At 41.1% G+C, this 72,089-nt stretch overlaps 3 long non-coding RNA genes across 3 annotated transcripts; 2 read left to right on the top strand and 1 right to left on the bottom strand.

Annotated features, from left to right (window-relative positions):
- Window positions 1-13,037: 13,037 nt before the first annotated feature.
- Window positions 13,038-14,141, top strand: LOC130992935 (uncharacterized). The gene is made up of 2 exons (XR_009091494.1): window positions 13,038-13,435; window positions 13,965-14,141. It is a non-coding gene; the product is annotated as an uncharacterized LOC130992935 (long non-coding RNA).
- Window positions 14,142-23,827: 9,686 nt separating this feature from the next.
- On the bottom strand, window positions 23,828-27,064 carry LOC130992910 (uncharacterized). Its single transcript, XR_009091470.1, has 3 exons — window positions 26,803-27,064; window positions 24,647-24,726; window positions 23,828-24,143 (listed from the first exon to the last, which is right to left on the bottom strand). It is a non-coding gene; the product is annotated as an uncharacterized LOC130992910 (long non-coding RNA).
- A 25,649-nt stretch (window positions 27,065-52,713) lies between these two features.
- On the top strand, window positions 52,714-55,664 carry LOC130992925 (uncharacterized). The gene is made up of 3 exons (XR_009091485.1): window positions 52,714-52,952; window positions 54,913-54,976; window positions 55,493-55,664. It is a non-coding gene; the product is annotated as an uncharacterized LOC130992925 (long non-coding RNA).
- Window positions 55,665-72,089: the final 16,425 nt, after the last annotated feature.

Here is a 72,089-nt window from a genome sequence, read left to right as displayed (position 1 = left end):
TTTCTCTTTACTGTTAGTCAGTGTTCAGTTTTATCAATAGAAAAAGCACAAGTAAGAATGTAAAACTGAAAGCTGTAAACAACACAGAGACTTTTACGTGGTTCGGAAAAACCCTTTCCTACATCCACGGCTGGTTCATCAGACCAACAATCCACTCCGCAAGTGCTTCACTAGTGCACTGCAAACCGTACCCGTGTGCTTGCCTGGTGCACACAACCGTAAACTGAAAAAAAAAACCCTTCTTCAGCACCCACACACCTCGCGTAGGATTTCCCTACTAAGCACACCTCGTGCTCAGACTTTTCACTCACAGTTCAGAGTACCTTCCTGAACTCCGAACCACTCAAACACTCTTATGGAGGGGAGGTTTGAACGAGTGCCAACTATACTTACAAAGAACAAGTTCTTTGAAGCAAGTTTAACCTTTGGCTTCTGGGTAAACAGATATATGCCTAGGGTCTAAGAGAATGTATGTAATCAGCAGTGACTGATTTTGGCTTTGGAATTCTCTTCTTCGATTCAAGCTTTGGGGCGGTTAAGCTTTAGGCTGAGTAGCTATTTCGGCAGAGCTTCAGCTTATGTCGTTGAATCGGTGAAGGTTGAAGTGATCCTCGAGCGCTATTTGTAGGAGAACTCTTGAATAGATCCGTTGGCGTAAATCGTCCTCAAGATTTCTTCCGTTGGAGAGCAATTCGAATTTGGGCTGAGGCTTCAATCTTCGAGGTTCCTTGTCTGTGTGGAAACGGCTCTCTTTGACGGACATGAGATGTGACATCTCTGAAAAGTAACCACCAGATAGGAATGACCTCTGCAGAGATAAGATATTCTGAGATCTCTGCATTTAATGCGGCTGTACTTGTGCGTACGTGGCTTCCTCTGAACGTTGGAAGATCAGTCCTAGGAGGAATGTTCAACTGATACTTGACTTTATCAGTTTTTTGCGCGCATTAAATAATCAGTCTTCAACTGATTCTTCAACTGATACTTCAGTTGGCATCTGCAGTCTTCAGTCTTCAGTCTTCGTTCTTCAGTCTTCAGTCTTCAGTCTTCGACACCGTAACTAAAGTAGAAACGAACTCTAACACTTGAGTTCAAAACGATTCTAGTCTATTACATATAAGTCCTATGAATTTTGGTATCATCAAAACAAGGGTTAGGTTTGTCCACAAGGTTCCCAACAGGAGGCAACCCATGTTCTTCTTAGTACCGTTTGTTTATATTTTTTTTTCTTTCTGCTTTGTTTGATGTTTTGTTTTGGTTGTTGATTTATGCTTAATTGTGCTAAATTTTGGGGTTTATATGAGCTTTATTTTAAGAGAATCTTCTGGAAAATGGTGCGTTTTATGGCTTGTTTGATGCTTTGCAGGAGATTTAGGTTTTTAGATGGAAGAATACAATTTTGGAGATTTCGGGGCTAAAGAGGTGTTTTTAGCATAACTCTGTAGCCAGAGCAGAGCAGCATAGCTCTATCGCCAAAGCCCGCGCTCCAGACCAGACCAGAGAAGTCAGCCGAAGCCCCGAGTCAGAGAAACCAATCTCCAGAGCAGCGAAATGGATAGTCAAAGCAGAGAAATCAAGAAGTCAGAGAAGCGATGTCGCAGCCCGCCGCCTAGCCAGTGATAGCGTAGACCGGGTATCGATACGACTAAATGAAAGAAAGATCGAAGGCTGTAAAACTAAACTCGTTTGTGCGGAAGCATAGACAACTCATAACAACTTCAACATTCTTTCAGGTTATAATCATCGGCATTTCCATAAAAGTCAAACATCGGAGTTTGAGTTACACAATCAAAAGGTCGTAATTCAAATATGTACAGGGATTCTAGTATATACAGAGTTACACAACAAAAGGTGATCGTACTATATGTATGAAGACATATAGCCGAGAGTCTATTTCTTAAATAAGCCAGGAACAGCTTCAAAAACATCATGCTGCCATAGAGGCGGAAAAGCATCAAAAGGTGATCACTCGAAACAACGATTTCCCCACCAACACCACGCCATCCTCCGTCCATGCTTAACCTGCACATTTAGAAATATATGCAGGGCGTGAGTACATAATACTCAGTGGGCAGGCGCCGAAAGACAAGAAAAGTGCTCTTAGAGCTATATATTTGATGCTTGCCATAATCATCAGCAATACACAGAAATTAAGTTAACGTCAAAGAGGCTGTGTATGCAGTTTTCATAATCAAACATCATAAAGGAGTGTCTGCAGACAAATAATCAACAAGTATGTACCGCATCTACAAATTATCATCATCAAGGTACTGAGAAGTAGGCCTCCTTCTCAAGCACCGTGACCGGCCGACCCGAAGACGGCTCACAGTCACCTCTGTGTACACAACCCCGCTTGTGGCAGGATCCGAATTCGTCTCATCAGTAGAGGGTAACACACAAGTTCATCATTAGAAATATTGGCAAGTCAAACAGTTCATAAACATCATTTTAACTCAACATTTGATAAGCTCATAACATCAATAATTCATTTTAGAAAACTCGGTGATTTCATACTCAACATATTCTCAACATACTGCCCACTTGTAGTGCTCAGCTTACTGTAGGTGGTACTCGATGTGACCTTCACTTGCGTCCTCGATTGGTCTCTGTAGTTGCGAGGGATATGTTAGAAACTTTCTCACAAAAAGCTTAACCTTAATCCTATAAAACACTCCTCATAAACATTCTCAGCTTATCTCCGTCTAATCACTCGACTCTATGATAAAACTCTAATCTTATTCTTAACTTCGCTCAGAAGGCTAGATTAAAAGCAATCAAGCATATAAGCATGCATAAACACTTAAGCATACATCTCACTCAAAAACATATCACAAGTAAGGAAACATAAGTTGACTCGGAGACCAGAGCAGAGGAATGCTCGGTGGTCGGAGTGGAAAAACTCTATCGAGTTGAGCGGAGTAGCTCGGCGAAACAGCGGAGAAATGCTTGCCAGGGCAGAGGAATCAACTTGCCCGGGCAGCGAAATCATGAACTCTCTGGAAGAGCAGCGGAGAAATGCCAGAGGAATGGCGAACTCTCTGTCGCCAGAGGAATCAAATGTCAGAGGAATCAAATGTCAGAGGACTCGATCATCAGAGGACTCGATCGTCAGAGGACTCGATCGTCAGAGGACTCGATCGTCAGAGGAAATGAACTCCAGAGGAAACGAACTTCAGAGGAAACGAACTCCAGAGGAATCGAACTTCAGAGGAAACGAACTCCAGAGGAAACGAACTCCAGAGGAAACGAACTCGCTGACAGAGCAGCGGAGAAATGAATTCTCTGGCATGCCAGCGGGGAATCGATTTCTCGGTTCTGAGAACAAGGCTCAAGGCAGAACAGTGCCCTAAAGAGCAACTCGAAAAACTCGTCAACTTTGTCATCCTCAAAAAATCATCAAACACTCAAAAACATCAAAACTTAGCATGCATCAACATAACTTACTCAAGAACTCTACAAACTCAAAATCATCAAAACCATTTACTCCTTCATACATCCTTACTCGACACCAAAACATCATACAAGACTTCACTAACAGATTTTTCCCAAAATCACATATCAAACTCATTTTGTAAAAACTCCATCTCCAGACTCAGTTTTGCAAAAACTCATGCTCAAGACTAAATTTTGTAAAACACATGCTAATCACCTCAAAACATCACATAAGACACAGAACAACACATATAACACGTTTCATCTCGGTTTTAAGAAAAGAAGGATTTTTTTTCTTTACAGGGGATGAACCCAGTTTTTCGAAAGTGAAGAGAAAGGGAAGAAGGGGAAGTTTCTCATGCTTAAAACATCTTAAAACTCACATAAATCACCACATACTTCTCACACAAGTCTAGACTCCAAAAACAGAACACTTACTCAAAGAGTTTCAAGAAAAAGACGTCTTTTCTCGATTTCTTCCGGTTAGAATTCAACAAATCTTCTTGAAACAAACGTGGAAAGTGTTAAATGCTCGATTTAGCGGAGTATTTGGTCTCAGTGGTGACTGGTGAAGCTTTGAGCTTGGTCTCCAATGGAGGAGAGAGAGAAAAATCATGAGAGAGAGAAGAAGTCGAAGGGCCGAAAAGATGAGAAATGACGGAGAGAGAGAGAGACGCTTCGGTTTTAACAATATTCTTATCCCAAAGGATTAGAAGCATTAAATGCGTGAATAGTGAATTGTCTCCCCTTAATCAGCAAGTCTCATCCGGCTAATCACACATGTGGGAAAAGGAATTATAAATAAGATTGTGAGTGTAGGGGTGTGCGACGGCAATAAAATCATATAAGCCAAGATTTTGAAAATCATACTGACTCAAAAAAAACATAAGTGCGCACATAACATCTAAATCATATAACATCAAACAAATAACTCACAAATTATCATATTAAAAACAGATCATCACTCGCCATTAATCTAATGGTCATTCTGGCTTAATCCTCTCTATAGAAATTCTCAATCACTACCTCGACTCTATCTCTCGCACTTCGTCTCGACTCGAAAACAATTAACATCTCCATCTCAATCTAACATCATTCTCAATTATCTTATCATCTCTATCTTACTCACATCACCATCCATTGATAACTTCCTCTCGACTCTAGTATGTTAGTCCTTAACTCTCGATAGTATTTCGATACTATTGTAAGGTAACTAAATACGGGGTGTTACATCCGTTTGCGGATGAAACGCCGTACTAAAATTCAATTTAGTACCCAACTCTTTCTGCATGCTCATCCAGAATCTCGATGTGAACTTCGAATCTCTATCCGACGTGATCGTTATCGGTACTCCATGCAATCGCACTATCTCGCGAATATAGATCTGGGCTAGCTTGTCAGATCCATAGGTGATCGGAATTGGGATGAAATGTGCACTCTTCGTCAATCTATCAATGATCACCCAAATAGCTGTATTCCCTCTTTTCGACTTCGGCAATCCAGTCACAAAATCCATAGCAATATGGTCCCATTTCCACTCGGGAATCTCTAGTGGATGCAATTTGCCATAGGGTCGTTGGTGAAGTGCCTTCACCTGTTGACATGCTAAACATTTCTCAACAAAGGATGCTATCTCTCGCTTCATGCCCTCCCACCAAAACTTTGTTTTCAAGTCTTGGTACATTTTCGTACTTCCTGGGTGTGCAACGTAGGGAGTGTCATGAGCTTCGCTCATGATTTCATTCTTTAACTCATCCACATTAGGCACACACAAGCGTCCTTCAAACATGATGGCGTTGTCTGCCGCTTCATGATATCCATCCATCTTCTCAACTCGGATCTTTGATCGTAGCTTCTCAAACTTTTCATCTTCCCTCTGCGCTGTGACTATCCTCGATCGTAGGTCGGGGGTAATACTTAGCATAGCAATCATGCTTTCTGCCGTCTGGGGTGGTATTACTACCTCTAATTTCATCTTCTCGAACTCTCTGATCAAGTTCTTCTCTCGAGTAAGGAGAAATCCTAACTCTCCTTGATTCTTCCTGCTCAACACATCGGCGATGATATTGGCTTTTCCCGGGTGGTAATTGATTCCACAATCGTAATCTTTTACCAACTCTAGCCATCTTCTTTGTCGCATGTTCAGATCCTTTTGCTCAAAGAAATATTTGAGACTCTTGTGATCTGTGTAAATCTCACACCTAACTCCATAGAGGTGGTGTCTCCAAATCTTCAAGGCGTGTACTACTGCTGCGAGCTCTAGATCGTGCGTCGGGTAATTCATCTCATGTGGTCTTAGTTGTCGTGAAGCATATGCTATTACTTTTCCTTCTTGCATAAGCACGCATCCTAGACCATTCTTCGACGCGTCCGTGTAAACAGCATACTCCTTATCTGCCTTGGGTACGGATAACACCGGGGCAGTGGTGAGTCTCTTTTTCAGCTCCTGAAAACTTCGTTCACAATCATCCGTCCACTCGAACTTAACTTCCTTCTTTAGCAAGTGCGTCAATGGCTTGGCAATTTTTGAAAAGCCCTTAATAAATCGTCGATAATAACCTGCCAATCCTAGGAAACTTCGGATCTCATGTGGCGTAGTCGGCGATCTCCACTCTTGTACTGCTTGTACTTTCGCCGGATCTACCTCAATCCCTCTCGCCGAAACGATATGGCCGAGAAAATTTACTTCTCCGAGCCAAAACTCGCATTTGCTGAACTTAGCATAAAGCCTTTCAGCTCGCAGTCTCTCCAAAACAATCCTCAGATGCTCCTCATGCTCTTGTTTACTCCTTGAGTAAATCAAGATATCGTCTATGAACACTAACACGAACTTATCCAAGTATTCGTGGAAGACTCTGTTCATAAGATCCATAAATACTGCAGGGGCATTCGTTAGTCCGAAAGGCATAACTGTGAACTCATAATGTCCATATCTCGTGCGAAAAGCCGTCTTCGGAATGTCATCTGCTCGTACCTTCAATTGATGATATCCCGTTCTCAAATCAATTTTTGAAAACGTGCATGCTCCTTGAAGTTGGTCGAATAAATCATCGATTCGGGGCAACGGATATTTATTCTTCAACGTTACTTTGTTTAGCTCTCGGTAGTCGATACACAACCTCAGGCTGCCATCTTTCTTCTTGACAAAAAGGACCGGCGCTCCCCACGGGGAAACACTAGGTCGAATGAAACCCATGTCTAGGAGCTCTTGGAGTTGCAGCTTCAATTCTTGCAACTCTGCAGGGGCCATCCTGTATGGCGCTTTCGACATCGGTGTGACTCCAGGTTCGAGATCTATCGTAAACTCGAGCTGTCGATCACGTGGTAAACCTGGCAAAGTTTCAGGGAAAACATCTTTCTACTCTTGCACTATTGGTACGTCATCAATATCCGCTTGGGATTCTTCCTTCTGGTTCAAATACACGACATACGCAGTCGTGTCCTTCTTTTGCAAAAGCTTCTTGGCTCGCAAAGCCGAGATAATCGGCGTCTTTTTCCATTTTCCTTCAATGCCAATGAAGGCAGTAGGCTCTTGGCCAGGTGGCTGGAATGATATTTGTCTCTCCTTGCATTGTATCTTTGCATGGTTCTCTTCCAACCAGTCCATTCCCAAAATTATATCTAAGTGCCACATAGGCATCACCCTCAGATTCTTGGCCTCGAGCTTCAATGTTCCTAACTCAAATTCTACGTTAGGACAAACGTGTGACACCGTAGTAGTTCTGCCTATAGGTGTAGTCACTTTCAGACATTGTGGAGCAGACTCTACTTTTAGTTCTAAAGTATCTACACACGTGTGAGAGATAAAAGAATGTGACGCTCCAGTGTCGAACAAAACTACTATGGATACGCCTTTCATCTCGCCTATACCTGTCAAATTTCCCCGATTCTGGTCTTGAGCTTTCTGATTGATCGCGAACATTCGTTGATGATGTTGCTGTTGATTCGCCTGCGGCCCAGTTGGTTGTCTTCCCGGCTGCTGTTGTCGGTGCATTGGCTGCTGGCGTACTGGCTGTGGTAGTGGTAGGACTCCTTCCATGGCCTTGAGCTGCGGCTGGAACGGTTTCTGTCTTCCACCGGTTCCACTTTGCTGTCGGTTCGGGCATTGGTTGGAGTAATGCCCGATTCTGCCACAGGTGAAGCAGCTGTTCGTTCCCATTCTGCATTCTCCCAAATGTAACTTATTGCATTTGGGGCAGGGAGGTACTCCTCTTGGTCCTTGTGCTGCTGCCGCCGGGGCTGCATACTGTCGTTTCTCTTTGCCTTGAGAAAAAGGTGGCGCTTTTTGACCTTGCCACGGCTTCTCGGGACCTTGGTTTCTCTCGTCCCACTTCCTTTTTCCCTTCTGCCCTTGTCCATGAAAGGTTTGACTCCCCGATTGAACATTCGGGTTTGAAAGGGGGACAGAGGGTTGACTCGTCTTCTCTGGCTGCATTGCCAGCTCCATGTCTAGTGCTCTGTTTAGTGCTTCGGCATACGTGAGTGCGCTCTGACTTGCTAAGACAACTCAAAATTCTTGCTTTAAACCGGCACAGAACAACTCTGATATCTTTTCATCCGTATCCACTCGATATGGTGCATATCGAGCCAAGTCACAGAAACAACGGTCATATTCAGCTACCGTTTTATTTCCTTGCTTCAGACTCGCAAACTCCATTTCTTTCCTTCTGCGATAGCTACGCGGTATATATTTCTCGCAGAGAGCTGTTTTGAATTGCTCCCACGTAAGCTCATCTATTTGCTCTGGGGTCAAAGTCTTCTGTTTGGCCTCCCACCAAAAATCTGCGGACCCCTTCAGCTGGTAAGTCATGCACATAAGGCGCTCAGCATCATTGCATCTAAGGAACCTAAAGATCCTTTCCATACTTCTGATCCATTCTTCTGTTTCAGCGGGGTCTCCGGCTCCACTGAAAGTAGGTGGATTTTGTCGGAGGAAGAGCTCTTCTACTCTCCTCTCTTGCTGTGGAGGAGGTGGAGGTGGTGGCGTAGGGTCTCTCTGTTCTTCCTCCTCCTCTTCTACTCGATTTCGATTTTGCCTTCTCGGGGGCATACTATAAGGAAAGGAAAATTCGCATCAACCTCAGAAACAAACTCTCTATGCTACAGCGCAGAGCAGAGAAACGATTTATATAAAAAGTCAGAGGGGGCATGGTCCATCAGAGGAAACAACATATCAGAGCAGAGGAATCCCTCCTCAGCGGAATCAATCATCAGCGGAATCACTAGTCAGTGCAGCGAAATCAAAAAGTCAGAGGAACGGTCTCGCCAGAGGAAATCACTTTTCCAGCGAAGTCTTTTCGCCAGTGGACTTGCTTCGCCAGCGGGCTCGCTTTGCCAGCGGACTCACTTTGCCAGCGGACTCGTTTCCGCTCTGGCGCAGAAATCTTGGCACTCTCATCTCATCTAATTTCTTTCTTCTAACGTAAACTCTCTTTACCTCTACTCTATCGTGTTCTCATCATCTCAAAACTCTCATTTATTGATTACTCAATTCTATCATCGTTCATTAAGTCAAGCAACATTATCATCAAATCAGGCAACATCAATCATCAAATAAAACATATATATACATAGAAAATTGCCTCTTTGAGGTCTTTTCACAAAAGTTGGGATCTATTTACATCCAAAACAATCCCTATTTTTTTTTTTTTTTTACAATGATACCCCTTCTACACAGGCATCATTATACTAAGCATTTATAAATGCGTACTTCTATACTATTTCGTCTATGTTCATCATCAAGCATCTCAAAAGGCATAATAACATCTATGCTAATCAGCACAATCATCGCCCACCATCAGCTCCGGGCGCTCCACTCTCTACTTCATCACCTTGTCTGTCTTCTCTCAGCTCAGCCTCTCCATCCTCATATTCATCAATTAAGCGAAAAACGCTATCATCGTCCGTCTCATCTTCCACGTCAGTATCCATCATTGGCCCGTACACAGGTATCTCGGGAACAGGCACCCACGTCTCTTCGCCAGTAGCGGCAGTCTTCCGCTGCAGTGGCCGAGTCCGACCATAGCCAACCGTCATCGCAGGAGTTTCCTCCTCGGATTCATCCTCATCACTATCAAGTCGAGCAGGGCGTGATCCTCCCTCCTGGGCATCTCGAGATGGCGAAAACAGAATCGCGTGCATCATCGTCTGGAAAGCCAAGGTGCCCTGCTCAGGCAAAGGAGCAACCCTTGGATATGGGTTAAAGGGGACAATCTCAATTGGCTTCGTAGAAACAATTGGCTGCTCGGCAACCACAACAGTCGGTGTCGTTTCAGAGGGCGGTAATGGCAGAGGTGCCGTCACCGTAGAAAAATCCCATGATGGGAAATTTGCACTGGGAAATGGCATGAGTGTTAAAGATGAGAATGGATCATGGTTTCTTTCAGAGGAATAAGTTTCAAAGTCAATCGGCTCTGAGGCAACAGGCTCAGTGGTAACTGAAATAGAACCAATTGGAGGTGGAGAAATAATTGGATAAGGCTCTGTTGGCAGTGGAGGTGCTTCTTCTGCTCCTCCTTGCGCTGGTCCATTTAAGTTTCCGTATGGCGATGCAGGTGGATCGCCGAAAGCAAAATAGCGATAACTAATCATCGCAATGAATCCTCAGAAATCGGCGCCCAAGTAGCGTCCATAGTCAGTCCGGAAAATGTAGTGTGATACCAGCGAAGTTGCCCATTCTTGCCACTCCAAAGGGAGCTGCGGAATTGTAACACCCCGTACTTTTCCTATGATGTGAGATAGTGTCTTAACACTATTGAGAGAACTGAGATGTTGAGACGCGAGACTTTTTTTTTATGATTAGATAAGACAGTTTGTCTTTTAAATAGAGATACGAGTGACTAAACCGATGATAGAGTTAGAATGATGAGATTCGAGAAATGAGCTGAGATAGAGATGCTGATTGAATTGAGTTGAGATTTTATTTCCGATTACCGGGAATAGATTTACCAGATACTGAGTTATCAGAGTTTGACTGACCTATTAAAGAGAATAGGTATAATTAGTCTGACCTAAAGTCGAGGAAGAAAGAGTGAGAACCCTGATGATAAGAGTCGGTCCGAGAGATGTCTAGTTTGTTTGTGTTTGCCGACTGCCTTGATGTGACATTATGTGAAATTACGTGACTAATCGATTATGTGATTTTCGTGATGTGTGTCACTGTGACCGAGTTATTATGATTTTTATTCGAGACCTTAGCATTCGGAATTTTGATTGAGTTTCCAAAGCAAGTATGGGTTATTTTTATCGAGAAATCGAATGATGCCGGTTTATGAAAATTTTTCCGGGCATAATATTTTTTTTAAAATTATTTTTTTTCCTACGAAGAGGAATATTATGATTGAGTGAGTGCACTAATAATAGTGCTATGATCATTATTTTGGTCACATGAATAATTATACTATGGTATTTTATTAATGAGTGACTTTACCATAGTTTTGTGATTTTTATCTAATCACCCTTCACACTTTATTTAATTTTCCCATACCATATGTTATATGTCTCAATTTTGCTAAGTATGGAATTGAGAGAGTAGAGATTGAGAGTATAGAGGATGAGAGAGTGGAGATGAGAGTGTAGAGATTAGAGAGAGATTAGAGAGAGAGAGAGAAAAGATTAGAGAGAGAAGAGAAAAGATTAGAGAGAGAAGACCATTAATTACCAAATATTGCATAAGATATGCAAGATCAAACTCAATCTTGCAAAAGCCAAACCTCTCTCTCCCTCACTAAATTTTCGGCCATCACCCCTCTCTCCCTCACTACAATTTTCGCCCAACACACATACATACACTCATCTTCTTCACCTCACACTTCCACCATTTTCCTCCATTAGAGCAAACCTTCGAAGCTTCCAACAAAATTACCAAACACCTCACATCACTCTAAAACCTTCCATAAACACTATCTATCCTAAATTGATCAAGAAAATCCTTGAAGAAGAAGCTCCAAAGTAGAGTGAGAAAGTGAGAAACTTTGGTAAGAACTTGGGTGAGTAACCATGTCTTTCCTAAAATCTTGTTTGAAAGATGTTATGTGAGTGTATTCTTGAAAGATGAGCAAGAAAATCACCCCTCCCTTTTCTTTTCCAAATTTTCGAAAAAAAGGGTCCTCACCCCTTTCAAAATTTTTCTTTTTCTTTTCTTGTTTGGGGGTGAAAAATGAGAGTTATATGATGTATATTGATGTTTGATATATGTTGTGAAATATGTGTCATGAGATGTGAAACTTTGATGGAAGTTAGTTTACCCCAAAAATGGTAACTTTTGAGTTAATGAGTTAAATGATGAATTGATGATGTAAATGAGTCTATGAGGTGTAGATGATGATGATTGATGGATTAATTTAAGTATATGATGTCAATTGGAGTTTTTGATGTGGGTTAGTTTACTAAAATTTAGGGATATGTGTATATATGCCCTTATTGGTAAATTGATGGTTTTGATGTGAGATTAATTGGTTAAAAATGAAAGATCTATGAGTAGATTAAAGATTTGTATGTGTTTGTAAAAATTTCAAAGAGTTAGTTAATAAAAATTAGGACTTTTTAGTCTATGTGTTATTTAAGTGTTTTTGCTTGGGATATATGTTTTTAAGCATGATTGTAGTGTCTTTGTATTTTTGATTAAGTCTATTGTAGGCTAAATAAAATTTTGGCTTAGTTTAGTTTGTATGATTTTTGAGTTTTTATATGAGGTGAGTTTGATGCTTGATAAAATAAGGTTCAATTTGCTCTATGATCATTATGAGAATTTTATCCATGTTTTGCTAAGAGTTTTATGTTGATACATGGATTTTCATAAAAATGTAATAAATATAGTTTTTATGATAAAAAGAGAGTAAATATTAGAATAATGAGTTATATGATGTAAATGATCATATTTGAATATTTGAGAAATTTCGAGCATGAAATTGAGAAGGAATTTGTTAGATATGTTCGTTGAAGTGTTTTCTATGAGATTTGAGTGGATGATGAAAGAAAAGAGTCGAGATTGAGTATTACGAGTATTTTGATGTATTTGAATGTTTTTAAGTGCTTTAAGTGCTTAAAATGAGTTTTGATGTGTTTGCTTTGTATAAATGTTGAGTTGAGCATGTTTGCTTGTGTGTATGTTTCGGAGTCGTTTTTCACTACCCACTGACCTACTGTTTTCGAGGGGTTCTTGACACCCAAACACCATGAAAATTTTATGGTAGGTATATTGGAGAGTCTTGAGCACACCGGTAAAATTTCAAGTCATTTGGACTTCGTTTGCTATTTTTATAAAATGTAAAACTAAAACTGCTACATTCTGCCGAATTGTTCGGTGAGTAGCCAATAGAGTCGTCGTTTCCAGTAGCTTTCCTTAGCATTCTGGAACCCAAATTTTTATGGTTGAGACCTGAGTGTCTTAGCTAAATACCCACAAAATTTCAGACCGTTTTGACAACGTTTACTATTTTTCAAAAATCAAACTTTTCGGTTGCTAAAAACTGCCGATTATGGTAGACTGTAGTAAAACAGTCATATCTCCTAACATACTTGGAGTTTTTGATCCTACTTTTTTTGAAATGAAACTAGACTCGAAGAGGTTTCTTTTGGTATGAGGTACGACCCCAGGAGAGGTCTGTACAGAGTCTGGTGAGGTTTTAAAGTTGAGTCAGTGCAGAGTAAAGCTTGTTTTCGACTTGTCTATGTGTGTTTTAATATGCCTAAGTGTTTATACTTGTTTATGTGCTTGTTTGCTATAAGTTTGAGTCGAGTTGAGAGTTAAGTCGAAAATTGGACGTGTGAATCCTTAGAAGCCAAGTATACCTAGGGATTGAGTTTTAACGGGTAAATAGATGTTGAGTGAGAAGTTAGAGTAAAGAAGAGATTGGATTTAGAATTTGAGTTTCTGACTAAGGTTTGTTTTATCACATGAACCTTCGATGACGATGACGATGTGATGATGACATATGAAGGCCCGAGCGAGACGAAGAAGTAAGTTGCCTGATTTCTTTCCAGAATAAGCGAAGGACTTCAGGTGGGCAATATTTTGAGTATAAACATATTATCCGAGCTTTCTAAAATGATTTAATGATATAATGATGTTATGAGATTAACAAATGTTTTGAGATAAATGATATTTGAGAACTGTTTGACTTGCCAATTTTTGATGTTGAGCTTGTGTGTTACCCTCTACTGATGAGACGAATTCGGTCCTGCCACAAGCGGGATTTTGTGCACAGAGGTGACTGTGAGCCGTCTTCGGGTCGGCCGGTCACGGTACTTGAGAGGGAGGCCTACTTCTCAGTACCTTAATTATGATGATGAGTTGTAGATGCGGTACATGCATGACGTATACTTTGTCTGCAGACACTTACTTACACTTATTAATGATGTTGATTATGAAAACTGCATGCACAGTTTCTTTTAATACTAATTTATTTCTGTGTGTTGCTGAGATGTGGCAAGTTCCAAACCTATAGCTCTAAGAGCACCTTTCTTGTTTTTCGGCATTTGCCCACTGAGTATTATGTACTCACGCCCTGCATGTATTTCTAAATGTGCAGGCTAAGCTGGGAGTGAGATTGGACTGGTGCTGATGGGGGAGAGTTTCAAATGATGTAAATTAAATTACTATTTTGCCTCTATGATAATAGAGTCTTGATGTTTGAATTACTTAGTTTCTTTTGAGATCAAGCAATACACTCACGGTTATGTGTCTTCATACATATAATCGGTTCGCCTTTTGCTGCGATACTCTGCAAATTATGCTTCCTTATGAAAAATGAGCTATACGCGTTTTGTTTTTGTTCGTGAAATTCCTGATAATTAAAAAGTTATGACAATGTTGACGATTTTACCCTTGGGCTAATTTTATAAGTTTTTCCTTAGCATGCTTTTACGTGAGCTTCCGCATGACGTTCACCTAGTTCTTCTTATCTTTTATTCTTTAAAAATAGTCGTATCGATACTCGTACCCCACTATTACTAGTGTCGGGTCTGCGGGCTGCGACAGGAATCAAGTGCGTAATGGCCTCAGCCTCGCCGATGCCGCAAGATGTAGCCTCCATCCAGTGACTATGGTAACGCGCAAGGAATTCTCCGAGCGTATCACCCTCTTGAGGCCCAGTAGTCCTGAACCAATTGCGCATCGCCTCGCGATATTGCCTTTGCGTCGCTGTATCCTCTCGACTCTGCATCCTGTAATATTAATCATCGTGTTCATCAAAAGTGAACGTAGCACCTGCCTGGTATTCCTCAATCAACAACATACTCGTTCTCTTTTGGTACGGTGGTGCCACGGCTATACTAGCCTCAAAATCTCCCCATAAAAGGAACAAGTGTTGCCTCAAGTCATACTCCATCTCCTCAAGCATTTCCATCATTAAGCCATTTCGTTAACTCATTAGCAGATACAAGCTCGAAACTTATCATAGAAACAGTAAAGAACATCAAAACTTCAAGAACATCAAAACGTCAAAACATCAAGAACATCAAAACATCATAAACATCAAAAACTCTTACCTCGGTAAGCAGGCGGAGATGGGGTGTTGGGGTGTTGTTTCCAAGAAAACTCTCAACTAGTCTAAGATTTAAATTTAGACTAGGACTCCTTTTAGGAATAAGTGCTAACAAAGTTCGGCTTAGTCAAGAAACTTACTCAGAGCAGACAACCTGCTCTGATACCACTCTGTCGCAGCCCGCCGCCTAGCCAGTGATAGCGTAGACCGGGTATCGATACGACTAAATGAAAGAAAGATCGAAGGCTGTAAAACTAAACTCGTTTGTGCGGAAGCATAGACAACTCATAACAACTTCAACATTCTTTCAGGTTATAATCATCGGCATTTCCATAAAAGTCAAACATCGGAGTTTGAGTTACACAATCAAAAGGTCGTAATTCAAATATGTACAGGGATTCTAGTATATACAGAGTTACACAACAAAAGGTGATCGTACTATATGTATGAAGACATATAGCCGAGAGTCTATTTCTTAAATAAGCCAGGAACAGCTTCAAAAACATCATGCTGCCATAGAGGCGGAAAAGCATCAAAAGGTGATCACTCGAAACAACGATTTCCCCACCAACACCACGCCATCCTCCGTCCATGCTTAACCTGCACATTTAGAAATATATGCAGGGCGTGAGTACATAATACTCAGTGGGCAGGCGCCGAAAGACAAGAAAAGTGCTCTTAGAGCTTTATGTTTGATGCTTGCCATAATCATCAGCAATACACAGAAATTAAGTTAACGTCAAAGAGGCTGTGTATGCAGTTTTCATAATCAAACATCATAAAGGAGTGTCTGCAGACAAATAATCAACAAGTATGTACCGCATCTACAAATTATCATCATCAAGGTACTGAGAAGTAGGCCTCCTTCTCAAGCACCGTGACCGGCCGACCCGAAGACGGCTCACAGTCACCTCTGTGTACACAACCCCGCTTGTGGCAGGATCCGAATTCGTCTCATCAGTAGAGGGTAACACACAAGTTCATCATTAGAAATATTGGCAAGTCAAACAGTTCATAAACATCATTTTAACTCAACATTTGATAAGCTCATAACATCAATAATTCATTTTAGAAAACTCGGTGATTTCATACTCAACATATTCTCAACATACTGCCCACCTGTAGTGCTCAGCTTACTGTAGGTGGTACTCGATGTGACCTTCACTTGCGTCCTCGATTGGTCTCTATAGTTGCGAGGGATATGTTAGAAACTTTCTCACAAAAAGCTTAACCTTAATCCTATAAAACACTCCTCATAAACATTCTCAGCTTATCTCCGTCTAATCACTCGACTCTATGATAAAACTCTAATCTTATTCTTAACTTCGCTCAGAAGGCTAGATTAAAAGCAATCAAGCACATAAGCATGCATAAACACTTAAGCATACATCTCACTCAAAAACATATCACAAGTAAGGAAACATAAGTTGACTCGGAGACCAGAGCAGAGGAATGCTCGGTGGTCGGAGTGGAAAAACTCTGTCGAGTTGAGCGGAGTAGCTCGGCGAAACAGCGGAGAAATGCTTGCCAGGGCAGAGGAATCAACTTGCCCGGGCAGCGAAATCATGAACTCTCTGGCAGAGCAGCGGAGAAATGCCAGAGGAATGGCGAACTCTCTGTCGCCAGAGGAATCAAATGTCAGAGAAATCAAACGTCAGAGGACTCGATCATCAGAGGACTCGATCGTCAGAGGACTCGATCGTCAGAGGACTCGATCGTCAGAGGAAATGAACTCCAGAGGAAACGAACTTCAGAGGAAACGAACTCCAGAGGAATCGAACTTCAGAGGAAACGAACTCCAGAGGAAACGAACTCGCTGACAGAGCAGCGGAGAAATGAATTCTCTGGCATGCCAGTGGGGAATCGATTTCTCGGTTCTGAGAACAAGGCTCAAGGCAGAACAGTGCCCTAAAGAGCAACTCGAAAAACTCGTCAACTTTGTCATCCTCAAAAAATCATCAAACACTCAAAAACATCAAAACTTAGCATGCATCAACATAACTTACTCAAGAACTCTACAAACTCAAAATCATCAAAACCATTTACTCCTTCATACATCCTTACTCCACACCAAAACATCATACAAGACTTCACTAACAGATTTTTCCCAAAATCACATATCAAACTCATTTTGTAAAAACTCCATCTCCAGACTCAGTTTTGCAAAAACTCATGCTCAAGACTAAATTTTGTAAAACACATGCTAATCACCTCAAAACATCACATAAGACACAGAACAACACATATAACACGTTTCATCTCGGTTTTAAGAAAAGAAGGATTTTTTTTCTTTACAGGGGATGAACCCAGTTTTTCGAAAGTGAAGAGAAAGGGAAGAAGGGGAAGTTTCTCATGCTTAAAACATCTTAAAACTCACATAAATCACCACATACTTCTCACACAAGTCTAGACTCCAAAAACAGAACACTTACGCAAAGAGTTTCAAGAAAAAGACGTCTTTTCTCGATTTCTTCCGGTTAGAATTCAACAAATCTTCTTGAAACAAACGTGGAAAGTGTTAAATGCTCGATTTAGCGGAGTATTTGGTCTCAGTGGTGACTGGTGAAGCTTTGAGCTTGGTCTCCAATGGAGGAGAGAGAGAAAAATCGTGAGAGAGAGAAGAAGTCGAAGGGCCGAAAAGATGAGAAATGACGGAGAGAGAGAGAGACGCTTCGGTTTTAACAATATTCTTATCCCAAAGGATTAGAAGCATTAAATGCGTGAATAGTGAATTGTCTCCCCTTAATCAGCAAGTCTCATCCGGCTAATCACACATGTGGGAAAAGGAATTATAAATAAGATTGTGAGTGTAGGGGTGTGCGACGGCAATAAAATCATATAAGCCAAGATTTTGAAAATCATACTGACTCAAAAAAAACATAAGTGCGCACATAACATCTAAATCATATAACATCAAACAAATAACTCACAAATTATCATATTAAAAACAGATCATCACTCGCCATTAATCTAATGGTCATTCTGGCTTAATCCTCTCTATAGAAATTCTCAATCACTACCTCGACTCTATCTCTCGCACTTCGTCTCGACTCGAAAACAATTAACATCTCCATCTCAATCTAACATCATTCTCAATTATCTTATCATCTCTATCTTACTCACATCACCATCCATTGATAACTTCCTCTCGACTCTAGTATGTTAGTCCTTAACTCTCGATAGTATTTCGATACTATTGTAAGGTAACTAAATACGGGGTGTTACAAGCGAAGCCCGCGCTGAAAAGTTAGAGAAATCCGCTGAAGCGCCAGAGGAATCGGAAGCGCCAGAGGAATCGAAACGCCAGCGGAATCAAAGTCCAGTGCAGCGGAACCGAAGTCCATTACAGTTGATCTCCAGGAAGGACGAAAATTAGGGCAAAAGATAATTGTGGATACTATGGTGTTTTGTTCTTTGTCTTAAGTTAGGTTGCTATGTGGATACTATGCTTCGGGAGGTGTTCATGTTTCTGCAGCTCTCCTCTGCTATGCCAGCGCCACCACTCACTCCTCTGCCCTGCCAGCGCCTCCGTCTCTACTCTGCATCGACCACAAACTCCACTCTTCACCATCTCTCACGATGCTTCAGTTTCTCAAATGCCGATAATAAGGGACGTTTTCTCAATTCTTCCTATTTCTTTCGTGCCCTGAGGACATGGCATGCTTTAAGTGTGGGGGGGGGGGGTGTTTTATTATGTTTATGCTTTCAATTGGGCAAGATTAGTCTTTCTATGCTTAGTTTTGGTCTCGAATCTTGCTAATTTTTATGAATTTGTGGAAGAGTAGATGATTTTCGATGCGCGTTTCGGGTTTGTGTTCGTTTGGTGGTTATTCTTGTTTTACCTTCGATATATGTTTCTTGATTGTGCAAAGAATTATGAGTTTTGTTGCAACATTTTTGTAAGTTAGTAAAATGTGATTTGTCCGGTAGATGCTAGAAGGAGTGTTGTCATTGTGATTGCCTACGATCGTATCTTATTGGTGAAAATGTTGGACAAATTGCTAACTTTGAAATTGCCAGCTCTGAAACATCTGGCCTGCTCTGAAAATGTGACAGCTCTGAGTCTCTGCTCCTCTAGTTCAACTATGAGCATGGGAAACCACGTGAAAAGACTTTGGATTACATCCAAATGGTTTTATTTCATGAATTATGGCTCAACTGTCGAAAATCTTAAGCACAAAAAGTGTGAAAAATGGTGATATTGATTATAAAGGCGATCACATTAGGGAATTCACTTCTAGCGGAGAATTGGGTCTGATCGAATTACTTGCATTACTCTTTTGTTGCTTCTTAAACTTTGAGTTACTTGCATGATCGAGAAGATGTGTGTTGATTGTAAAATCTTGAATTGACTTGTGAATGTTTGGATTGGAAATTAGCATTGTTGAAATCAATCTCTTCCTATGCTTCATATGGATTTTGCTTGAGGACAAGAAAAGGCTAAGTGTGGGGGGTTGATTTATGCTTAATTGTGCTAAATTTTGGGGTTTATATGAGCTCTATTTTAAGAGAATCTTCTGGAAAATGGTGCGTTTTATGGCTTGTTTGATGCTTTGCAGGAGATTTAGGTTTTTAGATGGAAGAATACAATTTTGGAGATTTCGGGGCTAAAGAGGTGTTTTTAGCATAACTCTGTAGCCAGAGCAGAGCAGCATAGCTCTATCGCCAAAGCCCGCGCTCCAGACCAGACCAGAGAAGTCAGCCGAAGCCCCGAGTCAGAGAAACCAATCTCCAGAGCAGGGAAATGGATAGTCAAAGCAGAGAAATCAAGAAGTCAGAGAAGCGAAGCCCGCGCTGAAAAGTCAGAGAAATCCGCTGAAGCGCCAGAGGAATCGGAAGCGCCAGAGGAATCGAAGCGCCAGAGAAATCGAAACGCCAGCGGAATCAAAGTCCAGTGCAGCGGAACCGAAGTCCATTACAGCGGAATCGAGAATCCAGAGAAATCACCGTTCCTCTGGCGATAGCAGAGAAATCACCATTCCGCTGGCAACCCATTCCGCTGGCGAGAGCCAGAGCGGAAGCCGTTCTGCTGGCGAGAGCCGCGATTTCCGCTATAGTGGAGATTATTTCTAGAGCGCGCGTCACGGCTGGACTTACCTTCCTTTGCACGATTCTTTTCCTTTTAGAGTCCGGCTTTGCATGGCAACTTCCATAGTGATCAAGAAGGATTTGAAGTCTATAAATAGGGCCTAGTTTTTCTTTCAGATATACAATCTTTTGCCCTAATTTTCGTCCTTCCTGGAGATCAACTTTCCCTTAGCAGCCGCAACCTTAGACTTAGATTTATTAGTTTACTTTGATTACGTTCATACTTTTGCTTTAGCTTTCAGTACCGACGATTTCTCTTCTCATTCCAGAGTTGTTGTTTTATTGCATTTTAATTTATTCTCTTGTTTTATGTTTACTTCTATTTCTTTGCTTGTTCTTAATTTAAGCATGAGTAGCTAACTTTTTAATTCGGCGAGAATAATGAAACTCTGATTTAATTATCTGTGAGACCTAATTGGTTTAAAATTGATTCCTATTGATTCCGATTAATTCCTAGGTTCAATGATAATTCTGATTTTATGTAAGCTTGATCAACTTAGGTTTAATTGGATTATAGTCAATTAGCACCTCCAATCCGTAATTGTTGGAATAGGGCTGATTAGTGACAAAACTACCATGTTTGTAGTAGGAATACATTGGTGGATTAATTATTACTAGCGTATCTAGGATAATTGGTCTAAATTGGGTTCCTTTCTCTTAATGCTGTTAGAATATTAAATCTAAGACTGGCGTATCCAGCTAGGTTATATTTTAATAAGGGAAATAGACAAGACTAGCGTATCTAGCTGTTTATCGACATAGTAAGTAGGTATTGGGGTATGTCAGTGCGTGTCACGGTATCCTATAACTGGTTGGTTGATAGGGATTGATTAATTATTGCGTCGAGGATCAGAGTTAAATTAGAGTGGATTTATTTGAGCCGAATTACCTTTTTATTGATTTACTTCAAGCGTATTTTATTTAATTCTGCATTCTTAGTTTAATTAACTTCTCTTAAAGTTAAGGCGTGGTGGCATCACCAAATTTATAGATTTAGGGATTTGAATGAGTTTTAACTGCTCTCTGTGGGATCGACCCTGCTTACCAATATACTAATTTATTTTGATAATTCCGCAGGAATTATTTGGTGGTTGGCGACGTCCACCAGTTGTGTTCTGGTGTTTGTTGGAGGTTCTGTTCTTTTGGGAGAGATTTTAGTGTGGATGAGAAGAATGCATGTCCTGTGGAATTCCAGAAGCTCATTTCCTCCATTGATGTTTCAGGGAAGTGTCTCTTACACTTTTGCGTTTTATTCTAAGTGTGCGGGGGAGAGTTTCTGGTTAAACGCGGGAGAGTTTTTCTGTGCTTATTTGGTGGGGAAAATGGTCCCCCTGCATTTAGTGAATGTTTTGAATTTGAGCTTGTCTGTATTGATCTTTTGAAGTGATGGTTTTCGATGTGATTTTCGGGTTAGTGCTGATTGGTGGCTATTCTGGTTTTTCGTCTTATATATGTTTCTATAGGTGCAAATGATTTATGAGTTTTTTTTATTGCAAAGCATTTGTAAGCAATTGAAATGTGATTTGTCCGGTAGATGCTAGAGGGAGTGTTGTCATTGTGATTGCCTACGATCGTATCTATTTGTGTGAAGTTGTTTGAATTCTGAGATATTTGACAGCTCTGAGTCTCTGCTCATCTGGAAAATCTATGAGCATAGGAAACCACGTGAGAGGACTTTGGATTACCTCCAAAAGGTTGTATTTCACGAATCTTGGCTTAACTGTCGAAATTAAAGAAAGAACTTCTAAAGAGAACACAAAATTGTGAATACTGAAATAGTTGTAAAATGAGATATTGATTATAAAGGCGATCACATTAGGGAATTCACTTCTAGCGGAGAGCTGGGTCTGACCGAATCTTTTTTCGTACAGTCGTGTTGCTTCTTCAACTCTAAGTATTTGCATCATCTAGAGACGTGTTTTTTGTGAAAAATCTGGATTTGGCTTGTTGAATGTTTGGTTGGAAATGAGCATCGTTGAACCACCTCTTTATTAGATTTATATGGATTTTACTTGTGGACAAGCAAAAGGCAAAGTGTTGGGGGGGGGAGGGGGTTATTTAGTCCTATTTTGTGATGTTTATATGGGTGTTTAGGTGTGTTATGAGTTTATATTTTTGCTCTCGTTCACTCAATAATTGATTGATTTGAGTTTATGTGCTTATTTTGTTGTCTCAGGATTGGATGCTCTAATTGATTAATTAGTGGATAAATATGGAGTTTGAATTTGGCTGTTAGTCTTCACAAGAATTGTAGCTCATCTCGATAGGAGTCCGCAGGCGAAAATGGATCCAAATTCCGACTTGTAACAAGGGAGAACGGACCGAAATAAAAACATCGCGCAGACGCGCCCAGGAACCCGCGGTAATACCCGCGCCCGCGGGAGGGACCGCGGCTCCCTGCTCCATTCCCCGCTCGCTGAAAATTTCCAGCGGCCGCTGGGGGCTTCCTTTCTCACCCAGCGCTCGAGCAAAGAACCCAGCGACCGAGGGCTTTATTCCCATCGCCCGAGTGCTCTATTCCCATCGCTCGAGGCCCAAGCTAGCGGGCGAGCTCATCCCAGCGGCCGCTGCACAATCCCAGCGGGCGAGCCCTCATTCTCGCGGGCGAGCGTGAGTTCCAACGAGCGAGCGCCATCACAGCGGCCGAGCTCCCATCCAATCAGATTTTGGTCCAATAAAAAGGTGCCACGTGTTCCAGATTCAGTAATTAGAAGAGAAAGTGTATTTCATATCTGGAGTATAAAAGGCAGACTTCTCTTTTTCCTAGGGTATTCTCACACTTACACTTTTCCCAAACGCAATGCTAGCCATCATTCCAGACAACAGTTTCTTTGTTAGGGTTTACTGCTTTCATTCTTAATTCTTACGCCTAGAGTAATTCAGTAGTTAGAGATTATTTCCAGTTATCGCCATTACTGTAAGTTTTCATTTATTGTCTAGATAAATTCTGAAAATTATTCTTTCAATACAGTTTCTATTATTTCTTTCCGTATGTTCTTTAGATTTATTCAGATTAATAATTTTGTACACTGTCTAGATAATTATTATTTATATTGCGCAATTAGTTTAATGAATTATTGCTTTTCCTCAAGAACCCTAGAGTAAATTTCCATGCTTTTTTTTCCTGCGTATTATTTTAGTTCTTGCCTAGATAATTTTACTTGCTTTATTTCTTGCCTAGATAATTTACATGTTTTATTTTAATTACGCGCTAGATAAAGAGAGAAAGTCAGCCCCTAAAATCTTAATTAGAGTGTTTAGGTTTATTTTCTGCTATCTGTGTGCAACACGAGAGAACATTCTATTTAGCCTTCATTGAGAGATGACTTGGGTTAGCTTATTCCACTGCAATTGACCTCGTATGATTGCGAGTCAATTCAATAGGTGTTTTGAGTTGACTCAGTAATCTCAAAAAGAAATTCATTTATCCCATCATTGATATCTGGAATTTGTTTGTCATAATGTCAGTAAACTTTTTGCACATCCGTTCGGATTTGGATCCGAAGATGATGTCATCAATGTAAATTTGAACAAGTAGGATTTCCTCTCCTACTTTCAGTGTGAAAAGAGTTCTGGCCACTGACCCCTTCTTGAATCCTTGTTCAATCAGATATTCAGAGAGAGTATTATACCATGCTCTTGGTGCTTGCTTCAAACCATAGAGCACTTTTTTCAGCTTGTACACTGTCGCAGCCCGACGTCTAGCCAGTGATAGCGTCGATCGGGTATCGATACGACTAAATAAAAGAATGAAGTAAAGAATGAAGAACTAGATCAAACAACAAGCGGAAGCTCACAACAAAACATGCAAAGATGAACAACAATAACATCATCTCAAAGACACAAATATTATCGGCTTCATAAGTTCAAAAGTACAGGGATTTTCGACAAAATTTACAAAGCGGATATAGTTAAATATTTACAAAGGTTTATAAGTTACAGAGTCTCGCAGCAAAACGTGATCAGACTATTTGTATGAAGACATATAGCTGAGAGTGTATTTCCTGATTAAGTACAAAATATAAACATCCAACCTCAAAAGCCTACCGTATGAAGTAGAAATACGGTAAAAGAAATAACGTCATCCAAAATAAGTCCCCGCCAGCACCAGACTGATCTCCCTCCTCCTTGCTTATCCTGCACGTTTAGAAATACATGCATGACTGAGTACAAAGTACTCAGTGGACATTTGCCGAAAAATAAATGAAAGCCTGCTCTTAGAGCTATAAATTGAACTCGTCACATTAAGCAACACACAGAGGTTTTAGTTAGAAAAGAACTTGTGCATGCAATTTCGCAAATCATAACATCATAATAAAGTAACTGCGCAGTTTAAACATTCATCATGTATGTACCACATCCACTACTCAATCATCAAAGGTACTCAGGAGTAGGCCTCCCTCTCAAGTACCGTGGCCGGCCGACCAGATAGACGGCTCACAGTCACCTCTGTGCACAAAATGCCGCTTGTGACAGGACCGAATTCGTCTCATCTCATTAGTAGAGAGTAACATACAAGCTCATTATCATAAAAATTGGCAAGTCAATTAGTTGAAATATAAAGTTAACTCAAGTCATAATCATAAGTATCATATCATTTAAGAAAGCTCGTATAATAGGTATATCAAAATAATGCCCACCTGGTGAACTTAGTTTACTCTCGTAGTACTTGGGTGATCTTACTTCCGTCCTCTGCTCGTATCTTCAGATGTCATAGCATCTGAGTGGTTCATGAGATAAGATAAATGAAACTAGTCAGGAACTCCCTTACTATGTATATCATTCCTATCTCAATGCTATCTCATCACTCGTCTTTTATATACTCCAACTATCTCAATCTCCTAAGTGTATACATATATCCTAAGAAATCACAAATCCTACTCTCGCTTATCACTCTAGTAGGGTTAGACTAATAACAATCAAGCACATAGACATACATAGACACATAAGGCACATAGAATCACATACTCTATATAAGTTATCACATTCAAACACCATTCTGCACTGTCCTTAACCAAAAATTTAATCCATCTCACCTCGAGCCTCTTCTGGGTTTGAGACTCATATCATTGGAAACCTCTTTGAGTCTAGTTTCATTTTTAAAAAAAGTAGGTTGAAAATCGCCAAGTGGTTTAAGAGATATGGCTGTTCTCCTATAGTCTACCATATCTGGCAGTTTTGTGCAACCGAAAGTTTTGATTTTTGAAAAATAGTAAACATTTCCGAAATGGCTTGAAATTTGGTGGGTAACTAGTTAGCAAAATAAGTTATTTACCATTAAACTTTAGAAGGTAAAACTTTACGGGAAGCTACTGAAAAGTGTGATTCTAGTGTCTGCCCTTCAAAATTTTTGGTAGAAAGTTGCAGTTGGAGTTCTATATTTTGGAAAAATAGTAACTGAAATCCAAATGACTTGAAATTTTACAAGTATAATCAAGACTCTCATATATACTTACCATAAAATGTTCAAGACTTTTGGGTAACAAAATCCCATCGAAAACAGTAGGTGGGTAGCCTTTAAAAAGGTTCTCAAATTAACTCCTAACTTGAGCATAAAGTAAATATACTTAAACTCCAGACTTCTTTGATGAAAAATTCTCATAAATTCACATTAGACTCTCATATTACACAATAACATAAATACGTGATCAAAACACAAGAAAAATCAAAATTCAACTTCCCCTTCTTTGATATGTATTCAGTCATGACATGAAATATTGGGGGGTGATTTGTTTCATCTCATTTCGCGTATATAGGCTCAATTAGTCATCGAATAGCCATATATAATCATATTCATTGCGTAACTCATTACATATGAAAGATCTCATTTATACACGCAAACTAAACTCAGGAAAATTTCACAAATCAACATCATTAACCAAATTAATCATGCTTTCATCATCCTAGCTAGTAGTCTAATGAACACCTAGATATCATCAATTTAAGTATTTATCTCATTAATTAAAAGTCCCCAATTATTAGTAAACTAAACTTAACCAATTTTAGGCATTCTTGAAAATGAACCTAATTGATCCTGAATTATTATTTCTATCATGCTTAATAACAATTAACCTTAGCTAATTTAAACAACATGAATAAAAAAGCCCTAATTTATATCAAACTAAACTTTTTGAAAATTTACAAACATGCATAAATCATTAATCCAACCTTAGATTAATCAAATTGAATCACCTAATTGCATAAATAAATAATCAAATAATCAATCAAACCATAGAATAAGTTTTTACCCAAATCACATCAAACTAACTCTCATCGAAATTTGCAAATCACTTTCAATCATCAATCTCACTCATAATTCATCGTATTAGACATCTCAATAGCACATATAAATCATCAATTTATATAATTAAGCTCATAACCAAATATTACTAATTTCCAACAAACTAACTCACATCAAGTTCCACCAATCCATCTCAATCATCAATCCAATCCATCCAATATCATAATAATACCCTCAATAGCAGTTATCATCCATCAATTTAACAATTAACTCCTAGAATCAAAATATCCCAATTTTAGGTAAACTAAACTAACTTAAAATCCATAGTTCTTTCTAACACTTTTCTGTACACATAGAAATCATCTCATTATATCTCCAATAGCATAAATACCACTCCAATTTAAGAAAAGAAAGAGAATTTTTTTTGAAGGGCATATAACCCTAAATTTTTGAAAATTTGAAGAAGTTAAAAGGTGATGTTTTCTTGCTATTTCTATGCATATATACTCATATATAACTCAAATAAGTCTAGATTCAAGTAATTGGAACACTTACTCAAAGACTTTGAAAGAAATAAAAATTCATCACTCTAACTTCAAGCTTGAAACTCCATCAATCTTGCTCTTGATTCAGAGGAAATGAAGTTTTGATTTGAATTAGTGAAGATCTTTGGTGGAGATATGATATTTGAAGCTTTGAGAATGGTTAACAATGGAGGATTAAGGAAGAAAGAGAGAGAGAGATGAGAGGGAGAGGTGAGGGGCGTATGAATGAGGGGAGAGAAGAGAGAGAGAGAGAGTGGTTTTGTTTATGCCTCAACTTGTTCACGAAGGTTCTAGGTAATTAATGAGCATTAATTGCTCAACTTGGCCACTTGCTAAAAAGGTAACTTAGGATCATGGTAAAAGATTTAGTGTAAATGGTGAAAGTTGAGTAGTAAAATGTGTAGGGAATTTAGTTTAAGGAAGAAATTGAATCCTTAATAATATCATTAATCAATCTCAAATAATTGTGTGATTAAAAATAATTATGAAATAATTAATGCACACATAATTCAATTCATCTATCTCAGAAAAACAAATTCCAAAAACTTTCCGTTAGAAAATTATATCTTCATTAGTGATATTATTATTCACCGTTTAAAAAAATGATCTCGTTCATAAAAGATTTCAAAATAAATCTCGCGTGCTATAATTCTCAAGAAAATCATAATCACTCAATCATACATGCACACATAACAAATAAGTCACATAACAGTCAAACAATTAATCTCACACAAATGTCACAAAAAAAAAAAAAAACAGTCAAGATCTCACTTCAATTTACTCATCTCCCAAATCTGACTCTATCTCTATTGTAAGTCTCACTCAGTCACCTCGGCTCTATATCTAGCTAGGTATCCACTTAAACTTAACACTATAAATCGTCTAAAAAATAATTAGGCTTCCTCTATCGAAAACAGAACTATATCCTCTCCTCACTTCAATCAACATCTCTATCGAAAACTCATTCTACTAAAGATTTGCCCCACTAGTTCTATCATCAGCTTCTAAAATACTCACATCTCAATCTAAAAAAAAACATCTTATCTTTAACAAGCTAATGCTAGTATCTCAATACTCTTAATAGAGAACTTAAAAATATAAGTAATAAAGAAACTGCGGGGTGTTACATCCTACCCTCCTTAAAAAAAATTTTGTCTCGAAATTTGTGTTACTCACCTTTGGGAAAGAGCTCGGGGTACTTTTCTTTCATCTTCTCTTCAAGTTCCCAAGTTGCTTCTTCTTGACTGTGATGTCTCCATTGGATCTTTACCAAAGAAATCGACTTGTTTCGCAATTGTTGAATCTTCCTGTCTAGAATAACTTCAGGTCTTCTCTTCATAGCTCAAATCTGGTTCAAGAGAGAATTCTTCTTGGTGAATGACAAGTTTAGGATTTTGCGTGTACTTCCTCCATTGAAACAAGTGCTAACATCATGGACGTTCGTGAAGCTTGGCGGCGATGTAAATCTGTAGGCACGGGGCCTATTTTCTACAGTATATCATACAGTGCTATATATCTTGGTTTAGGCTTGTCTTCGATTCCGAATCGATGCTATCATGAGATGGGAAAACTTTCTAAAAAACTTTGTCTCCAACTTCGAATTGAATCTCTGTTCTTATGGTATCCGTGTAAGAGTTCTGGTGGTCCTGTGCCTCCTTAATTCTTTGTCGAATTTGTCGCAGGGTAGCGATTGTTTCTTCTACTGCTTCAGGACCAAGTACATTCTCTTTCTCCTACTTCATCCCAATAAAGCAGGGTTCAACACGTTTTTCCGTAGAGCGCTTCGTGTGGTGCGATGGGGATAGCTGCCTAGAAACTATTGTCATCGGAAAACTTGATTTGAGCAGAAGTTGCTCACATTGAGCTCATTTTTCTAAAACCACTGTCTAAATTATATCATCTAAAATGTAAACGGTCCTCTCAGATTGTCCTTCCGTCTATGGAAAAACAAAACAGTGCTGAAATTCAATCTAAAGCCTAACTCTATCAAAGGCTCATCCAAAGGTGTGAAGTAAACTTAGAATCTCTATCAAAGGTGATCGTTGTCGAGACTTCATGCCTCTTCCATCGAAACTTTATCTTCAAGTCTTGGTAATGTTCCATACTTCCAAAAAGTGTTGTGTATCGTTCTTTACTGCATCTGCCTAAAAAATATATTCCTTGTCCGTTTTGAGGACTGTCAGTATTGGGGTAGAAATCATCTCTTGTATTCAACAACTATATATAACCTATATCTGCATTCTTCTGTCCGAAAGGCATCACTATATCATCGTAGAGACTGTATCTTGTGTGAAACGTCATCGTTGGGATGTCTTCTTTCTGTACCTTCAAGTCCTGAAACTCCATAGACGCTATGCTACGAGGCGCAGATCATTTGGCTCGTCATCGTTCTTTACTCTAGATTCTTATTCTGCGTTCAAGTAATTGTTGATGTGTCACGTCTTTGATAGTTAGTGCTTTCTTCCATTTCCTCTTAGGACCGCATATAAGTTCCTTGTCGGATGGCTGGAACAAAATTTGCTTCTCCTCGCATTATATCATCGTGTAATTTCGAATAACTAATCTATTTTCAAAATAATATCTACACTACGCGTACGCCTTAGTCTCAAAGTTGTAGCGATAAGCTTATGCGGTTCGAATTCTAAGTTAGAGCATACATGCGTAATAGTGGTGATATAACCTAAGGATGTAGCTACTTTTAATGCTACTGAGTTGGTTCTATATCGAGTTCTAATGTGTCCACGCACGTGTAAATAACAGAGAGTGCGGACCACCCGAATCAAACAAGGTTATGAGTAGTGCTCATTTAAGTCCTCCCATACCTGCCGAATTTTCTTGATTCTCGTCCTGAGGCTTTTGCTCGATCGCTAAAGTTTGTTGATACTGGATTTTTTGTTGTTTTGGTTGAGACTCGTGATAGTAACTCTTCGACTAATATCTTCGGCGGGGTCGTCGAAGTAGTAGAGGTTGAGGTAGTGAAAGAATTTCCTCCATCGCTTTGAGCTGAGGTTGTTGATACTGGTTCGATGTTCCCCCACTCGTTCCTTGCTGACGGTTGGGACATTGGTTGGAGTAGTGCCCGTTTCTTCCGCACGTGAAGCAGCTATTAGTTCCGGCTTTCCATTATCCCAAATGTAGCTTGTGACACTTAGGGCAGTGTGGTGCTCCTTGAGGTCCTTTTGTCGGAAGTGTTGGTCTAGCAAACTATTGCTTGACTTGTCCTTGGAATTGTGGCTGCATATTCTCACCTTGCCATGGCCTACTAGCTTCTGGATCACGGTTCTCCCACTTTCGCTTTTCTTTCAGTCCTCGTCCAGAAATAGATGAATTAGGGTATTTGCGTGTTTGGAGTCTCTTGAAGTACTAGCTCTTGTGCAGTTCTATCTGGTTGCATGGCCAGTTCCATGTCTAGTGCCTTGTTCAAGGCCTCCGCGTAGGTCAGTGCGTTTTGACTTGCCAGAACAATTCTAATTTCTTGCTTCAGTTCGGAACAAAATAAAGCAGACATCTTCTCATCAGTATCTACCCGATATGGTGCATAACTGGCTAAGTTGCAGAATTCTCGATCAAATTCTGCTACTGTTTTCTGTCCTTGCTTAAGGTTAACAAACTCCATTTCTTATTGCTAAAATCATATCCTTATGATCTTAATCCATGTTAAACACTGTTCATATATAGGCATCATATAATTAGAGCGTATAAATGAAAGCTCATAAAAAATCTAAAGACCATCTCAACATTATCTCATTAATATACCTTTATAGACAATTGCTTCTTGTGAGGCCTCTTTCGCGAAATGTGGGGTAATTGTTCATCAAAAGGAACACTCCTAAGACTACTGCGATGCTACGTCTATACTAATCATCATCTCAATCTCCTATCGTAAAACTCATCATTTGACCCAAACCGTCATCTCAATCCTCCTCATAATTTGCTATTCCCTGCTCTGGCTCAACATCATTTCTCTTCGTCCTCGAACTGGTTAGCATTCTCCATGGGTGGCTGAGGGGAGAGAATCCATGTTCTAATAGTTGCTCTCGTCCCGTAATATATGTATCCTACCGACTATTAACGTGAATCGTCTTTCTACAGATCATTATTCTCGCTATGCCGTCCTAGTTACCTAGACATCCCTAACTCCTGTCGGGCGTAGTAGGAAAAAAGATATGATGAATGAAAATGCCTGAACCTTATAAAAATGAGTTCAAGTAGAAGAAGGATTCCATAACAACCGGTGCTGACTCAAGAATAGATGAAGAAGTCACAATCAGTGTAAAATCAGATTCTGGAATAGAAACTAGAACAGAAACTAGGATATAATATAATGAAAGCAAATCAATAGTGGAAAAATTGACAATCGACCAAACGGAAAATGAATCAATCTCCAGCATCAAAGTAAAGATCTCCAACACAAATGGCTCAGGCTCAAAATAATGGGATCTGGCAAAAATCAACTCGAGTACAAACGGCTCGGGTTCTATCATGGGCTCAAATGGGCACAGTAAAGATTGAAATATGATCATAATAGGGTAAAGGCTCAGTGAGTCCACACTCATAAACTAATCTAGCGACAATAAACGCGGTCTCGAGGAAAGTACCTCTATTACAAAGTACTAATGTTCAAGAGTATCTACGCATCCCCTAAGGTCTCTATAGTACGTTCACCTTATCAGTGTCTTGTCAACAAACTTCGATATTAGGAAAGCTCTCTATTTCTGCTACTTCAGCGGTAGTAATAGCAACAAGTGTAGAGCGCCCTTGACACCGTCAACTCCGATCTGTGAAGCCTCAAGCCAACGTCTGTGATAGAGTCCTAGAAACTCTCCTAAGTTATCCCTATAATTCTAATGAAATCTCTAAACTCTCTTCGTACTATCTCATATGTCGGGCTCTCCCTCCTGCAAGGAAGAAATAACAATTGTTACGAACTAAGGTACCAGAACTTACTTGGTATATATCACATCGACAACATGCTCATTCTTGTTGGTACACTACAAGTACAACGGTGGTACAATGGTCACTGATATTCCTTCGTATAGAACTGTCGCTTGCACATAACACAATCCATCGTCTCGGTCACATCCGCCCATCAAAACATTACATAACTCGTTATTAATGCATGCTCAATCTCAACATAGAAGCAATAAAGAACAACAGTAAACTCTTACCTCGATAAGCCAAAGGAGATGGAGGTGCTGGGGTTTTTGATTCAAACTCACACTTAAACTTACTCTCAAACTAGCCTAAGAATTCAAGTTAGACGAGACTCAATCCAAGAATAGATGGAATCAAGGGTTTCGACTCGATCAAGAAATTGACTCAGAGCAGACGTCGTGCTCTGATACCACTCTATCGCAGCCCGACGTCTAGCCAGTGACAGCGTAGACAAGGTATCGATACGACTAAATAAAAGAATGAAGTAAAGAAGGAAGAACTAGATCAAACAACCAGTGGAAGCTCACAATGCAAAGATGAACAACAATAACATCATCTCAATGACACAAATATTATCGGCTTCATAAGTTCAAAAGTACAGGGATTTTCGACAAAATTTACAAAGTGGACATAGTTAAATATTTACAAAGATTTATAATTTATAGAGTCTCGCAGCAAAATGTGATCAGACTATATGTATGAAGACATATAGCCGAGAGTGTATTTCCTTATTAAGTTCAAAATATAAACATCCAACCTCAAAAGGCTACCGTATGAAGTAGAAATACGGTAAAAGAAACAACGTCGTCCAAAATAAGTCCCCGTCAGCACCTGACCAATCTCCCTCCTCCTCGCTTATCCTGCACGTTTAGAAATACATGCAGGGCTGAGTACAAAGTACTCAGTGGACATATGCCGAAAAACAAATGAAAGCTTGCTCTTAGAGCTATAAATTGAACTTGCCACATTAAGCAACACACAGAGGTTTTAGTTAGAAAAGAACCTGTGCATGCAATTTCACAAATCATAACATCATAATAAAGTAACTGCGCAGTTTAAACATTCATCATGTATGTACCACATCCATTACTCAATCATCAAAGGTACTGAGAAGTAGGCCTCCCTCTCAAGTACAGTGACCGGCCAACCCAATAGAGGGCTCACAATCACCTCTGTACATAAAATCTCGCTTGTGGCAGGACCGAATTCGTCTCATCTCATTAGTAGAGGGTAACATACAAGCTCATTAACTCATCCAAAAACACCTAACGGCTCGAATTTATACGAGGTCGTCCTAGGGCGGTAAGGTGACTCAAGTCGTCTCTCAAGGAAGGCTTAGCAGGGCTTCGATCGTGCTACTCACAGGAAACATGAAATAAACCTAAACACTCTAATCGGGTAGTTGGGTCTGACACTCTCTCTTTAAATCTAGGCGTAAATAAATAAAGCTTGTAAAATTATCTAATGCAGAATCAACAGAAAGCATATAAATCTATCTAGGCGAAAAATAGGAAGCACATTAAGAACGCAGGGAACTAATAAACCTTGGGTTCTAACTAGCAATCTAGAAAGCATTAGCTAATTCAACAATCATAAACAACGATTATCTAGGCAAGATAAAAGAATAAACATTTAATCAATTGAATACTAAGCATCAATAATCTAAGCAATGGAAATAAACTAGCATATAGAAAACATAAACTGAGTTCTTACATAAGCGTACGATCCGGAAATCCAATCCAACGGAATGCAAAATAACATTAACTTTAATCCAACGAATCAAAAAGATGTTTATGATGTTTCTAACTACTCTAAAACTAAGGGAAAACAAGGGAAAATCGCCTAGGAGGCTGCTGGGGTCGGGAGTTGGGTCAAAACCCTAAAAAAAGGCTTTTAAATGGCAGAAACGTAACTGCCGAGCCCAGAGACGGCGGCCGCCGTGAGACGGCGCCGCCGTGTATGCCTTTCGCAGACTGCAATGCGCAGAATTTTTGTTTTGGTCCGTTCTCCCTCGTTTCAAGTCGGATTTTGGATCCGTTTTCGCCTACGAACTCGTATCGAGACGAACTTCGATTCTTCTTCAGACCATTCAACTAAATTCTGACTTTATTTTTGTCCACATATCAATCAATTTGAGCATAAAATCCTGAGACAACAAAATTAGCACAAAAGCTCAAATCAATCAACTCTAGAGTGAAATAGACCAAAATAAAAGTCAATATAAGGCGTAAACACCCACAAATTCATCACAAAATAGGGCTAAACACTCATTATCATAAAAATTGGCAAGTCAATTAGTTGAAACATAAAGTTAACTCAAGTCATAATCATAAGTATCATATTATTTAAGAAAGCTCATACAATAGGTATATCAAGTCCGCTGATTCCATGTGGCACGCATTAAGTAATCAGTCAAAACTGATTCTTCGACTGATGCTTCAGTCGGCAACTTCAGTCTTCTGTCTTTAGTCCTTCATTCTTCAGTCTTCAGTCTTCAGAACAACAACTATACAAGAAAAAGAACTCTGACACTTGAGTTCGAGCAGTTCTAGTCTATTACAAAAGAAACCTATTGATTTTGGTATCATAAAAATAAGGATTAGGATATTTAATTAAGTTCCCAACAAACGGCATCCACCCGGGAGGACGCAGATGAGGTAGAACTCCTCGGCTTCCCTTATGGCTTTGTTTTGTTTCATTCCCAATCTCACGAAATCCATAGCTGCCTTCAGAGGTGGCTGCACTCTTAAATCCAACGGCCATGCACTGCTCCTTTGGGTTCACCTTGGCGTTGTTTATGAAATTGCCCGACTGTTGGAGTTTGTTGACGGCGGTGGCTTGTTGACCCATTTGGGTCTCGAACATCTTCATTTGAGTCCCCAAAGCAGCAGTAGTGGACTCTAACTTCCCCATTCTTTCATCAGCCTTGGAGATGAACTTCATCATTTGCTCCTCCATATTCGGCTTCTGCTCTTCATTAATGACTCCATTGGTAACAAAGAAACCTGGTGGATGCTGAATCGCTTTGTTCGGGTTTCCATACACCAGATTCGGATGAACGCGCCTTCCGTAATCAAACTGTTGTCCACTATTATATCCGCCGTGTTGCCCATGCTGAAAATTCCCATAGTTTCTGCCATTGATGTAGTTGGCATCTTCTACGCCTGTCGGGATCTCTCCAGTCGGCTTAGGATTGCCCAAAGTTAACGCTGGAATTTTGGAGTTCATCTCTACCAACTGAGTCGAAATCTATGCCATGGTATCTAAGCTAGACGCAACAACAATTTTCTTCAACTGCGCTCTCTCGGATGGCCATTGGTAACTTGTAGTGGCCATACTTTCTATGATCTACCTTGCTTCCGAGCTCCGTTTCTTGAGCAGGCAACCTCCAGCTGCGGTATCCATGAACATCCTCGTGCGCTCTCCACATGCATTGTAAAAAATGACCACTAGAGTCCATTCATCAAAGCCATGGGACGGGCATTTCCTCAATTTATCCTGGTACCGTTTCCATGTTTCTGCTAGTGATTCTCCTTCATACTGCTGAAATTGAACAATGCCATCTTTAGCTTCAACGTGAGACCAAGAGTATGAGATTTTCGCAGAAATAAGTGCGCTACTTCCTCCCATGTAGGAGTGGCTCTCAATTGTAGAGTGTGGTACCATGACTTAGCCTTGTCCCTCAGTGAGAAGGGAAATAGACGAAGGCGAATGATGTCATCTTCTACGCCGTTCATCTTTATCGTACTGCACAACTCCAATAACTGCCTCAAGTGCGCGTTAGAATCCTCTACGGCATTACCTCCATATTCATTTTGTTGTACCATGGTAATCAGCCTAGTACTCAGCTCAAAGTTATTTGAGCCTTGTCCCTCAGTGAGAAGGGAAATAGACGAAGGCGAATGATGTCATCTTCTACGTCGTTCATCTTTATCGTACTGCACAACTCCAATAACTGCCTCAAGTGCGCGTTAGAATCCTCTACGGCATTACCTCCATATTCATTTTGTTGTACCATGGTAATCAGCCTAGTACTCAGCTCAAAGTTATTTGCGTTGACTCTAGGTGGCTCTTGGTACTGGTACAAGGGAGTAAACGCCTCATCAAGTGGTACCTGTTTTTGCTCACCAGTATTTTTCTGAGCATCCAACAACATCTGCAGCTATTCTCTCAAAACACAGAGTTCTTCTACAGTAGCCATCAATTTCAGTGTGGCTTTAGTTTTCTCGCTGTTGTTAAGGCATAGCGTAGCTTCAATTTTCGGATCAAAATTTACTAAAGGTAAATTTTTAGATCTTATGTTCATATACCACCTAAATAATTCACCAGTTTTCAATTAGAACCACAAGAAAGAAATAAAAAGCTTAAATAAATGACAGAAATAAAAGGCCAGAGTAGTCTCAAATAATCAACAGATAGTACTGATAATAAATTAGTCCCCGGCAACGGCGCCAAAAACTTGTTCGCTAATTTCTTGACACGCCGCAAGTGCACATGTGCAATTGTGTATAGTGGCAACCAAGGTCAAATTCACAGAGACTGATTAGAACCAATTCCTATCCTAAATTATAATCTTCTATCTGGAAAACCGAAATTGAGAGTTTTATTTTTAAAACATAAATAAATGAATAACAGGAAATAAATAAATCAAGCTGCGAAATAGAGAAACAGAAATGATAAGATTTTCTCAAGGCAAAGGTTTCAACAGATTCTCATAACTACCAAGTTCAATTCAATCATTAAGATGATTCCAAAGGCAATCTCAAAACAGCCCATATTGCATCCAAAACCTGTAGAAACAGCATGAACACAGACGAGTAGTTTATTCTACAAAAATATGCAATCTAAACAATAGACAACTCAACAACTCAATAAGAAACGCCCAAAATACTAAAGAATAACGTGACACAGGAGTGAAAAATGCATGTAAATCAATCTTCTTTGCGAATCCGCTGTCACAAAATTGACTCACAGACAACAAGTTATGTTTGAGACCAGAAAATAGCTAACATTACTGATACTGGCGTTACCCATGTTGAGTACACCATAGCCTTTTATTTCACCTAGAGAGTTGTCTTCGAATGCAACTTTTGATCCAATTTTCTCAACGTATTACGTGAGATATTCTTTATAGCCCATCATGTGCTTCGAGCATCCGCTGTCCAGGTACCTTATTTTGATTGAAGCTTTAACTTCTCCCTTCTTCTTAAGTTTTCTGGTTTTATCTTGCAAGGAAGAGTTATTTTAGGTACCCAATCAATGTTTGGGTCCTTCAACATTAGTCATTGTTCCTTTTGGAACCCAAATATGCTTTAGAACTGGTCGTCGCGCTGGTCCTCTGAGGTCGACTGGTCATCTGACTGAAGTTGTTGATACTTAAGTTGACACATGTGCCTTTATTGGTTGAGCTTTCTTCTTTGGAGCCTTTTTCTTGTAGTAGTTTTTTCTGTTGTGAATTGGAGGTCTCCTTTGTTTCATTGTGTATCTTCCTTGACATACAGAAGTCATTCTTGACTGATGGTGTTTTGACTGATACTGAGAAGCATAGAACTGATGTTGTCCAGTCACATGATGTTGTGAGTGAAGTTGAGCTCGTCTGAACTTGTCATTGTCTTGTCTCCATGATTGATGCTCTTTCCTGAACTGAACTGGTTTAAGTTGTTGATAGCTCTTGTTGGTCTTCCCCCTTAACTGATGAGGAGGACTTCGTTTCTTTGTTACATGGGCGTGCTGTTGCTTCAATCTAGATGTTCCTGTGCCATACTTCGACTGGAATCTACTCTCTAGTCTTTTCATGAGGGCAAACTGATTTGGTTCCTCCTTTGCTCGTTTGTAGTTCCGTGGAGGAGGAACATTCTGATTCACCATCATATTTCTCTTTAAGATTTCTTCTTTGTCATAATCCCTTGGTTCTTTTGTAGAATTGTCATCACATGCTTCAGGTGCATCCTGGATTATGACCTTCTTTCCTTTATCAGCTCGAATCACCTTGCCTTCTATAATTTCCACAAGTGATTTTGATGGAAAGTTATCCATCAGAGGCGAGTCCTTCATACAGTCTTTGACTGTTTGCTCCAATTTGTAGTGGAGCCTCTTAATTTCATGATAGGCCCTCTCACATTCTTCTATTGATTTCTTGAGTTGGATTTTCATTTGGTGATTCTCCAAGATCAGTTCATCGAGACAGTTTTCACCTAGATGACTGTTCCTTCCTTGAACTGGTCTCGACTGATCTCTTCTTTTATTTTCTGATTCTGTTGCATGATGTTCTCGAACATTGCTCTTAATTGTCGATGATCAGTCATGAGCTGATCATACTCATCAATTTCATTTGTTGAGCTGTCTCCAGAATCTGAGATAACTCCTGTACACATCACGGAGTTATCAGTGTGAAAAGTTTTAGATTAAGAGTTTACCTCAGGCCCATTCATTCCATTGTCATAATTGTTGCCTGAGTTATCAGCCATGCTTTCAGCATCCTTGGCCATAAGGGCTTGGCTCTCGTCATCTGAGCTGGTGGAGTTGAAGGCGAATGATCCAGATGTGTATTCAGAAGATCCAGCATCTTCAGCTACCATAGCATTCTTCTTTGCATGCCAACGATCCCTCTTAGCTCTTAGCTCTTGCGCTCTTCTTGCGTTAATTCAGAGCATTCTGATTTGTAGTGCCTTTTCTTTCTGCATCCAAAGCATTCCACATCATTGAGATCTGTTGCGAAGGATTTCTTTTCTCCGCTTCTGTCTGTAGAGTATCTGGGCTTGTGTTCTCTTTCTCTTCCCTTGAAGTGTTTCTTGTGAAACTTTCTGTACTTGCAGAATTTGGATTCCATCTTATTGAATCGTTAAGTCAACAAAGCATATTGACTGAAGATATCCTCTGGCTTCAGTTCAGTCATTTACCTCGACTGTTTCTTGATTTCTTTTGCTGAAGCCTTTAGAGCCACTCCTTTTGATGTCGATAGAGCTTCGTTGTCTGATCCTTTAGCCTTCTTGGTTTCTCGATTTCTCTTAATATCGAATTCATTTGCCACGAGATCCGAGAAGAGCTTGTTGGTTGGAAGCACATTGAATCCGGATTTGTTTTGATGGGCGACTGTGTAGATTTTCCATTCGCCTCAGGGTTGTGCTCGTTGAATCTTCAGGTTGATTTCTCGTTGTGTGTACTTGTCCTTTGAGATGGACTGAACTTTGTTCAGTATTTGGTTAAATCTATGCTCTATCTCTTCGACTGATTCATTCTTGAGCATGAGGAAGGAGTCGAACTTTTGACAAGCTATTGATAGCTTATTCTCCTATATCTCTTCTGATCCGATGCACATTGCTTCAAGGATGTTCTACATCTCCTTTGCAGTTCTGCTCTTGATGATCTTGGTGACATATTTGTCCGGGACTGTTCCGGAGATGATTATCTTAGCAAGATTATCTAATTCATCTTGCTTTCTTTTTTCGGTGGTGAAGTCAGCCTTATCTTTGATCCTTTGTTCGTCGTAAGGATCTCTGATAGGATCAAGAAGAGTTCTCTTGACTGTCTCTGTAATGATGATTGGCCCTCTGGTGACGACTTTCCACATTCGGCAATGTTGGGCAACGTGATAGCTTTCCAGCTGAAATCTCCAAATATCGTATTTTTCAATATTGAACATCGGGAGTGATGAAGCTCTGCTGTGGTTAGTTTCCATAGTTCAAGGAAAAGAAAGATATACAGAAAAGGAACGCATGTAGCACTTTTAAAAGAAAAAGAATCTTAAGACATTCTTCTTGAAAAATGATCTAGTCCAGTAGAACCGGGTCAAAGTAAATCGTTCTTGTGAACAACCTGGTTTGATACCAATTGTTAGGTCCCAAAAGGTCTAGAATACGTGTATGGGAGGGGGGGAATACACCTTTGGGCAGTTTCAAAAACGACAAACACAATATAACCTTTAACAGTAAAGGAAAGGTTGAGGACTGATACTGAAAAACGCTTCAGTAAAGATATCAGTTAAAGTCAAGAATTTACTTGATACACTCGTAGAGCTTCAGTCTTGGATTGAACAGAGAAGTGTTATGAATCTTACTGACGATCCGAAGATTTATCAGTTAGACTAATAACACACGCAGCGAAAAACTTTATCTTTTGAAAAAGTCTTTGTGATTAACACATTGTCAGGTTTATGTTTCACTTTGCGATTAGTCAGTTTCAGTTAAGAACGTTTGTGCACAGATAAGCAAGTAAAACTGAAAGCGATAAACGACAAAGGGATTTTTACGCGGTTCGGAATCCAATTCCTACATCCACGGTCAGTAGATCACACTGACAAACACTCTGGGCATATGCTTACGGGTGCACAACAAATCTTGAACTGAAACCACACATTTCAGCACCAACACACTGGGTTGGATTTCTCAAACACACTTAGCGCGCAGTGGGCACTAAGATTTCTCTGGAGTCAGAATACGGATATGAACTCCACACAACTTCAAACACTCTCTTCGCTCAGTTGAAAGGAGGTTCGAAAACTACCAACTAGATCACAGAGAACAGGCTCTCCGTAATCAGTAACTTAGGCTTTAGATAAATAATATGTAACATCCCACATTTTCCTTACTATAGATATTTTGAGATTTACTATTGAGAGCACTGAGATATAAACAATAGCATTAGATGAGACGAAATATCCTTATAGATTGAGATGTAAATATTTAAGAATTCAAATGATGGAGCTAACGAGTGAATCACCTTGAGAGAATGAGTTTCGTTAGAGATGCTGATTAAATTGAGAAGAGATGATAGTTTCTGTTTCCAAGTGAGGAAGTATAATCATTTTTCGTGATGGATTATTTCATTAAGATTTTAGAGGATACTCAGTTAGAAAGAGAGTTGATGTGAGTAAGTGAGAATCACTATAGAGAAGAGTTGAAAAAGTGAGACGATTAAGGTGACGTTAGATTTTTCTTTGACGTTTGGTTTTCACCGATTTCGATTGAGTGGCAATATTTGAATGATGTTTTATGTGACTTACTTGATACGTGTGCATTTATGATTGAGTGAATATGATGAGAGCACACGGAGTTAATTTTGAATTTTCTAAATGAATGAGATTATTTTAATCGGTGAATAAATTAATTAATAATATGCTCGTCCTCAAACCCACAACTTATGAATTATTTATCATTTCGATTCCCCTATTATTATCTTATTTTATAAACTCGGCACCAGTGCTAAGCTAGCATTGGGATCCTGACTTAGGCATTGGGATCTGGCTTAAGCCGCTGCTCGCGCTAGGCCAGCTCTGGGAGCTCGAGCTTAGGCAGTATCTAAAACTTAACTTTTAATGCCCACGCTAAGGCAGCTCCGTAAGCTCGTGCTTAGGCAACTTCTACAACTTAATGCTCGCGCTAAGCCAGCATTGGGATCCAACTTAAACAGTTGCTCGCGCTAAGACAACTCTGGGAGCTCAAGCTTAGGCAGCATCTAAAAATTTAACTCTTAATGCCCGCGCTAAGGCAGCTCTGTAAGCTTGCGCTTAGGCGACTTCTACAACTTAATGCTTGCGCTAAGCCAGCATTGGGATCCAGCTTAGGCAGCTGCTCGCGCTAGGACAGCTCTGGGAGCTCGAGCTTAGGCAGCATCTAAAAACTTAACTCTTAATGCCCGCGCGAGGGCAGCTCTATAAGCTCGCGTTTAGGCGAGTTCTACAACTTAATGCTCGCGCTAAGCCAACATTGAGATCCAGCTTAGGCAGCTGCTCGCGCTAAGACAGCTCTGGGAGCTCGAGCTTAGGCAGTCTCTAAGAACTTGAATTTTTTATCCCTAAGAAATAGGATATGAATAGTAATACATAAGGTATACACGGGGTATGTAATCCTTAAGTAGTAGCACTCAAACTTTATTATTGCGCCTGAACTTAATCAACCTGCAGGGTTTAACGCAATAAACCTTATTGAGCTCCTTAAGGGGATGTCATTATCCTTTACTGGATACGGGTACTAATACAGATAATCAAATATCATATATTGACCGCTATCACCCAAGATACAGAGTACTCAAGTTACTATATAACTCTCACCCATAGTAGGTCAAAGTGATATACGAATCAACATATATATTTGAAATCTTATTAGTATTAAGATTCTATTAAGTCACCGAGAACTTGATTCTTCACTTAAGTCAGAAAGAAGAATACATCTCACTGTGGTCCTATTAATACGTTATGACGTACCAATATAGACAAGTAGTCAAGACAAACTACTTCCATCTATACTGCAGCCTAAACCAATTACTCGTCCTAAAGTCATTTCGACTATGATCATTTTATATCTCTTAAGGTTATTCCAATTATATGGTCTTCTGTGATCTACAACACACCATATAATCTACTTATAAAGAGATAAGGAACATACATATGCAATCATGAACACAATCAGATAGGAGATTAGATAGTGATAACAGGAAACATTGCATACAAGCATAAAACGTTCTTGCTTTACAGCATACAAATCCAACAATCTCCCACTTATACAAAAGCAAACTTTTAGTATACAATGTGTCTAAATACTAGCTATTACAACACTATCACTTCTCCCACTTATACTGAAAGTTTTTCCTAAGTGGGTGGCATCAACCGCAATCCCATCCCTCGAGCATGCTTCTCGTAGGCCTTTTGCGGCAAACTCTTCGTGAAAGGGTCAGCTAAGTTCTCCAAGGTATTAATCTTCTCAACCAGCACATCTCCTCTGTTTACGATTTCTCGTATGATGTGGTACTTTCTCTCTATGTGTTTGGTCGCCTTGTGGGTCCTGGGTTCCTTAGAATTTGCCACTGCACCCGAGTTATCACAATAAATTATGATACTCTTAGGCAAATTAGGTACCACTCCTAGATCCAAGAGGTAGTTCCTGAACCATACAGCCTCTTTAGCAGCTTCGGAAGCAGCTACATACTTGGCTTCCATGGTGGAGTCTGCAATGCACTTCTGCTTTGCACTCCGCCATGATACGGCTCCACCTCCCAAGGTAAACACATAGCCAGAGGTAGATCTCTTCTCATCCCGGTCATCCTGGAAATCCCAATCGGTATAACCCAAAGGAGTTAGACTGTCTGACTGGTAAACTAGCCTATAATCTCGAGTCCTTTTCAGGTACTTGAGAATATGCTTTATAGCAGTCCAGTGTCCTGATCCAGGGTTGGACTGATATCTCGCAACCATGCCAACGACATAGCAAATATCAGGTCTCGTGCAAAGCATTGCATACATGAGGCTACCTACATCGGAAGCATATGGTACCTTCCTAATTTCCTCAACCTCACTAGGCGTCTTAGGACACATGTCCTTAGACATAGGAATGCCATGTCTGAAAGGTAGCAACCCTTTCTTGGCAATTTGCATGCTAAAACGAGCAATCACAGTATCAATGTAGGACACTTGAGATAAGCTCAACATCATTTTCTGGCGATCACGAACAACCTTGATCCCCAGGATGTACGCTGCATCTTCTAAGTCCTTCATTTAAAACTATTCGGATAACCACTTCTTTATGTCCGATAATAGCGCCACATTGTTGCCAATGAGGATATCATCTACATAAAGTGCAAGGAAAACCACGTCACCATTGGCATCTACACGGTACACGCAACTTTCGTTTTCACAACGAGTAAATCCATAGGATTTAATGACCTCGTCAAAACGTTTGTTCCATGACCTCGAAGCTTGCTTAATTCCATAAATGGACTTCTTCAGCTTCCATACAAGATGCTCTTCGCCCTTCTTCACAAACCCTTCGGGTTGCTACATATAGATGTCCCTTCCTTCTTCAAGGAAACTGTTTAAGAAAGCGATTTTGACATCTATTTGCCAAACCTCAAGGTTCATGTGGGCTGCTATGGCAAGGAGTATTCGGATAGACTTAAGCATGGCAACCTGTAAAAAGGTTTCATCGTAATCTACACCCTGTTCCTAGGTATAGCCTTTCGCCACCAGTCTAGCTTTAAAAGCTGCGATTTTGCCATCCGAATCTCTTTTTCTCTTGTATACCCACCTACTAATTATAGCTAAAAAGCCATCTGGTAGTTTGGTTTTCTCGTATACATCCATAGCAGTCATGGATTCTATTTCAGAAACCATGGCGTCGTACCAAGAATCTGCATCTAGATCTTCCATCGCTTGTCTAAAGCTATCTGGGTCGATATCCTTTTGTTCATCAACAGGAAGAAGATCCGAAGATTCTCTCAAGAACATAAATCGATCGGGTTGGACGATAACCCTCCCACTACGACGAAGCGGTGGTGGTACAGCTGTGACAATGGTTTGTGCAGTGTCCTGTGGTGCATTCACTTGCACACTTGGCTGGGGTGATGGAATCGCCTGTCCATTGCCTTCGATTTCTTGAAGAACAATCTCGGACTTAGACTTGTGTTTATCTATATAATCCTGTTCCAAGAATCGTGTGTTGGTGCTAACAACCACTTTCTGATCCTTAGGATTATAGAAATAACCACCTTTCGTTTCCCTTGGATAGCCTACAAATAGCATTACTTCGCATCTAGGCTCTAATTTCTTTGCCTCTTTGTCAAGCACGTATGCAGGATAACCCCATACCTTTATATGATGCAAGCTGGGCTTTCACCCTATCCATAATTCGGTAGGAGTCTTAAGCACAGACTTGGACGGTACTAGATTCAGCAAGTAAGCCGCTGTTTCCAAGGCATATCCCTAAAACGAAATAGGCAACGATGCATAACTCATCATTGATCGTACCATTTCCAAAAGAGTTCTATTTCTTCTCTCCGCTACACCATTCTGTTGGGGAGTACCCGGTGCAGTCAATTGGGATGTAATCCCAGAATCTGACAAGTATTGCTAAAACTCATTTCTGAGGTATTCGCCACCACGATCAGACTATAATGACATGATAGATTTACCCAATCTCTTCTCCACTACCGCCTTGAATTCTTTGAATTTCTCAAAGTATTCAGACTTGTGTTGAAGTACATAAATATACTCATATCTTGAGTAATCGTCAATGAAAGTGACAAAATACTTATACCCTCCACGAGCTTTTGTGGACATCGGTCCACACAAGTCAGAATGAATCAATTCAAACACATGCGAGGCCCTATTCCCCTTTGCCTTAAAAGGCCTTGCCGTCATCTTTCCTTCTATACAGGATTCACAGGTTCTAAATGGAACAGCTTGAAAGTCTTTCAAGATTCCATTTGACATGAGCCTTTGGATCCCATTTAGATTGATGTGGCCTAACCTTAGGTGCCACGCATATGTATATTGTTCAAGAGAAAAGTATTTCCTTTTCTTTGAATTTGGACAGATTTGTGATGTAGATGCAACATGGACATAAGTATTAATTGGACATGTAATAATATAGAGAGAGTTGTTCAAAATTCCCGAGCAAATAGTCATGTTATTTTTCATGATAGAGACACCTTTATCAAAAGTAACAGAATATCCATCCAAAAATAATTTTGAAACAGAAATTATGTTCCGCCGAAACTCCGCCACATATAAAATATCTCTCAAAACTAAAATGTCATCACCAAAACATAAAGATAAATCTCCAATAGCAACAGCTGCAGCCTTCGACGCATTGCCCATGGAGACGGTGATCTCATCACTTCCCAGCTCCCTTGTAGGCTTGAAGCCCTGCAAGGTGTAACAAACATGATCAGTTGCCCTGTATCCACTACCCAAGAATGAGTAGAAAATGAAGCTAAACATGTCTCAGTTACTAGAACTTGTGACGTACCTTGTCCCTTTGCCTTGAGCACTGGACAATCTTTCTTTCAGTGCCCAGTCTTGCCGCACTTGAAGCACTTTCCCTTTCCCGTAGGCTTCTTCATGCCGCCGGTAGGGCCGCCCGCTTTGCCACTCCCACTAGTTTCCTTGCCTCCCTTGCCCTTCGGACCTTTCCACTTCTTTTTCCCGCCTTTCGACGAAGAAGCAGATCCCTTGGCAGCGACAAGTACTTTTTTCCTATTGCCCAAGTCTCCCTCTGCCGTAACTAGAGCATTCAATAACTCATTAAGAGTATAGTTGAACTTGCTCATAATGGCATTGAGACGAAAGTTCTCAAAAGACTTGGGGAGAGAGTTCAGGATGATATCGACTTTGGCTTCTCCTTCGATACCTCCTCCGAGTAACTCGAGCCTATCAAACAGATTTATCATGTGCATGACATGCTCGTGAACAGAACTACCCTCGTTCATCTTACATGCTAAGATATCTCTCATTATGTTAAAGCGAGCAGATCTCTTGGACTCCCCATAAACCTCAGAGAGGTTTAACATGATGTCAGCCACGTCATTCATGACCTGATGCTAGAGTTGCAAAGTTTGTGACATAGTCATCATAATATAGTACTTGGCCATATTATTTGACTTGTGCCACCTTTTATGCGCCTCTCGTTCCGCATCAGTTGACTCATCAGTAAGGGCCGCGGGACGTGGAGTAGTAAGCACAAAACTGTGCTCCTCAGCGTCAAGAATATACATAATGTGGCGTTTCCATTCAGTATAGTTTGGACCGGTGAGAGGATTGTTTGCAAGAATAGAGATGATTGGAGACATAGACATATCTGAAAGTAAAGAATTTAAACATGTAAGAACATGAAGCACATAATTCGTAACAATAATATTGTAACCTTTTAATAAAACAATATTAATGAAACCTCCAACTGCCCAAGGAATCTCACGAGCAAGCCATGATCGTGTGGACGTTTACACATGAACCCCTCAACCAGACTATTTACCTAGTCGTTTAATTTCCATCCATGTCAACTTAACCTTTTGACAAAGGAAATTAATAGTTGGACCTTAACTACACCATATCATATTCAAGAAGGGACTCCGATGGGGAGTTGTACATTGTACTTGAAATGATATCTAAGCAGCGACCACAATTTAACCTCGATAATTAAATTCTCGAAATTAGCATACTCACAAGGACCATACTGCTTTCAATTTAACTTCTTGGTTATCTTATTTAAAATCCATCCTCGAAAGTACTTATGAAAATCATACGAGTAAGCCACGATCGTGTGGACGTTTACCGCATAACTCCCACTACTTAAATGGATTTAAATATTTTTAACAGAAATCTCAACTTAACAAACTTGTGAAATCGAATATGAAGTAAGCCACGATCATGTGGACGTTTACTCACATCCTCAATCACTTTGTCTTGAGACCGCTTGTGGAGGTCTACATAATTTTAAGAATAAAAATTATTAAATAATAACCACAAACTAACTTTGAAATTAAATTCTCGAATTTGACATACACACTAGGACCATGCCGCATTAAATTTAATTTTTTAGTTATCTTATTTAATTTCATTCTCTAAAGTACTCGTGAAAAATTATACGAGTAAGCCACGATCGTGTAGACGTTTACCGCATAACTCCCACTACTTAAATGGATTTAAATATTCTTAACAGAAATCTCAACTTAACAAACTTGTGAAATCGAACATGAAGTAAGCCACGATCGTGTGGACGTTTACTCACATCCTAATCACTTTGTCTTGAGACCATTTGTGGAAATTTAAATAATTTTTAATCATCTATAAAATTATTAATACAGCTTAGTCTTTTTTTTTCAAAAGGTTTGTACATGCGCAAGCACATAATCCTAAACATGCTCTTCTAGAACGCAACACGTAAAACATGCTCGTAGAATTCTAAAACATGCTTAAGAAAACGATAAACCTAGCATGCTTGTCTAAGCGCAGTTAATAAACACATATTAACAAGCAAAGACAAAGACAGCAGGTAAAGAGCATAGAGGATTAACACCACGGCATGCAAAGAACAGAATAAAAGATAAAGTTCTTCGTGACCCATTCGTGGAATCCCAAAACTAATATATTACATTTAAAAATGTAAAACTCGGCCCGAACCAGCTCCAACAAGCCCGTGTTTGAAAATAGGGTTTGAGCCTCTTAGGGTTTCTCGAAACTCACGCCACCTAGGGTTGGGACCCCCTAGGCGCCGCCTCTACACACGCCTCGACCGCAGCAGGATCAGCGCGACAGAGCAGCCTCGGCATGCACAGCCCTTGACAGCCAGCAGCCTCGGCGCGCAGCAGTCAGAGCTCGCGCGGCAGAGCAGAGCTCACCCGGCAGAGCAGAGCTCGATGGCCAGTGCAGAGCTCGCCTAACCCTACTGATGAGGACTAGAATACTCATCAGCGCTGTGCTTGGCAATACAAGAACATCTTACTTGATTACTATTATTGTTATTATTATTCTTATTGAACGAAGCCAACCAGCACAAGTTTAATTGAAGACCTCAGATAATAAAGGGACTCGGCAGCGCAGACGAAGGGACTTGGCGGCGCAGACTACCCAAGTTATTTGGGAGCATAGACTCGCCTGCGCAGCTCAAGGGAATTACTCAACACGGGCATCGAAAGACAGCGCAGATGGGTCAAATCAAGACTAAAGTGTATTAAGGCATTAAAGGGCCTAAATCCAATTATTAGAGTTCATGGGTGATTTATGCCTAATTGTTCTAATTTTGGGGGTTTACATGCGCATATTTTAAGTTAAATCTTCTGGAAATTGGTGCGTTTTATGGTTTGTTTTATGCTTTTCAGGAGATTTAGGTCTTATAGATGGAAGAGTGCGATTTTGGAGATTTTGGGGGTAAGAATGGTGTTTTTAGGCACACTTTGTTATGCAGAGCTGAACTTCTCTATGAAGACCCGTGCCAGAGTAAAGAAGCCGCTTCAGAGCAGAGGAGTGCGCTCCAGAGGTCGCCAGCGAAATCCGCTCAAGCCAGAGAAATGAGAAAGCCAGATCAGCGAGCGCGGAAATGTCAGAGAAATCGAGGCGAGCGCGGAAATGCCAGAGGAATCAAAGCGAGCGAGGAATCGCCAGAGGAATCGAAGCGAGCGAGGAAGCGCCAGAGAAATCACTTCGCTACTGGAAACATAAACGCCAGAGAAATCACCATTTCTCTGGATTCAGCGAAATCAAGAAGCCAGTGTAGCTAAGTCATCACCAGAGGAGTCATGAGTCAGAGCAGAGGAGATAGAAGTCCATTACAACGGAATTGAGAAGCCAGAGGAATCACCATTCCTCTGGCGAAAGTCAGAGCGGAAGCCATTCCGCTGGCGATAGCCAGAGCTGAAGCCATTCCGCTGGCGAGAGTCCTGAATTCGGCCAGGGAGGAGATTATTTTCGGAGAGCACGTCACAGCTGGACTTACCTTCCTTTGCACGATTCTATTCCTTTTAGAGTCCGACTTTGCATGGCAACTTTCATGGTGATCCATAGGGATTTGAAGTCTATAAATAGGGCCATACTTTTCATTGTAAGATATCAATCCCTTGCCCTAATTTTTGGAGTTTTGCCGTGAAGAAGTATCCAGCGCTGCACTGCTCCGAAGCTTAGGAATTTACTTGCTTTCATAGTTTTTCATAGTTTTCAAATTCATTGCTTTAAGTTAGATTTCAATTCAGTTTTTAGTTTATTCTTGGATTGTGCTTGCGTGACACAATTACACGTTCAAGACATTTACGGTATTTCGTATTTAAATTCAATTTCTTTCGTTTAAACATGTTCATGTTTTTCATTCATGTTTATGGTTTCGTTTTAATTATGCAATTTAAATTATGCACTTTAGTTTCACGTTTAGATTAGAAGTCTTTAAATTTACAAGTATTTAATTGCATAAGTAGGTTTAATTTAAGTTCTTTAAAATCTTGCCTAGGGTTTAATAGTTTAGTTCGCCTAGTTTAATTTTAAGTTCGGTTTTTACTTAAGTTTTTAATTCCAAGTTTTAGTTTAATAATCAAACTCTTTACTGCTTTCTTTTATTGCTTTTTCCTACGATACTACTAAAAGCCCTTAAAGACTTTCCTTGAGAGATGACACTGGGTCAACTTACCATCACTAGGATGTCCTTGTTCTATTGCAAGTCAAACTAGAGGTGTTCTAGGTTGAGTCAAATTTTGGCGCCGTTGCCGGAAAAAGTTTTAGGCGTTTTAGTTGTGTCGTTTTTACTTGCTTTATTTAAGTTTTGTTTTTACGTTTCTTCCACTCGGTGCGTTTAATCCGTTTGTTTAGTGTTGTGCATGCAGGGACGCCGTAGTCTTAAAGGCAAACTTGTGTCCCAATTGCATAGTACGAGCGAAGGGATTTTCAGGAAGTATAGCTGCAAAGAAGAGGAGGTAGCCAGCTCCGTGATGCGTCTTCGACTTTTGGGCCATTTGGCCCTATTTTTCTCTTTATTTTGTTTTGTTTCAGTCGTCTTGGGGAGAAAACAGGTATTCAGGAGGAGGAAGCTCGGAAAAGGGCATATGCACGAAATGTGATCAGAATGGGCATTACCGGAACAAAACTATCCAAACTTCCAGAAGTGAAACTTATCAGGAAGAGAGCTCGGCGAAGTACCCCTCAGAACCATTCGAGGCGCGGAAACCTCCGATGTGTACCACCTGGTGTGAGGCTAACTGAAGGAAGCAGTTGGTAAGGCCATAACAGCAGTCGCAGTCAGCACAGATGAGCTATATATGAACTAGGAAGAGAGCTCGACGAAGTACCCCTCAGAACCATTCGAGGCGCGGGAACGTTCGAAGTGTACCACCTGGTATGAGGCCAACCGAAGAAAGAGGCTAGTATGACCATTCCCGTCAATAGCAGTCAGCAGCTGGAGCTATATATGGAAAGACGTGTGGAGGAGATTGCCCGGAAGATTCTGGCAAATTCTAGCAATGGAAGGATCTGGAATAATGTGGAGTCTACCCCAAATCCGCTGGAGATCCATTATCTATCAAATCAAATCAAAGATCAAGCTAAATATGGAAGGAAATAATCTGCCAGATTTGGTCTGCCGGCTAGGGTTTACCGAACTGCTATATAAACCTCAACATGTGTGGCTGGCAGAGGGCAGTTTTTAGAGTTTTAGTAGTTTTAGGGGGATGAACGAATTTTTACACTTACACATCAATTTTTAGTGCTCTTCTAGACTTAGACTTTTGTTAGTTCACCAAGAAAATAATTTACTTTGTCATTTTACATTTTTCGCACCAAACACTTTATTTGTTTTTCGTATTTCAATTCCGTTGTGACGAACAAAGCCAAGGTTGTTGCCTTAGGTATTTTTATATCAAGTATTTCAAATTTCCTTTCATTCATGTGTTCATTTTATTTTGCATTTATGTTTTCCATTATGTGTGAGTAGTTCCTTTGGTGAGGTTTAAGGGGTGGAAATAATTGTTGTCAATATGTAAACATTCGTGAGGCATTTGTTCTTTCGGTTGAGTCTCGTGGTTCCAGACGGATTTGTGCCAAACCATGGACAGTAGGGGCCTAACGGGTGATCTCCGTTCGGTAAAACGCTGTTCGTGTTAAGCAAAGGCCAGGGCATACCAGGGCGTGACAACCGGTATACCCACGACCGAGTAGCTGAGCAGCGTCAACAAAAGGCGTTGTAGATCCGGAAGGTGGGGAAAGGATTGATGGGATACACTGTCCTTCCTCAGTCTTGGGATTCTCTAAAGACTATCCATCAACTGTGACGAGGCATCAAGCCATGGTTATCAAACGAGGAAAGCAATCTCGGCGCCGTAGCATGTCTATGACTAGTCGGCTGACAAAGCCGGAAATGGTTGTGTCCAGGAGGCATGTGTCACTCAAAGTGTGGAGTTGGGGACCTCGGGAGAGAAGGTTGGTGAGGGTCATACTTGGTGAGTAACGGGTATGACTACCATCTAAGGAGAAGTGAAGCACTGCCTTGTGACCGGCGAATGTGTGACCTTCGGACCAAGTGACCACAATGGGATCAACCATCCTAAGTGTGAAGTATAGCCTCTTGAAACGCCCCAATGTCTTTGGGCCACGCCTTGAGTCTATACGGATCATGGACGGATCATCAGTATGCCTATGACCGAAATAAATATTGACAACAGTTATGACCTAACCGTAAACCTTACCCCTTGTTATATTTGATCTTCGTTTAGTTTACTTGTGCAGATTATACAGATTGAGACCGCGACAACATAGTTTGTGCACCCGAAGAGTAAAGTTGTAACACCCCGTACTTTTCCCTATGTTGAGAAATAGTGTCTTAACACTAATGAGAGTATTGAGATGTCAAAATACGAATTTTTTTTTTATGAGCAGACAAGACAGATTGTCTTTTAAATAGAGATACGAGTGAATAAACCGATGATGGAATTAGAGTGATGAGATTTGAGAAATGAGTTGAGATAGAGATGCTGATTGAATTAAGCTGAGATTTTATTTTATTTCCAACTACCGGGAATAGAGTTACCGGATACCGAGTTATCAGAGATTGACTGTCCTATTAAGAAAATGGGAATAATGAGTTGGAAATAGAGTCGAGGAAGAAAGAGTGAGAAACCTTGATAAATAGAGTCGGTCTGAGAGACGTCTAGTTTGTTTGTGTTTACCGACTGCTTTGATGTGATGTTATGTGAACTTACGTGACTGACTGATTATGTGATTTCTGTTACGTATGTCTTTAAGAGCGAGTTATTATGATTTTTATTTGAGGATTTTAGCACTTGGAATTTTATTTAAGTTTCTAAAGCAAGTGCGGTTTATTTTTACCGAGAAATCGAATGATGACGGTTTATGAAAATTTTTCAAAGCATATATATTTTTTTTTAATTATTTTTCCTACGAAGAGGAACATTATAATTGAGTGAGTGCACTAATATTAGTGCTATAATTATTTTATTTAATCACATGAATAATTATGCTATGGTATTTTATTAATGAGTAATTTTTCCCATAGTATTGTGATTATTAATTGATCACCCTTCTCACACTTTATTTTAATTTCTCTACCATATGATTAATTCCCACATTTTGCCAAGTGTGGAGATTGAGAGAGTAGAGATTTAGAGAGTAGAGATTAGAGAGAGTGTAGAGATTAGAGAGAGAGAGATCAAGGCATTAATGCCAAATATTCTATAAGATTCACAAATCTTTCCAAAGATTAGCCAAATCCAAGCATATCTTGCAAAATCCTCTCTCTCTCCTTCACCCCAAACTTTCGACCACCACCTCTCTCTCTTCTCTCTCACTTCACCTCCATTGACAACCATTAACGAGACCTTCGAAGCTTCACCAAAATATGCCAAACACATAAATCACCAACAAAATCCCACCTAAACACCTCCTATCAACTTGAATCCAAGGAAATCCTTGAAGATTGGCTTCAAGACTAGTGAGAGAAAGTTTGATATTTGGTGTAAACTTGGGTAAGTGATCTCTATATTCATAGATTAGACTTGTATGAGTTTGTATATGAGTATATTTGAAGGATTGAAGCAAGAAATCACCCCCTCTCTTATTCTTCAAAATTTTCGAAAATTTGGGTCTTCAACCCTTCAAAAATTTTTCTTTTTCTTTCCTTGATTTGGGGTGAGAAAAGTGATCTATGTGATGTTTGGTGATGATTGAGGTGTGTTTTGAAAAGCTATGTTTTGAGATGTAAAAATCGGATGAGTTTAGTTTACCCCAATTTGGGAATTTTTGAGTTGATGATTAAAGTGATGAATTGACGATGAGGATGAGTCCATGAGATGTTTATGATGATGATTGATGGAGTAAATTGAGTATATGATGTCAATTGATGATTTTTTGATATGAGTTAGTTTACTAAAATTAGGGCTATGTGTATCTATGCTCTAATTTGTAAATTGATGGAATATATGTGAGTTTATACGACTAAAATTGATAGATATAGGATGAGATTAAAGATCCATGTGTGTTTATAGAATTTCAAAGAAATTAGTTTAATAAAAATTAGGACTTTCTTGTCTATGTGTCTATTAAGTGATTTAGCTTAAGAGATATGTAATTGAGCATGATAGTAGTGTTTTAATATGTTTGATTAAGTCTTTTATTGGCTAAGTAAAATTTTGACTTGAGTTAGTTTATGAGAGTTTTTGAGTTCTCATAATTTGAGAAGCCATTGATTGATTAAATGAGGTCTATTTTGCTTTATGACCATTATGTGAAAGTTTGTCATGTTTTGTTAAGAGTTTTATGTTAATATTTGAGTTGTCATTAGAGTTTAGTTTACATGATAAAAAGGAGATTTATATGTGTAAAATGAGTTATAAGAAGAATGAGGTCATTTTGAATGATTGAGTGTTTTTGAGCATGAAATTGAGAAGAGGATTTAATTGATGCGTTAGATGAAACATTTTACTTGAGATTTGAGTTTATGATGTAAAAGAGGAGAGTTGATTTGAGTATGATGAGCATTATGATGTGGTTGAATGTTTGTGAGTGTTATATGTGCTTAAGATGAGCTTTGATTGGTTTTAATTGAAGGAATGTTGAGTTGAGCATTTAAGAGTTTGAGATGAGTTTTTGGTGATTTTAGTAGGCCTACTGACCTACTGTGATCGACGGGTTGTCGATGTCAAAAAGCTTTGAAAATTTTATACAAGTCCCTACATGAGTCTTGAGCACCCCTGTAAAATTTCAAGTCATTTGGACTTCGTTTGCTATTTTTATAAAATGCAAGACTTAAACTGCACATTTCTACCGAGAGTTACAGAGAACAGGGGAAAGAGTTATTCATTTCAGTAGCTTCCTGTGTGATCTAGATTTCAAAATTTTTATGGTATTAACATTATTAAGTTATCTAGATACCCACCAAATTTGAGCCCATTTTGACAACAGTTACTATTTTTCAAAAATCAAAGTTTTCGATTGCTCAAAACTGCCGAATATGGTAGACTGTAGTACAACAGTCATATCTCCCAAACCACTTGCAGTTTTCGACTCTACTTTTTTTTATATGAAACTAGACTCAAAGACCTTTCTTTTGGTATGAGTCACGAGTCCAGGAGATGTCGGAGTCAGAACGTGTTAAATTTTTAAGTTGAGTCAGTGTGAAAACAGAGCATGTTTTGATAATGTTTGATTGTATTTTCTTATGTGCCTTATGTGATTGTGTTGCCTATGTGTTTGAATGAGATTAGACGAGCCTTATATGAGAGATAAATCGAGACTTAGAACCATGATTTTCTTAAAACCTATCTTTGAGTTTAAGGATTTGAGATGAGTGGAGAGTCTATGTAGAGTTGAACAAGGAAATAGAATATGAGATAGAGCAAGAGTTAAGGCATGAGATTTTGCCAATGAGTTTCTAATCGAGATTCATTTTCTGACATGAACCTTCGATGATGACGATGATCCCTGAAGACACAAGCAGAGCAAGGAAGTAAGTAACTCCGCTTTGACGGGAGATTTTGAGTAAGGTCTTCAGGTGGGCAATAATTTGAGTATACGTATATCGTATGAGCTTTCTAAAATGATTTGATGATGTTATGAGCTTATCAAATGATTTGAGATAAATGATGTTTGAGAACTGTTTGACTTGCCAATTTTTGATGTTGAGCTTGTATGTTACCCTCTACTGATGAGATGAGACGAATTGGGTCCTGCCACAAGCGGGATTTTGTGCACAGAGGTGACTGTGAGCCGTCTTCGGGTCGGCCGGTCACGGTACTTGAGAGGGAGGCCTACTTCTCAGTACCTTAATTATGATGATGAGTTGTAGATGCGGTACATACATGATGTATACTTTGTCTGCAGACACTTATTTATGATGTTGATTATGAAAACTGCATGCACAGATTCAATTAATGCTAACTTATTTCTGTGTATTGCTGAGATGTGGCAAGCTTCAAACTTATAGCTCTAAGAGCACCTTTCTTGTTTTTCGGCGTTTGTCCACTGAGTATTATGTACTCACGCCCTGCATGTATTTCTAAATGTGCAGGCTAAGCGAGGAGTGAGATTGGTCTGGTGCTGATGGGGGATCGTTAGTTGATGTATTTACTTTATCGTATTTCCTTTTTATCGATAAAGTCTCGATGTGAAGTTACTTTGAATATGAATCAAGTAATATACTCACGGTTATGTGTCTTCATACATATAATCGGTTCGCCTTTTGCTGCGATACTCTGCATATTATGCTTCCTTATGAAAAATGAGCTATACCCGTTTTGTTTTTGTTTGTGAAATTCCTGATAATTAAAAAGTTATAACGATGTTGACGATTTTACCCTTGGGTTCATTTATGATGATTCTCCTTAGTATGCTTTGATGCGAGCTTCCGCTTGATGTTCGACCTATTCTTCTTATCTTTTATTCTTTTAAAAATAGTCGTATCGATACTCGTACCCCACTATCACTAGTGTCGGGAATCGGGCTGCGACAAAAGTAGTTCCTCACTCTCCGTGGGATCGACCCTATACTTGCTGCTAAGACTGTTCTTTGGTTGCGAGCAATAGGAGCGTGTACTGTCCGTCTAGGGCATACATAAATTAATTTGATACCGCGCGCCGGGCGACGGGCGCGCGCGTCGTATCACTCCGCCAATTCCAGCTCTGACTCTGAACCTGAAGCTCCAGAGCAGACCGTAGAAGAGGAAAAAGCCAGCTCTGCCAAGTCCAACTCTGATTCTGAAGTACCAGAGCAGAGCGCATGAGAGGAGGAACAAGATTCGCCAGCCAGCTCTGACTCTGAGCCTTCAGAGCAGCCAACGAAGGAGGATGCCAGCTCTGCCAATACAGAGCACACGACAGAAACGGCAAACCAAGCTAAGGAGGAAGAGGCCAGCTCCGCCAATTTCAGCCCTATGCAGAATTTAAATGAGGAAAAGAAGGAGATGGCCCAGAACACGGAATATATGGGAGACTTCACCAGGCCGGTAATTGGAGATACCAACACGTCGGCAATCGTGCTCCCCACTGCTGTGAGAAACTACAATCTCAAACCCAACGACTCGAATTTGCTACCGGTGTTCCACGGGATGCCAAGCGAGGATGCTCTGCAATTCATCCGAGACTTTTGCACACAAGTGCAAACGATTCCTCTGCTTAGCCTCACGGAGGACTAACTCAAGCTCAAGTGCTTCCTCTATGCACTTAAAGACCGGGCAAGGACGTGGATGCTTTCTCTGCCGCCAAACTTTATCACTACGTGGGGGGATGCTTGTGAAAAATTCATGCTGAAATACTACCCAAGTCACAAGACACAGGAGCTGAGAACGAAAATAATGGAGTTCACCCAAGGAGCGGACGAGCCTTTGCACGAAGCTTGGGAGAGATATGAAGAACTCATCCGACAATGCCCTCAACATCAATTCACTAATGTTATGTTGATGCAGTTCTTCTACGATGGGTTAGTGCAAACTGCCCAATTTATGGTGGATAGCACGGCAGGAGGTAACATAGCTCGGAAGACCGCTGCAGATCTGAAAGAGATTTTCAAGACCTTGGCCGAGAGCTCCCAACAGAAGTCCGTCCGTGGAGGAAGAGTTGAAGCCAGCGCGGTGACAAATTAATTCGAGATGCAACAGCAGTTGGCCTCGATCATGCGAGAAGTACAACAGCTGAAGATGGACAAGATGGAAAATTCAGGTCCGGTGCAGAATTCAGCTTTGCCGATGACAACGCCGCCGATGCCAGCTCAGCCAAATCCAGTTCTACCGATGGCAGCGCTACCGATGCCAGCCACGCCAAATCCAGCGCTGCAGTACGTTGAGCCGTATGGTATTTGTGGAGATTTCAGCTATGGAGCCAATGAGTGTCATCGAATGGGAGAATTTACTCCGGAAGGACAAGCTGAAGTCTATGCGGCACAAGGATTTCAAGGCTATAATCAAGGGCCAAGCAGACCTTATGGGCAGAACATGAATCAAGGCCAACAAAATGTCATTGGAGGATGGAGAAATCAGCCGAATGCTGGATGGGGAAATCAAAACTTTGGGGGGAATCAATACCGTCGACCACCCCAAGTGGGCTACCAACAACAACCACCTTACTTTCCACCGCAGCAAGGCTCTTCTCAACCATATAGACCGCTATAACAACACCAACAATCTGCTCCGCAGCAGAGTGCACAGCCTATTCCACCACAGAAAACATCTCTCGAGGATACCTTGTAAGCCTTCATGGAGATTAGTAAGCAAAATATAGAGATGACGAAGCAGAATATAGAGTCTCAAGCATCTACCATAAAAAGGCTTGAAACAACTGTCGGGCAACTTTCCGGTACTTTAAATCAAATCCAACAACAACAGCAGCCCGGGAAGTTTCATGGCCAACCTGCTCAGCCGCATCAAGCTCTAGCTGTAACTGTTCTCCGCAGTGGTAAGATGGTGGATAACAAAGTCGATGTTCCTGCACAGACCAGAGCAGAGCAGCCAAGCTCTACCTTCATCAAAGCAGCGGAACAAAGCCAGGCCAGGGAAATCAAAAGCCAGGCCAGCGGAACCAAGCCAGGCCAGCGAAGTCAATCTCCAGAGCAGAGGAATCACTTCGCCAACGGAATCACTTCGCCAGAGTTGCCAAGCTTGGCCCAGCCCAGACCAGAGCTGCCGAGTTCCGCTCTGACCAGCCCGACTGATGGAGAGAAGGTAGACCAGCAACAGGAAGGAGAGAAGGCGAAGGAGGTCAAGCTCCACAAAGCTACTACACCCTATCGACCACCGGTTCCTTTTCCAAACAGACTGAGGAACGAGAAGCAGGACCGACAGTTTGAGGAATTCTACAATATGTTGGCCAAGGTAAATGTGAATTTGCCTCTTCTTGATGTGATCAGAAATGTGCCTGCATATGTAAAATTCTTCAAGGATTTGGCATCTAACAAGAGAAGATTTGGAGACAATGAGAAGATTCTAGTCTCAGAAGTAGCAACCTCAATCATGCAACAATCCCTACCACCCAAGCAGCGCGATCCAGGTAGCTTTGTAAGGAAGCCACGGGTATGTTAGATCTGGGAGCGGGAATTAATTTGATGCCTTACTCTATTTTTCAACAATTAGAGTTAGGTAATCTGAAATCCGCTCGCATGTGTCTACAACTTGCTGATAGGTCCGTTAGGTACCCCCGTGGGATAGTAAAAGATATTCTGGTTAGAGTCGGGGATTTGATTGTGCCCGTTTATTTCGTAGTGCTTGAGATTGGGGATGTGCATGAGAATGGTAGAGATCACACTCTGCTATTAGGAAGACCCTTTATGGCGACCACTAACACTTTGATTGATGTCAAAAATGGAACTATTAAAATGACAGTGTTAGGAGAATCAGTGTCTTTCTCGGTGCATGAAAATCGGGCTATGCCTTCTGCCAACTTTATGAATGAATGCTCATATATAGATGCTATTAATGTCTTGGTTGAGAAGGTATTTTTACAGGAGCAGGAATGCGTGGAAGTTTACGCTGGATCAGCCGACATGGAGGAATTGGCTAGGGAAGTTGAAGAGTTCAGCGCTGCCCAGCCAGCTCTGCCCTTCAGCAATGCCCAACCAGCTCTGCCCTTCAGTGATGCCCAACCAGCTCTGCCGAGCTCAGCGCTGGAACTGAAGGAACTTCCCGCCAATCTCAAGTATGTTTTTCTGGAAGAAGGCGAGGAGAAGCCAATCATCATCACGTCCACTCTGACTCTAGAGCAAAAAGCGGCGCTGCTCGATGTGTTGAAGAGAAACAAAGCAGCGCTGGGATGGAGCCTAGGTGACATACGTGGCATTAGCCCAGCCACATGCATGCACAAGATCAACCTAGAGGAAGGAGCTGCACCCAAGCGAGATGCCCAGCGATGCTTGAACCCTATGCTGATGGAGGTTGTGCGCAAGGAAATCCTTAAGCTTCTTGCCGAAGGGATTATCTACTCTGTCGCCGATAGTGAGTGGGTGAGCCCGGTGCACGTCGTGCCAAAGAAAGGAGGAATGACGGTCGTGCACAATGACAAGATGGAGTTGGTGCCGACACGTCCTACCACGGGATGGCGGATGTGCGTCGACTACAGGAAACTCAATGCCGTCACCAAAAAGGATCATTTTCCCCTCCTTTTGTTGATCAAATATTAGATCGGTTGGCAGGGCATGATTTTTATTGTTTTCTAGATGGTTTGTCAGGATACTACCAAATCGCAATCACACCGGAAGATCAAGTCAAGACTGCCTTCACCACGCCTTTTGGGACATTTGCATGGAAGAGGATGCCGTTCGGATTGTGCAATGCACCCGGGACGTTTCAACGATGCATGATGTCCATATTCTCTAATATGATTGGTAAATTCGTGGAGGTTTTTATGGATGATTTTTCGGTTTTTGGGCAGTCCTTTCATGATTGTTTGACTAAGATTAATGTAGTGTTGCAAAGGTGTATTGAAAGTGGCCTAACCTTGAGTTGGGAAAAGAGTCATTTCATGGTTACTAGCGGGATTGTCTTGGGTCATGTGGTGTCTAAGCATGGACTAGAGGTCGACAGAGCCAAGGTAGAGGTAATCCAAAAGTTGCCACCCCCTATTGATGTCAAAGGGATTAGGAGTTTCTTAGGTCACGCCGGTTTTTACCGGCGTTTCATTAAAGATTTCTCTAAAATTAGCCAACTGTTTAGCCCTATTTCGTGATGATTTTATGAGTTTTCCTGCTGTGCATTCGAGCTCGTTTCGTACCTTTTTGCTCTATATTTCACGTGCTTGATGATCTTTTTGGATGTACTATTGTCGCGTGCAGGATTCACGAATTGCCGAGCGTTTTGGTATTGTTTCGAGCATGTTTTGGAGTCAGGCTCACGGCCGCCGCCGCCAGGCGGCGGCCGCCGTGGAGACGGCGGCCGCGGCCCCACGGCGCAGGCCGTGCAACCTTGGGAGCAATCTGCGAAGACGGACCACGGCGCCGCCGTGTCACGGCGGCCGCCGTCCACGGCGCCACCGTCTCACGGCGGCCGCCGTCCAGACGCCGGCCGCGGCCCCACGGCGCGGGCCGTACAATTTTTGGAGGAAACCGCGAAGGGGCATCACGGCGGCGCCGTCCCACGGCGGCCGCCGTCCACGGCGCCGCCGTCTCACGGCGGCCGCCGCCCCTGTGCAGATCTGGCAGTTACGGAAATTGCTATAAAATCCGATTTTGAGGGTTTTATTTCACACTTCCGACTCCAGCAGCCTCCACCTGCGATTTTATGCTTTTTCCCATAGTTTAGATAGATAGAAACATTCTAGATACTTGTGGATTCCGCTAGATCGTTGATTTCATTGGATCGATTGTAAGTTCTTCATTTTGATTAGTTAATCTTTACAAGCTTTCTCGTTATTGCATTGCTTAGATAATCGTTATTCCATGTTCAATTGATGAATCGTTGTTCTTTAATCTCGCCTAGATAATCGTTGTTTATGATTGATTGATTTATCTAATGCTTTCTAGATTGCTAGTTAAAACCCTAGGTTTCTTAGTTTCCTGCGTTCTTAATCTGCTTCCTTCTCATTCCGCCTAGATAGATTTATATGCTTTCTGTTGATTCTGCATTAGATAATTACAAGCTTATTTAATTACGCGCTAGTTAATCGGAGAGAGTGCCAGACCCAATTACCCGATTAGAGTGTTTAGATTTCTTTTAATTTTCTTGTGAGCAATACGGTTAGAGCCCTGCTAAGCCTTCCTTGTGAGACGACTTGAGTCACCTTACCACCCTAGGACGACCTCGTATAAATTCGAGTCCATCCGTTAGGTGTTTTTGGATGAGTCAAATTTTGGCGCCGTTGCCGGGGAAGGCTTTAGGCATTTGATTGTGTTGCATTGTTTTCCGTGTTTATTTTTGTTTATTTCTTTTGACTCGGTTATTTTCTCCCTCCGGTGCGTTTGATTTGTTTGTTCGTGTTGTGTATGCAAGGACGTAGAAGCTTGAAGAGAAAGCTTGCACCTTACTACGACAACATTCATCGACCTCGGGAGGTTCTTTCAAGCCTGGAGAAGGAGTCCGAGTCCAGTTCGAGAAGTTTTGTGGAATCACAGTTTCAAGAGAAAAACTGTGAAGAGAGAATTGCTTCCGATCCCATCCTGGAAGCCGTGGAGGAGACGCCTTCAGTGCATTCTGAAGAAGAAAAAGAAGAAGCTCGGCCTAATCCTGACCAAGAAGCAATGGCGGAGCAGAATGTCCAGTACATGGGAGATTTTTCCAGGCCAGTTATTGGGACCACTAGCACTTCTGCGATAGTGCTTCCCACGGCGGTCCGGAATTATAATCTGAAGCCCAATGATTCAAACCTGTTGCCGCTCTTTTATGGGATGCCCAGTGAGGACGCCTTGCAGTTCATCCGTGATTTTTGCACCCAAGTGCAGACCTTCCCACTGCTGGAACTCACCGAGGATCAGTTGAGACTCAAGTGCTTACCCTACGCACTCAAAGACCGGGCGAGAACGTGGTTGCTGTCCCTACCGCCGAACTCCATCACTACATGGGGAGAGGCGTGTGAGAAGTTCATGCTCAAGTACTACCCTAATCACAAGACTCAAGAGATTAGGAGCCAAATAATGAACTTCATGCAAGGAGCTGACGAGCCTCTCCACGAGGCTTGGGAGAGATTCCAAGAGCTCCTCCGCCAGTGCCCACAGCACCAGTTATCACCTGTCATGTTGATGCAGTTCTTCTATGACGGATTGATTCAGACGGCACAGTTTATGGTGGACAGTACAGCAGGGGGCAACATTGCCCGGAAGACAGCTGATGAGCTCAAGGAGATTTTCAATACACTTGCAGCGAGTTCTCAACAGAAATCAGCTAGAGGAAGGAGGGTTGAAGCCAATGCAGTAGCTCCCAACAATGAGCTTCAGAAGCAAGTAGCAGAATTGATGAGGCAAGTTCAGCACCTCAAGATGAACCAGGCAGAAGCCCCACCAGTTCACGCGCCACCAGCAGAAGGATGTGGAATTTGTGGCGATTTTGGTCATGGAACCAACGCGTGCCATCGCATGGGGGGATTCACACCTGAAGGAGAAGCAGAGGTCTTTGCTGCTCAGAGCTATCCGGGGAGGCCTCAATTTGAACAGAGGCCTATCTTTAATCAAGGGCAACAAAGCTCCAATTCGGGTTGGAGAGCTCAGCAGCAGAACTACACTCAAGCTTATCAGCAGCAGCAGCCCCCGCAGTATCAGCAGTATCAACAGTTCCCTATGCAACAAGGGAATTTTCAGCAGCAGCAGCAATACCAGAATGCCTCCCAACAGTGTCAGAAACAAGCTCAACCGCAGAAGCCGTCTCTCGAGGACACCATGCAGTCCTTCATGGAGATGACCAAACAGAACATGGAGTCTCAGAGTGCTACCATCAAGCGCCTCGAGACTACAGTTGGGCAACTTACAGGAGCCCTAAATCAGCTGCAGCAAGAACAGCCATCTGGGAAGTTCCTAAACCAGGACAAACAGCCGCGTCAAGCTCATGCCGTGGCGGTAATCAAGGAAACTACCCCAATAACCACGGGGAAATGGAGAAGCAGAACCGTGCAAGCAATCAAGGCAACCCAATGCCCTAGTGAGCCACTGCCACCTGTCACTGTTGCACCAGACCAACCACCACCCAAGCAAGGAGATCCAGGTAGCTTTATCGTTGATATTAGCTTAGGAGGGGTTGAAAAGGTCTTGGGAATGCTTGATTTGGGCGCGGCAGTCAATTTGATGCCGCTTGATATTTTTGAGAGGTTGGGAAATAAAGAGCTGAAATGCACGAACATTAAGATAGAACTAGCTGACGGCTCCATTAGCAGCCCACGAGGCCTTGTCGAGGATGTTGAGGTAGTCGTGAGGGGGATTAGTGTTTTAGCTGACTTTGTTGTACTTGATGTGGGAAAAGGGATTAGAGGCGAGAATGGGCATCTCGTGCTACTTGGCCGACCCTTTATGGCTACCACCCATACTCGCATCGATGTGGGTACGGGAACTGTAAGTATGGTAGGGGTAGGTAGAGCGGTAACATTCTCAGTTTTTGATAAAAAACCTACTACCCCCACTTCCTTAATTCAAATCTGCTCTTATGTTGAAACATTTGATGCTTTGGATGAGGATTGTATTGTGCAGGAATTCCTTAATAAGTTTCAGGAGGAGGACGAGATTGTGGAGGAATTCCTTGCTACCTTGCAGGATGAAGCTGACATTGAGCAGGAATCTCTGGATAAGCTGCACGAGGAAGGTGATATTGAGCAAGGTTTTCTGTGTGCCTTGCTCCTAGAAGAGAAGCTTGATGAGGTTGGGTCATTCAATCTCGTGGGATGTGTGGATAGAGGGCCATCCCAGGATACGAGCATGGAGGACTCATTTGGAGGACCCGCAGCTGCAATTCAAGAAGATGTGTTTACAAGGGCGCTAAGGCAGCTGGATCTTCAATCGGATTTTGGTTAAGGGGTTCTCTTAGTCGGGCTGGCGACTTAAAAACTAGCGCTGCATGGGAGGCAACCCATGTTTTCTTGCTTTTTCTTGTTTCGTTTTTCTTTCGTTTTGTTTGTGTTGTGTTTTGTTGCTTCTGCTGTTTGGTGCAGGTTGTTGCGTTGGAGACTGCTTGTTCTTTGGATAAGAGAGAGGCAGACATCGTGGGACACTACAGACTCACCACTGGATCGGTATTTAGGGAAGTTTCCTCTTTCACCTCTCTTTTTGTTTGCACTGAGGACAGTGCCAGATTTTAAGTGGGGGGGGGTGTTTGTTGGTTTTTGTAAATCCTGTGGGTGTTTTTCTTGTTGTATTCCTGGGCTTTCTTGTGTTGGGGCGAATGGTCCCCTTATCTTGTCTTCTTGCTTGTTTTTAAGTGCATCGCATGTTGATAGTGATTCATTGGCGATTCTGGATTGTGTTTGTGTTGTTTGTTGTCCTTGTCTGTCATGATTGATTTGTTCCCAACATGGTGTAATTAGCTTAAGGTTTTGATGCAACACCCTGCTGAGCAACTCTTGACGTGATTTGTCCGGTAGATGCTAGGGGGAGTGTCTTCAGTGCAATTTTCTAATATCTTTCTGCTGTGCTGAATTGTTTGGTTGGTTGTTGAGTTCTGATAGCTCTGGGTCTCTGCTCCTCTAATGGTTTCATTATGAGCATGGGAAACCACATGAGAATATTTTGGATCACCTCCAAAAGTTCAATCTCGTGAATTATGGCCCATCTATTAAGAGCGAAAATAACTTGACCCAAAAAAAAAAAAAAAAAAAAAAAAAATGAACGAATGTGAAAAAGGAATGAGTTATGATTGTAAAGGAAATTGCATTAGGAAATTCACCCCTAGCGGAGAATCGGGTCTGATCGGATTGAGTTGTATCACCTTGTTGTTGCATTTTTAAACCTTAACTTTGAACATCTGATTGGGGACATTGATTTCTTGAAGGACTTGGATTGGGTTGTGTTTGCTTGGTGAGGAGAATCGCTTGTGGATTTTCTGTCAATGTTGTGATTGTTGCTTGAGGACAAGCAAGGATTTAAGTGTGGGGGGGTTGTTTAGCCCTATTTCGTGATGATTTTATGAGTTTTCCTGCTGTGCATTCGAGCTCGTTTCGTACCTTTTTGCTCTATATTTCACGTGCTTGATGATCTTTTTGGATGTACTATTGTCGCGTGCAGGATTCACGAATTGCCGAGCGTTTTGGTATTGTTTCGAGCATGTTTTGGAGTCAGGCTCACGGCCGCCGCCGCCAGGCGGCGGCCGCCGTGGAGACGGCGGCCGCGGCCCCACGGCGCAGGCCGTGCAACCTTGGGAGCAATCTGCGAAGACGGACCACGGCGCCGCCGTGTCACGGCGGCCGCCGTCCACGGCGCCACCGTCTCACGGCGGCCGCCGTCCAGACGCCGGCCGCGGCCCCACGGCGCGGGCCGTACAATTTTTGGAGGAAACCGCGAAGGGGCATCACGGCGGCGCCGTCCCACGGCGGCCGCCGTCCACGGCGCCGCCGTCTCACGGCGGCCGCCGCCCCTGTGCAGATCTGGCAGTTACGGAAATTGCTATAAAATCCGATTTTGAGGGTTTTATTTCACACTTCCGACTCCAGCAGCCTCCACCTGCGATTTTATGCTTTTTCCCATAGTTTAGATAGATAGAAACATTCTAGATACTTGTGGATTCCGCTAGATCGTTGATTTCATTGGATCGATTGTAAGTTCTTCATTTTGATTAGTTAATCTTTACAAGCTTTCTCGTTATTGCATTGCTTAGATAATCGTTATTCCATGTTCAATTGATGAATCGTTGTTCTTTAATCTCGCCTAGATAATCGTTGTTTATGATTGATTGATTTATCTAATGCTTTCTAGATTGCTAGTTAAAACCCTAGGTTTCTTAGTTTCCTGCGTTCTTAATCTGCTTCCTTCTCATTCCGCCTAGATAGATTTATATGCTTTCTGTTGATTCTGCATTAGATAATTACAAGCTTATTTAATTACGCGCTAGTTAATCGGAGAGAGTGCCAGACCCAATTACCCGATTAGAGTGTTTAGATTTCTTTTAATTTTCTTGTGAGCAATACGGTTAGAGCCCTGCTAAGCCTTCCTTGTGAGACGACTTGAGTCACCTTACCACCCTAGGACGACCTCGTATAAATTCGAGTCCATCCGTTAGGTGTTTTTGGATGAGTCACCAACCTCTATGCAAACTGCTAGCTCAGGATGTTCCTTTTAATTTCGATGACTCTTGCATGTATGCCTTTGAAACATTGAAACTTAAGTTGAGCTCTGCCCCGGTTGTGATTGCACCTGATTGGTCATTGCCCTTTGAGATCATGTGTGATGCGTCTAACTCTGTTGTAGGAGCGGTGCTAGGTCAGCGTGTGGATAAGATGTTACGTGTGATTTACTATGCTAGTTTAACTCTGAATAGTGCACAAGTAAATTACACCACTACTGAAAAAGAGATGCTTGTTGTGGTCTTTGCCTTAGATAAATTTCGAGCATACATCATTGGGTCTAAGGTCATTGTCCATAGTGACCATGCCGCGCTTCGATATTTGATGACCAAACCTCAAGCTAAAGCTCGTCTAATCTGTTGGGTCTTACTGTTACAAGAGTTTGATGTAGAGATCAGGGATAGGAAAGGGAGTGAGAATCACGTAGCTGACCACCTTTCCCGTTTGGATAATAATCTGATAGACTCGAGTCTTAATTGCATCCCTGAATCTTTTCCTTTTGAGCATGCATATGCATTCACCCTTGACAAGTGCAGCTCTGCCGAGCTCTGCTTTGCCGACTCCAGAGCAGCCAGCTTCCCTCTGGCCAGTTCCACCGAGATTACCTCTGCCAGCCTTGCCGAACTCAGCGCTGCTCAGTGCAGCCCTGCGAGCGCCGAGCCCTGGTATGCAGATATTGTCAATTACTTAGCTTGTGGTATTCTACGGCCGGAGCTGATGTCGCAGGAGAGAAAGAGATTTTTAGCTCAGTGCAGGCATTATTATTGGGAGATTCCTTACCTCTTCAAGCTTGGAAAGGACGATGTCATCCGACAGTGTGTGCCGGCAGAGGATCAACAACAAGTGTTAAAAATGTGCCATGAAGATCATTGTGGTGGACACTTTGGGGGGTAGAAAACAACTCATAAAATTCTTCAATCAGGTTTGTTTTGGCCTTCCATTTTCAAAGATGCACACACTTTCACTCTTGCATGTGATCGGTGCCAGAGAGTAAGGAATATCGGCCGCAGGAATGAGATGCCTCTCCAAAGCATTTTAATTGTCGAAATTTTTGATGTATGGGGCATTGATTTCATGGGGCCATTTCCTACTTCGTATGGGTTTCAATATATTTTACTTGCTGTAGATTACGTGTCCAAATGCGTTGAGGCTATCCCCACGCGGACATGTGATGCTAATGTGGTGCTTAAGTTTGTGCAAGAGAACATTCTTTCTAGATTCGGATTTCCTAGAGCTATTATTAGCGATGGAGGCAAACACTTCTGCAACAAGTTGTTTGCAAAGCTCATGAAGAAGAATGGGATCACGCACAAGGTTGCAACACCATACCACCCACAGACCTCTGGACAAGCCGAGACGAGCAATCGGCAGATCAAGGGAATTTTGGAGAAAACGGTCCAGCCCTCGCGCAAGGATTGGTCCGCAAAGTTGAATGATGCTCTCTGGGCGTACAGAACTGCCTTCAAAGGCGTGCTTGGGATGAGTCCATACCTTCTCGTCTATGGCAAGGCCTGCCATCTGCCGGTGGAGATTGAGCACAAGGCTTATTGGGCGATCAAGGCTGCCAGCTATGACTTGAACTCTGCTGTGAAGCAGCGCACCTTGCAAATGGAGGAGTTAGATGTGCTACGTAACGAGGCGTACGAGAATGCGAGGATCTACAAGGACAAAGTGAAGCGACTACATGACCGCCGCATCTGCCATAAAAAGCTTTGCCCCAGGATGAAGGTACTCTTGTTTAATTCTCGACTGAAGTTGTTCCCGGGTAAGCTGAAATCTCGATGGAGTGGTCCGTTTTTACTTAAGGAAGTGTTTGAGCATGGTGCCGTTGAGCTATTCAATGAAAACACGAATGAGAGCTTCAGAGTGAACGGCCACCGAGTGAAGCCATATTACGAGCACCAGAGCTCGTCCATGGTGGTGGAGTCTCACACTCTGCACGATCCTCACTGAGGGTCAGATCTGAAGTCTGGCTGGAGACTCTAACTCTAGCGCTGGGTGGGAGGCAACCCACCGTTGGTTTGTTTATGTTTTCTTGTTTTCATTTTTCTTGTTCTTTCTTTGTTTTCCGTTGTTTGTTTCGTGTTTTTCCTAGGTTTCGGTTGCTTTGCGGATACTTTGATGCTTGGTGAGCATGTCTTGTTTTCAGAGCGCTGCACTTCTCCCCGCTGCACTTTGCCACCGCTGCACTTCTCCGCGCTGCACTTCTCCCCGCTGCACTTCTCCCCGATGCTTCAGTTTCTCAATGCCGATAATCAGGGACATTTTTCTTAACTCTTCTTATTTCTTTTTGTGCCCTGAGGACATGGCATGCTTTAAGTGTGGGGGGGTGTTTTATTGCGTTTATGCTTTCAATTGGGCAAGATTAGTCTTTCTATGCTTAGTTGTTGGTCTCGAATCTTGCTATTTTTTATGAATTTGTGGAAGAGTAGATGGTTTTCGATACGAATTTCGGGTTTGTGAATGAATGGTGGTTATTCTTGTTTTACTCTTGATATATGTTTCTTGTCTGTGCAAAGAATTTGAGTTTTGTTGCAACACTTTTGTAAGTTAGTAAAACGTGATTTGTCCGGTAGATGCTAGAAGGAGTGTTGTCATTGTGATTGCCTACAATCGTATCTTATTTGTGAAAATGTTGGACGAATTGCCAACTTCAAAATTGCCAGATCTGAAACATCTGGCCTGTTCTGAAAAATGTGATAGCTCTGAGTCTCTGCTCCTCTAGTCTAACTATGAGCATGGGAAACCACGTGAAAAGACTTTGGATTACATCCAAATGGTTTTTATTTCACGAATTATGGCTCAACTGTCGAAAATCTCAAGCACACAAAGTGTGAAAAATGGTGATATTGATTATAAAGGCGATCACATTAGGGAATTCACTTTTAGCGGAGAATTGGGTCTGATCGAATTGCTTACATTACTGTTTTGTTGCTTCTTAAACTTTGAGTTACTTGCATGATCGAGAGATGTGTATTGATTGTAAAATTTTGAATTGACTTTGAGAATGTTTGGATGGAAATTAGCATTGTTGAAATCAATCTCTTCCTAAGATTCATATGGATTTTGCTTGAGGACAAGCAAAAGTCTAAGTATGGGGGGGTTGATTTATGCCTATTTGTTCTAATTTTGGGGGTTTACATGCGTATATTTTAAGTTAAATCTTCTGGAAGTTGGTGCGTTTTATGGTTTGTTTTATGCTTTTCATGAGAGTTAGGTCTTATAGATGGAAGAGTGCGATTTTGGGGGTAAGAATGGTGTTTTTAGGCACACTTTGTTATGCAGAGCTGAACTTCTCTATGAAGACCCGTGCCAGAGTAGAGAAGCCGCTTCAGAGCAGAGGAGTGCGCTCCAGAAGTCGCCAGCAAAATCCGCTCAAGCCAGAGAAATGAGAAAGCCAGAGCAGCGAGCGCGGAAATGTCAGAGAAATCGAGGCGAGCGCGGAAATGTCAGAGAAATCGAGGCGAGCGCGGAAATGCCAGAGGAATCAAAGCGAGCGAGGAATCTCCAGAGGAATCGAAGCGAGCGAGGAATCGCCAGAGGAATCGAAGCGAGCGAGGAAGCGCCAGAGAAATCACTTCGCTACTGGAAACATAAACGCCAGAGAAATCACCATTTCTCTGGAGTCAGAGAAATCACCATTTCTCTGGAGTCAGAGAAATCACCATTTCTCTGGAGTCAGCGAAATCAAGAAGCCAGTGTAGCTAAGTCATCACCAGAGGAGTCATGAGTCAGAGCAGAGGAGATAGAAGTCCATTATAGCGGAATCGAGAAGCCAGATGAATCACCATTCCTCTGGCGAAAGTCAGAGCGGAAGCCATTCCGCTGGCGATAGCCAGAGCTGAAGCCATTCCGCTGGCGAGAGTCCTGAATTCGGCTAGGGAGGAGATTATTTCCGGAGAGCGCGTAACAGCTGGACTTACCTTCCTTTGCACGATTCAATTCCTTTTAGAGTCCGGCTTTGCATGGCAACTTTCATGGTGATCCATAGGGATTTGAAGTCTATAAATAGGGCCATACTTTTCATTGTAAGATATCAATCCCTTGCCCTAATTTTTGGAGTTTTACCGTGAAGAAGCATCCAGCGCTGCACTGCTCCGAAGCTTAGGAATTTACTTGCTTTCATAGTTTTTCATAGTTTTCAAATTCATTGCTTTAAGTTAGATTTCAATTCAGTTTTTAGTTTATTCTTGGATTGTGATTGCATGACACAATTACACGTTCAAGACATTTACGGTATTTCGTATTTAAATTCAATTTCTTTCATTTAATCATGTTCATGTTTTTCATTCATGTTTATGGTTTCGTTTTAATTATGCACTTTAGTTTCACGTTTAGATTAGAAGTCTTTAAATTTACAAGTATTTAATTTCATAAGTAGGTTTAATTTAAGTTCTTTAAAATCTTGCCTAGGGTTTAATAGTTTAATTCCCCTAGTTTAATTTTAAGTTCGGTTTTTACTTAAGTTTTTAATTCCAAGTTTTAGTTTAATAATCAAACTCTTTACTTCTTTCTTTTATTGCTTTTTCCTATGATACTACTAAAAGCCCTTAAAGACTTTCCTTGAGAGATGACACTGGGTCAACTTACCATCACTAAGATGTCCTTGTTCTATTGCAAGTCAAACTAGAGGTGTTCTAGGTTGAGTCAATGGGCCTAAGGCCTTTAGGGCTCACTCTCACATCTATAAATAGAAGGTTAGCTTTAGCATTAGGGGGATAGTTTATTTGGGAGCAATACTTGTAAAATGTAATCATCTCGAAATATAGTGGAAGAACTCGAAGATCTCCCGTGGACGTTGGTCTTAACGACCGAACCACGTAAATCTTGTCTCGATTATTGCTTTTTAGATTAGGCGTTGATTTCATGCTTGACCACCTACCAGAGCAGAATCCGACCAGAACAGTGCAGACGGAAAACTGATCATCAACTCCAAATCTTGTTCTCCGTTCAAGGTTTGATCGTCGTCGTTTGTGTCTCGTTTGACCCAGAATTACAGATTACATCCGAAAAACAATTACAACAATTGAAAATCTAATCTAACCACGGATTTTCTCGTGGTGGAAAAACGATTACAACGTCAAAACGATGTATCCCACGAATCAATAAACCACGAAGAACAGCAGCAGTAAAAACAACGCATATTATTAATCGTACGCAAATTAACTGACAGAGCCAAGAAAAGCAATCCAGGCTCTGATACCAATTGAAGGATTATTAGCCCCAACAGAAACGTTTCTTGGATATCTTAATTTGCCATACAACGATTAATCCTAACATGCTCCTATGAATTTGATTGCTGCACGTTGGAGTTAGGATTACTTATTTGTAAACTGTATGCAAAGGCTGTTGATGGTTGAATCGAACGACTCCAGCTCTGACCTTCTGAACTGTATCCCGCTCAGCTTTCACCGTTGGATGGACAACGAGCTATGAAAGTCCCAAGACAGAATCTGCTTACACGTCTGGTGCCTCTCTGCTCTCTCACAAAACCATAATTAATTAGTGTGTATTTCCTGAGAGCAGACAGCTGTATTTAAATAAATAAATACGTGTGGGGCGCCAGTTTCTTAGTGCTAGGCATTTTCTCCCAATGAGACTTTGGGCCAGTCCAGGGACCAGATACAAGGAATAAAGATGAGCCTCAAATAAACTAATTCTCCATGGTCAGCCCAGACCGTAATTAATTTATAAATATTAGTTCATTCCACTAGAGAACCAATATTGACTTACCCCTTTATTACCGATGATGAGTCGGGGCTTGTATTTAGACTTATTAAATCTTCGTATTTAAAATATTCGACATCCATTAATTAATTAGAGCTCTGACAGCTTAAATTAATTAATCTCTTTGTAATCCTTAAGCAGTATCACTCAAACTTTATTATTGCGCCTGAACTTAATCAACCTGCAGGGTTTAACGCAATAAACCTTGTT

The sequence above is a fragment of the Salvia miltiorrhiza genome, chromosome 7 (genome assembly GCF_028751815.1).
Source record: "Salvia miltiorrhiza cultivar Shanhuang (shh) chromosome 7, IMPLAD_Smil_shh, whole genome shotgun sequence".
In the NCBI taxonomy this organism is placed as follows: domain Eukaryota; kingdom Viridiplantae; phylum Streptophyta; class Magnoliopsida; order Lamiales; family Lamiaceae; genus Salvia; species Salvia miltiorrhiza.
This window is presented reverse-complemented; position numbering and strand designations above follow the sequence as displayed.